General features: G+C 51.6%; 1 protein-coding gene, 1 long non-coding RNA gene and 2 pseudogenes across 2 annotated transcripts; 2 read left to right on the top strand and 2 right to left on the bottom strand.

The window, feature by feature from the left end:
* Positions 1 to 17,105: 17,105 nt before the first annotated feature.
* LOC138733814 (antigen WC1.1-like) lies at positions 17,106 to 25,180 on the top strand (annotated as a pseudogene).
* A 7,574-nt stretch (positions 25,181 to 32,754) lies between these two features.
* On the bottom strand, positions 32,755 to 34,858 carry LOC138733813 (acrosin-like). Its single transcript, XM_069881299.1, has 6 exons — positions 34,788 to 34,858; positions 34,356 to 34,553; positions 33,761 to 34,026; positions 33,347 to 33,492; positions 32,899 to 33,135; positions 32,755 to 32,856 (listed from the first exon to the last, which is right to left on the bottom strand). The coding sequence occupies exons 1-6, from the start codon at positions 34,856 to 34,858 to the stop codon at positions 32,755 to 32,757; spliced, it is 1,020 nt and encodes a 339-aa protein (XP_069737400.1).
* Positions 34,859 to 40,079: 5,221 nt separating this feature from the next.
* LOC138733812 (alpha-2,8-sialyltransferase 8E-like) lies at positions 40,080 to 42,117 on the top strand (annotated as a pseudogene).
* Positions 42,118 to 53,365: 11,248 nt separating this feature from the next.
* LOC138733807 (uncharacterized) lies at positions 53,366 to 54,433 on the bottom strand. Its single transcript, XR_011339470.1, has 3 exons — positions 54,019 to 54,433; positions 53,719 to 53,885; positions 53,366 to 53,642 (listed from the first exon to the last, which is right to left on the bottom strand). It is a non-coding gene; the product is annotated as an uncharacterized lncRNA (long non-coding RNA).
* Positions 54,434 to 70,196: the final 15,763 nt, after the last annotated feature.

Genomic DNA, 70,196 nt, shown 5'->3' with positions numbered 1-70,196 from the left:
TTTTCCTACAAACAAACCAACACCTCTCTCCAAACAGCCTCAGCAATCACCTGAGACAATGCACACATCAAATAAAAATAGTTGTGGAAAAGAAACTTGTAGGGCATTTGAAAGGGACCTAACAGCCCCCCTCCCATTTTCCTCTCCTACTCCTTCTCTTTGGCTATGGCTGACCTGAAGAAGCAGTCTGGCATCTGGGCTGTTCCTCAGCAGCCTGGTCCATCTGCCTGGTTGTGCCATGGGAACGGAAAGGGCTTTTCTTTTTGAGGGTTGTCAGGAGACTGTTCCTTTTCAGGAAGACAGATAGTTCCATGTGTCCTTACTGAAGACGGACAGGGCACTTTTCCTTGGAGGACTCAGGGACCTCAGACTGGGAGGGGACTTCTGCCAGTTATTCCTGTAGATTGGAAATCTGTAAAGGAAAAGGAAAGTCATTTCCTCGAGTCATGGAAGAGGCCAGAAGAGTCTCTGGGTAGGAAAGGAGTCACAGACTGCTCAGAGACTGAGGTTGTTCTGATGAACATCCTTCCTGCTCACCAGCTCAAGAGCAGCCCCCATGCAGGCAAAGCAGAAGGAGATGCCCTCTCAGTTGGTCAAAGAAACCAGGCACAGCAAGAGAAATGCTCTGCTAGCTTTGCTCTTACAAGACAAGGGCAAATATTCTCTAAGTTCTCCAGACCAAGGCTCCCCCTACAGCCTTCAGGCACAGGAATTGCTGCAACAGCTTCGCTGGGTGCTCCGGAAACTCCTGTCCTGATCAGAAGTCAGGCTGGGAGGGAGCAAGCCCTGCTTAGAAGATCTGCTTCTCAGGGCTCTGCAATTTCTCTGGTCAGGCACCAAAAGCATTTCCATGCCACAACTGAACAGCTGCCAACCATTTTTTCTGCAGCCAATTCCATTCAGAATGAGGGAGGCACAAACAAGCCATCGACAACAGCCTTGAGGATCACACTTAGCCCATGTTTTGCCAAGGGACGCTCACCCTCTTCAGCCAGACTGGGTCACAGGTATGAAAACATAAACCCCATCTGGCCGAGAGATGCACTGGGCAGGGTCGGTCCGGGGCTGCTCTTTCCAGCTGTGGACAAAGCCCTTTTCTTGGGCAGATTTTGCAAATGCTTTTGGAGATGGATGTCGGTGTACAAACAAAATTCCCTGGCAATTGTCAGCCTCACAAGTGGCTTTCATGGCAGTTGGATGTGCTGGTAGCACACAAGGCTCTGGTTGTTTCCGAGAAGGATGTCCCATCTGCCCAATTGCTGCCCAGAGCTGAGCCCCCATGGGGTGAAGGCCAGCAGCAAAGTCAATATCGACCTCCTGGGACTGCCCAGGGAATCCGCTCCAGTGTCTGCCAGCACACAGCACAGAGATGTGGGCAGAGCTCAGGCTGTTGGAACACCCTCCTGTCAGTCCTGAGTGCTGGCAATGCCTCAGAAGCTCCGGAGGAGCCACAAACACAGCCCTGCACATCCTGGGCAAGGAAAGAGCCAGAAATACCAGACCGCGCCTGCCTGGGGCCGGGCGGGCATCTGTCAGGCGCTACTGGCAGGCAGCTGGCCCAGGAGCATCCAGGAGCTCCCTGAGGGCACGGCTTCCCCAGCAGCACCAACCCTGGCAGGATTTACCTGGCTCTGCCCTTGGAGCTGGAAGGAGGCCTTCTCCGCCTGAAGCTTCTTGCATTCCCCCTCCAGATCCTGCCACCATGTCTGGAGCTGCTGCTCTCGCTGATCCAGCCTGGCCTCCTTCTCTGACACCTCCTTCTTCCAGGCTTCTCTTTCTTTCTCCTTCCTCCTCTCTGGGGAGGGACTGGACATTGTCAACCCTGCTGGCAGCAGGGAGGCTCAAGTCTCACTCTCTCAGCATTCCTCTTTGGCTGAGATGGGCAGCCTTGCAGTAACACAGCCTGTTGGTCTGGCTGATGGATCTTTCTCTCTCCCTTCTGCCTCCTGCCCTTCTTTGGGGCTCTGTGCCTGTTTCTTCAGATGGGAGTAGATCCACCAGCACCCAACAAGTCCCACTGCTCCAGGAACAGCATAGAACAGAATGTTTCAAAAGTGTGAACCCATGATACAGAGCCTCACTTGATCCCTAGAAGGAGAAACAGAAACTATGGTCACAGGGAAGGGAACGGGAAGCCCAGAGTTCCATCAATGCCCTCAGGTATTTCTGTCAGCATGAAGAGGCTGGTTTTCCAGATGCTCTGGACATCCCCACCTTTGCTCCACCCACAGGACTTGCAACAGGAGCCTCAGCTGAGACCAGGGATACCTGGACGCTGCTCACCAGGGCACTCATCAATCTCACCTCACCTTGATGCTTAAAACAATTCCCCTCCTTCCTGGGAGTGATCCCTGCTGCCAGCTCACGGGGTCACAATTCCTGCAGGACCAACCCTACGAGCTGTCTCACAGCCGCACCACAAACTGATGTTCATGGAGCTCCCGTCATTCCCCTTACACCCAGCAGTGAAAGGTGTCTCCAGAAAGCAGTAGGGTCAGGAATGCTGGTGGCATCACATAAGGCAGAGGTATAGCAGCTCCACAAACCCTGGACAGTATGTCTCGTGGAGGAGGGTAGTTCCTGATGAGTCTGAGTAGCTGCTGTACCTCCTCCTGGCATTCCAACTCTCGTGGCATTCCCCCAGAAGATGACGTTACACGTAGAACTAGAATGGGTTAGGTGTGTGCTTCATCAAAGTACATACCTAGCAAACACCTGCAGAAAGACATATTTGAAAACCAAAGCCTCCCACCACAAAAGGCAGTACTGCACCAGAGGGAAATCCGCAGACTCTGTCTTGGGAGGGTGGAAGAAACTCTGGCAGAACAAAGCTGGCAAGCCTTTTCATGCCTGGACAGCGATCTCAGACAGTCTGCAGAATTCCCTCATAAATGAACTGAGCATCACACACCCGTGTGAACGTAGTCTGCCTGGGCTCACCAGTGCACCAGCCCAGGAGCCAGCATCACCACAGGCTGGAGGAGATCCACCAGAGGTATGTCAGGGCTACAAATGACACGAGAACAGGAGCCTCCCCTCTCAGAAGGTGGCACTGCTGCTGCCCCAAGGACAAGCGAGCTCATTCACCAGCCAACAGTGCAGCCAAAGTGCAGAGTAAGGCTGATGCGGGCTGACCATCACACTTTATGTGCAGATCCCAGCAGAAAAGGCTAAGCTGAGTGCAGCGAGCCCATCCAAGGGAGCTGCCTTTCAGAGCTAGGGTAGCAATTGGGCAGGTAGGTCCTTGCCCCCTGTTGACTTCTGCATTTCAAGATTTGGCACAGTTTAGGCAAGGTTTCCCCATTTCCTTTTTGCCCAGTAGCCCAGAATTAGAATGTCTTTAAGGATTAAAGTCTAAATAAGGCAATGAAGGGAATATTCTTACAGATACATACACAAGAAAGTCAGTGGCTATGGTTCTTCAGCAAGTCTTCTTTTGTCAAGGCATACACATCTTCTGGTTCAAAGAGTGTCTTTTAAAATTGTTCTATTTTTCTCCTTCCAGGACACGGAAGAAAGCTTGAAGCAAGCGAGACCCCTGGAGAGGCAAGACAAAAAAAGCCTTAGAAAAGGAACATAACACCAAGGTATCCATCCTTATTGCTCTACGCTTATTGCTTACATCTGTACATTTAAATGATTGTCTTCCCACAGTACCTTTGAAAAGCAAGTTCTTTGAGAGTCAGCTAAGAGTACTGGTCTGCGTTTGTCAAAAGTTTAGAGGAGAAGCTGGTATCCCAATGAAAACAAATGGATAGCAGAGATTTTCTGATCATTGGAGGGAGAATCCTTTTAGGAACTCCCAGACAGTCATCAATCCCAACCTATCCAACTTTCTATCAAACTGCATTTGTAGTGTATGGAAACTCCTGTCTCCAAGCTGAAGTGAAGTCAAGTCAGGCTGCTCATTTCTTCACATTTTGTTCTAAAACATTATTCTCTAGAGTGCTTGTGAAATTGTAAAAGGGGATGGAAGTTGAATGGAAATAAATTTAAGATATCAGGAAGATTTCTGACCATAAGATCATTGTGAAATGTCCTAAAGGTTACTTGTGAAATACTGCATGGATGCTGTACAGTATTCAAATACTCATAGTGGCTGAGAACCAGCTGTAAGAGCCAACTCTGGGTATTGCAAGGATTTGAACTAAGGGATTCTCAAAGACACCTTACCTTTATATAAGTGTGGATGCAATCTTTTGAACATATCCACATACTATATTTCAAGAAGTCTATTTTTGTTCAACTTTGATCTTATAAAAAAGAAAAATATTGTTAAATAAAAGTTATTTTCAACAGAAGAATAATTTTCAAGTTTATAGTATCATATAAGCTCTGTAATTTCAGATAAGATAGAAATGGTTTCATTTAATGAGAGAGATCATCTCAAAATTGAACTAGTCTGGAAATGCCATGTTTGATTTGTAAATTGTTTTAGGACATCCTGTTACTCTTTACTGGTGTTGTACAAAGCCAGAATAATATTGTGATTAACCAGCTCTTATTTAGGAAACTGAAAGAGGCACTGGATAACAGGATGTGCTTTCATTTCTTAACATGGCATTCCCAGCTGATCAACATGCAATAGCTGCCTATTAAGGGTTTCACTGCTGTGTTAGAATTTTTGGGACAGCAAGATGGGAAAAATATTTTTTCTAGTTTGATTTTCTTAATTGATAAAGCACTGTTTTGTCCTTCTGTTGTTTAACGCCTCTGCAGAGCCACACACAGCCCTCGGATACACAAATAGCCATGGGAGTTTTGAGTTCTGCTGCTTCACTTTCTTTTACACAGTTTGCCCATGCAGACTTGAGAATGGCTGGCAAACAGAGAGAAGAAGAGGTGATTAGTTCTTGTCCCATTGTTGTTTTCTCTCTCTAGAGAAACCTGTTGTTTTTCAGGTTCAAGATGAGCTTGGCAAACATTTAATATTTGTGGGTGATGAGGACCTGAAGGAGAAATTGGTGGAAGTTGATGAAGATGACAAGGATAGAACTTTGGGAGACATCTTTGGAGACCAACCAGGTATTTCCTGGGGAAATACAACACTGAGTGTTAATCCTGAAAATTCCTTAGGCGTTAGGTCAATTCAGTTAAGTCTAGGCCATAGCAAGTTTATTGGATGAGCTCTCATGTTGAAGTATCACATCCTATCATAATATTGCTTTGTCTTTTCCTTCCACTTAGAGTCCGAAGGTATTGATGATACCAAGGAAAACAGAAAGCATTGGCAAGCCAAAGCCCCTCCCAGATTGCCGAATGTATTAACTGATAGTGATGTCACTTCAGTGGGTCCTACTCTGGCTGAAAAGGAACTTGGTAAGAAAGATTTGAGGTTTGTTGATTGAAAGTGGATTGCTGCTAACCCTCAGCCTGACTGCTTATAGACCTCTGCCAATCCAATTCTGCAGTCAATCATTCACATGCTTTGGCAGGCTTTTAATTGCAGAGCTTCCTAATAAATGAGGTTTTGGGATGTGTTCAACCAAAGAATGCAGTCATTGTTTCCCCTCTCTCTAATACGTCAACCACGTTGTGCTGCTCATATGTCTTGAGAGTTTTATAACTCACTCTGTGGCCTGGCTAACAAGGGTTAAAATGCCAGTCTACACAACTAATCAACACCACTTTCTTGGGCTTTGAGGTGATGAAACATGAGAAATGTGTCAGTTGGTGGCCAAGAGCACTCCAGAGTGTGCTGGAGCTGTGCTTTGCCCCTCCACATACACCAGGGCTGCTCCACAGTCACAAGTGTATCCTCCACACACGTGCCTACTCCTTCTCAGAAGCAGCTCATTGCTCTGTTCCTTACAGCACCAGTGCATCTATTGCGAGGCAGCCCCGTGTCTCCAGTGACCAGTTGCTGCAAACAAGGGGCTGTTCTTGTATGGTCCGACACTCTGGAGACACAGCAAGAGCCTGGAGAGTTTGCCTGGAGAGGGAAGACACAGCAGAATGTTGTTAACATGAACTTTCCTCTTCATTCTGCCTTAGATGAACAGGCATAGGGCACAAGAGAAACAGCAACACCTTTGAAGATATTTCAGCCCCATGAAGCCAACCAGGTTGAGACCAAGGACTGCTGAAGGATCCTGCACCTGTCTATTGCAGGCCTAATAAGCACTGATTTGAGATTATCCTGAATTAAGCCTTGTGTAAAAGTACTTTCATGACAGAGAGCCCAAACTAATTTTTATCCATAGTATCAATCAGACAACATACCTATTGATAATTCACTGTTCCACAAGGGGAAAAATCTCTAAGCATTCCAGAATTACACAAAATGAAGAAAAAAGTGTCCAGACTAGAAGGTGTGACCCTGACAAAAAGCTACAGGAGAACCTTCCTGTTCTTCAGGTGAGCATCTGCTCCTGCCTGAGGACATCTTGGAAAGGAGGGAGCAGTGGAAACAACCTCGGCCACAGCAGAGCTGTCTAAGGGCTCCTTCACCCAGCTTGGAGATGAAGAAGATATGATGTTTCTTACTGTTTATTACTTTGCATACACTTTGATAGACAGCTAACATAAAACTACAAGAATGTTTTCCTTCCTCTCCAGAAGGGAGATTAACTATAATGCTTCCTAAAGAAAACAAGGAAGAGGATTCAGAAACATATACTGCTGCTGCTGTTGCTGAAGGCAGACTTGAGTCAGGAGCAGGTGATGAAGACATGTAAGTCAAGCACCACACATCTGAACAGCATTCATGAAATGACAGGTTGCATTCATAAACAAAGAAAACTTACCTGTTTTACAGAGTCTGCCAACTGAACTTTCTTTTCTCTGATTTACTGTGTCACATAACAATGCTGTCATTCAAAATGTTACACAGAAATATTAACATGGTTTTGCAGCTCCTGTTTTCTTCCCTTATAAAAATATAGGGAAACAATCACACAGAGAAAGAAGAAACAGCTCATCTGATGTGTGCAGCTTATATATTCTTTAGAAAGCATTCCAAAAAACATCCAAGGCAAGGAAAGGAGAAAGTCTTGTAACAAAGATACATCAAATTCTATTGATTCTCTTGTTTCACTTGACAGAAATTTTGAAGCTTCTGCAGATGAACCTGGACATGACCTGGAGGAATCTCTGGAGAAAGTGGCAACAGCTGCAGCAGCAAGAACCAGAGAGTGTCCCATCCTTTCAAAAAAGAAGGATCAAACAGCTGAAGAAAAGATAAGTTCACCTCACCAACTGCTTGGAATAGCCAACAATTTAGAAAAGAACTGTTGGTCATTTCCTGCTGAGAACCTGAAGGAGAAATTGGTGGAAGTTGATCAGGATGACAAGGATAGAGCTTTGGAAGAACTCTTTGTATACGAACCAGATATTTCCTGGGTAAATGCAACACTGTGCATTAATGCTGAAAATTCCTTAGTCATTAGGTCAATTTGATTAATTCTAGGCCATAGCAAGTTTATTGGATGAGCTCTCATGTTGTAGTGTCACATCCTATCATAACATCGCTTTGTCTTTTTCTTCCACTTAGAGTTCGATGGTATTTGTTATACCAAGGAAAATAGAAAGCATTGGCAAGCTGGAGACCCTCCAAGACTGATGAATGTTTTAGCTGATAGTGGTGCCACTTCAGGAGGTCCTACTCCGGCTGAAAAGGAACTTGGTAAGAAAGATTTGGGTTTTCTTGATTGAAGCAAAACAGCATCTGCTCACGCCCATGGGCTACTTCCTAAGGCATTTGTTGTCCCTGGAGATCTTCTAGAGATCCACCATCCTGGCCCAGCTGATGCCCAGCTTTGTACCTGGGGACGGAACCATCTCTGCTCATCATGGTGTTGCTACTGTTTTCAGCACCTTCTGCAGGTGCAGAGGGTTTACTGCTGGTGACCACAGCCTGCAACCGTCACTGGGCTCTGTGCCACCCCCTGCTTGCTCCAAGACTTGTGAATTGGCCACTCTGTCCCCAGAGGGCAGCTGAACCTTTCCTTGGGGATTTCCCGTCATCTACAGGAATCGCTGCAGTCGTGTCACAGACAGAACCCTGTGGCCCCCGTGGAGTGAATGACTGCTGGGATTTCACCCCATTCCTGGTGCTGTCACACAGTGACACTGATGCTCCTGCCCTTTGCTTCCAAAACCTGCTTTTTAGTCCCCATCTTCCTCATCCTGTTCACGATCAACCTCTTTGTGTGTGTCAGAGTTGTCCCTGGATGGAACAGTCTTCCTATTAGGCGTGGGCAGACAGATCTCCACCTGCTTCTCTCACCTCACTAGGGCCACTGTTTTCTACAATGCTCTCATACTTGTCTGTGTGACACTTGGAGCAATCCTCCTGAGACAGTTTGACAAAGGCCTTCTGCACCATCCTTACAGCCCTGCACAATGCCCTCATCTAAAGCCTGGGGGCCAGAAAGGCTGAGGTGAGTGGAGCACTGAGAAAAATGTTCAGCAAAGCTCTGAGTTGCACAGAGAGCCCATGGGAGTCATGGGCCTGAAGAGAGCAATGAGAAGTCACTTCTGCTTCTCTTCTGAGCAGGACCTGGACAGGAGTAGGCTGAGTCCTGGACACTCGCCAGAAGTGTGGATACAGACAAGGTTTTTGGTGTGGAAATGCGCAGAGAGGTGCTGGTGGATCTCGCTGGCATTATTATGATGTTTCTTCCAAGTGTCTTGGAAAAGCCAAAGAGGTCAGGGAAGTTCCAAGGTCCTCATAAAAGGCAAATTTCAAACCCATCTTCAAGAAGGGCAAGGAGAAGGATTGGAAGAATGACAGGTTGGTCTGCTTCATCTCAGCCCGTGGAAATGGCATGGGGTTAATGGTCTTGCAGCAATCTCAAGGGGCTTGAAGGATAAGAAAGGGATTGCAGAACCCATTTGGAAGTGGGGGGGAAGGGCACAATGTGTATCTGGACATCTGTAAGTCCTTGAACATCTCCTTAGAGCAGAGTTTGGATGAGAGGGAATGGCCTCAAGCTCCGCCAGGGGAGGTTCAGGCTGAACATTAGGAAAAGATTTTTCACAGAAAGGGTTATTGGGCACTGGAAAAGGCTGCCCAGGGAGGTGGTTGAGTCACCTTCCCTGGAGGTTTTTAAGAGACAGGTGGACGAGGTGCTGAGGGGCATGGTTTAGTGTTTGATAGGAAGGGTTGGACTCGATGATCTGATGGGTCTATGATTTTATGATTCTATCTGGAGTGAAGAAGTGGATGATGTAGTGGGTGGGAAATTGAATGGACAGTCAGGAACAAAACCCCTGTCAGTGGTACAAATTTCTCCCTGGAGGCAGATATTCGCAGCACTCCTCAGTGATCAGCAAATGTCATAAAAATCATTAAAAGCCTGGCAATGCCAGAAATGAAGAATTTTCCAGCTCTTACATCGACTACTTTTTCCCCCCAGGCTTCCACATTTTCTACCATTTCCGTTCTGTGCACAGTTGTCAGTTGTTGGCACAGAGGCCATCACTGCCTCCAAGAATCCCCAGGAGGACGGAGGTTCCTGTGTGGGAAAGGTATCGCAGAAACCCTTCTGGTACAGGAGCGGAGTGGCAGGCAGGGAAGCTCTGGGATCGTGCAGGGCATCACCTTCCTCCAGTGCTGCTGAGCAGGCTGGGAGGAGGCCTGTCAAGCACAGCAGACGGTGCGTCCTCTTGGGTAAGGGCTGTGAGGTCACTTCAGACTGTCTGGGGGCAGGGAGAGAGATACTGTGAGGGCACGAAGGCCATCAGAAAGCTGCCAAAAATGAAGTCACACGTTGGGGAGTTAAGAAGGAGTCTGTGGAGAATGGGAGGAGGATTTGGGGGAGGGAGAGCAAGGTGAGCTCGAATCTCTGAGCCGTAACCTGCACATCCAGTCTGCAAAGCCCTCGTTTATGTGCTCTGGCCCCCCATCTGCAACCCCTCCAAACCCTTGCTTACTCCGTTTGGCTCCTCAAATAGAGCAGGTATCGGGAGGCCCCAAAGCAGTTGCATGGTGTTGGAGGAAGAATGCAAGGTGACCTTCAGCTGATCAGCTCACAGGCCACAAGGAGGAGATGGGTGGCAATGCTATGGTGTGGTGTGTTGCGTGCGCTTCAGGATCTCATGGACATGCAGGAGGCGCAACGCTCTGAGATCAATTCTGTGTCTTGAGTTGACAGAGCAGCAGCAGGGACATGGCTGGGAAAGAGGCTGTGAGGTCACTTCTTTGTCAAGCAGCTGACAGGTCAGCCCTTGATTCACGGCTTGGTTGTGTGCTTTAAGTCTCAAATCTGCCAGCATCCCTAGGAGGCCAGAAGGCACGTGGCTAACAAGTGAATCCCTATCCCTAAGTAGCTGGCAGACCCATCCAGGATGAGGGCTTGGATACGGATTGTCACATCCTTCACAGCTGAGGACCTGATGGGACAGCAGCAGGGAGATGGCTTGGTTATGTCTACTGGAGTAGCTGGAAGGCCAGGAGCAGGCACAGGGCTTGGAAGACCACGGTGAGGGAACTTCTGTTAGGTCACTTCATAGGCCACAAGAAGGCTGGTGGGCTGGGCTAATGTAAAGGAGAGGGAAGGGAATCAAATCTCTTGAATTTAAAAAAAAAAATAAAATGGAAACCCAGGTTTTTCCTGATTTGGAGGAATTGGTAAGAACTGGAGTGGCCCTAGAGGATATTGACCAGGATGTGGTTTGCAAGCTTTGTGGAGAGGGTGGAGGACCTGGTGTTCTTTAGCCTGGAGAAACAGACATCAGGCTCTGTTGTCATTGTCTGCAACAGCTTGAAGGGCTGTTCCTGACATAATGGTGCTTTTCTTGGGAGTGGGAAGAGAAGGCAAAACTCTACAAAGTGCAGCTTGGAAGGTTCAGACTGGAGGTGGGGAAAGGGAAATATCACTCAGAGGGAAGCGTTTGAGTGCAAGAGGTCCCTCCTAGGGAGCCTGGGTCAGCCCATGACTTTGTGTTCCAAGAAAATGCCAGCAATGGGTCAAGAGGCATCAGTAGAGATACAAAAATGCTGAGATGAGGACTGGATGGGGAAGCAAAAAGGGTGACCGCAGCCTGAAGGGAAAGAGGTGTGGGCATGGGGCAGGGTAAGACAGCTGCTGTGGAGATGGCCGAGACCCTGTCTTCCTTTCCATCTCCATCTCTTCCCTTACCCTGCCTGGGGAGGCCAGGAGGTGTTACACAGTTTCCTACCCTTGGCATTGCTCCACCTCCCATCCCACTGCCCTCAGGAAGAGCCGGGAGCCCCACGGGAGGGACAGGGTCTGCCTGCCCAGGGCTGGGGGCCAGGACTTGGCCTTTCTGCTTCACAAAGCGAACCCAGGCTTTTCTCAGCATCACAGCTGCCTGCACAGCGCCTTTGCCTGCCTGCAGTCACGGCCTCCAATTCTCAGCTCTAACGAGTCCCTGGGGAGGCTTTGTCAGGAACGATCTGCACTGAGACCAATTAATATTTCAAGGTCCTCTGGGTTCTGCTTTTGGCTTCTTGAGAGGTTTCTTCAATTTCCTCTAAGGAGCTGAAGTTCAAAGACTCAGCAGCAAATCCACCCTGGGTCTCATTAAAATACAGAAAGACTTAATGAGCTCTTTCTCTGCCTGGAGATTTCTTCAGGTCTTCAAGCCCTGTACAGATCCTTGCAGTCATTTCCCAGTGCGGTTAAAGAGTAAGATTTCAAAGTGCCCCTAAGAAAAATACGATTTATAATAAAGTTTCCATTTCATTCCTTTTCAGCTCAGAGAAGAGGTGACAGAACCTTCTCCAATGGGCATTGATGCTGAGTGGCTCCTCAGGAGGTCTGGGCAGCATGGAGAAGCAGTCCCTTGAGGTCTGACCCTGCAAGGACAGCCTTGCTCCTCCCCTCCCCAGACCCACCATTTCTGACAGTGACCACGTGGGACTTGCATCCCTTTCCCTTTCTATTCTCACAGCTTGGAGCAATCAGATCATTCCCTGTCACCTTCCTGGTATCCTGTCTAAGAATGGGAAAAAAAAAACCCACTGTGATTCTTGTGCTGAACTGTATTTCTAAGAGGAGCAGTGACACTGCAGTAACGAAGTCTCTCTCCCCAGGTGAGGGAGCTGAGAGCTCCTTGAGGGAGGGATCCTCACAGCCATTCACAGTGAGTATCTGGGTGTAGGACAATGCAGGTGCGGTTCCTGGAAGGATCTCCTGGGGAGAGCACATCCCCTTGCTCGTGGTGTCTGTAAATACAAATCTCTCAGTTTCTGTAGAGCAGAGGAGGAGGATATGCTGCAGATGAGGGACTTTCGCATTCAACCATCAGAAGGACAGAACACAACGGCTTCCTTTTCCTTATGGCTGTGGGGGTGAAAAGGTGGATCTGCACCTGTGGATGCTCAGGACTGTCCTTCCAAACAGGGTCCCTGTGTCCCAGTGTACTGGGACAGAGACTCTGCACCCGCGAGGGTCAGCACTCAGCCCATCAGGGCAGTTGATCACAGCGGTGTGGGGAGAGGCTGTGGGTGGAAGGAGAAACTCACAGCAAGGCTGGTTCCTTCTGCTTCCAAGAGGGTGCTGCAGGGGTCAGGGCTGCTCACATGTCTGGATCACCCTTAGAATATTTCCAAAGGTACGTCTCAAAGAGAAGGTGAAGGCAGGGATTGCTATAAAGGTAAGGAGCTTGCCTGAGACTGTGTTTCCTCTTTCCTTTTCCAGAGGAGTAGGAGGAGTGTGGGGGAAAGCAGAAGTAGAAAGGGAGCACTCAGTATTTAACAAGTCCCTGAGACTCCTGAACTGCAGCTCTGAGTGGTCACTAGGTCGACCAGGACCCTGGTAAAGTGCCATAGGAACTTCTCTACCTGTGGACAGCACCAGCATCCCCTCTGCTGGACCCATCAGGATTGTCCTGACCTGTCCTTTTCCACCTGAAATCAGGAACATGCGCCCAGGCAATGCCCTGCAAACAGGCAGGTTTGTGTAGGGCCAAGGGAAGTGGACAAAGATTTACATGTGGTTTGTATGTGCTGACAGGGAAAACACCTGGCACAGAGAAACATGTCCAAGGAGGAAAAGCACCAGGCAGAAGGTAAAAAAAGCATGGATTGAAACAGAACTTAAACCAGAGATGTTGTGGACGGGAGGGATTCAGAAAGTTTTGTGTGATCCCCTCACACATAGAGTCATAGAAAAGTCGGGTCATTTTAGGGTCGGGTTACAGAGGGACTGAAAAAGAGTCAGGGTATAGAATTTTTATAGAAGAGTTGACGGATAGAAGGGTAGGGTCAAAAGTGTTGTGTCATAGAAGAGTAAGAGAAAAATGAGGTCACTCAAAGTAGCACCATAGAAAACATTTCATAGAAGTGTCATAGAGGTGTTTGGTCATGCAAGGGTCAGGTCACAAAAGGGTGAAAGAATGGTCAGATCATAGAAGTGTTGGATCAGAGAAGATCTGGGTCATAGTACTGTTAGGTCATAGAAGTGTCAGGTCACAGAAGGGTCACAGAAGCGTCAGGTCATAAAAGAACTGAGTCATAGAACAGGATCATAGAAGAGTTGGGCCATAGAATAACAGTAGGGCCACAGAAGAGTTGGGTCAAAGAAGGGTCATAGAAAAGGTGGATTATAGAAGAGTAGACTGACAGAAGAGTGACAGAAGAGCTGGGTCACACGAGCCAGTTCAACGTAGAGTCCCAGAAGAGTCGAATGATTCAGCAGTTGGGTCTTAGAAGACTTGGGTATCAGAAGGGTGATAGGAGAGTCAAGTCATAGAATATTTGTGGAAGAGTTGGGTCAAACGAGTCAGGGCATAAAAGGGCCTGAACTTAGAAGGCTGGGTCATAAAAGTGGCCTTGTGGCTTGCACAGAGAGGGAACCAGGACTGGCAGCCAGGCCAGTCTGCAAATGCTCCCCTGGGGATGTCCTGGAGAAGAGCAAGTGCTCTGCAGCCTGCCATAGCCTCACACACCAACACTCTTTCACTGTGCACTGGTGTTTTCATCTCTGAGCCACTTCCTTGGTCACATTCTTAAGAGAAACTTAAGCAGAAGATCTAAACCTTCGGTCTCTGCCCTGAGGAGATGCCATTGCTCTATGGAAAGGCTTCTCTGGAGGCAGCTCTGTCACACAAGCTGTCACTGCCTGTCCCAGCACTGCCACGCAGCACCACCTTCTCCCCACCCCGCCCCCCCACCTCTACGCAAACCTTCCTGTTTGCAGGGCACAGCTGAGAACATGTTCCTGTTTGCAGGTGGAAAAGGGCAGGACAGAAGTACCCTGATGGGTCCAGCAGAGGTTCTGTCGGGGCTGTCCACATGCAGATGAGCAGCTGGAGATGCTTTAGGAAGCTGCAGTCAGACCTATTTATTGGCCACTCAATGTTTCTGCTCAGGAGTCTCAGTGATTTGTTCAAACATGAGACCCACTTTTTCAGTTTATCTCCCTCCAATTTCCTAAGTGCAGGGAACTGAAAACACTGACTCAGGAGAGTTCCTTATCTTTAGCATAATCCCTGCCTTGATCTTCCCCTTGAAATACCTTCTTAGAAATGTCCTGATCTGTAGGCGTGAGCAGCCCTGGCACATTCAGCACCCTGTCAACAGCAGAAGGACCCTCTGCTACCAAGAGTTACATCTCCCACCCACAACTTCTCCCCACAGTGCCAGGGGAAGCTCCCCAGGCAGGCTGAGTGCTCACCATGGCCAGCAGCAGAGTCCTTGCCCCGGTACGCAGAGCCTGGGGGCAGGGACCCTGCTCTCAAGGACAGCCCAGGGCACCCCTGGCTGCACACCCAGCTCCACTCTCTGATCATATCCCTGGGGGAAGGCAGATTCCATGCCCTGTCCCTCTGGCTGTGCAGCAGCAAAGCCCTGCTCCAAACCAGGTCCATTTTCTCCAAATAAAGCCTCCACTGGGATTTGGAGATAGGCAATGCCAGGGGCAAGACTCTGGAAAAACACCTCCTAAGAATGGACAAGGAGGCAATGAGGCCCCAGGGCTGGAAGGATTTGTCATCTCCTCATAGGCATCCATGGCAGAGACGCCAGCCATCACCAAAGTCAGGAAAAGGCTGCTCTGGTAGGGAGCTTTCAGCTTTGACACATCTCTCTGTCCTCTCCACAACACGCTGTCCCACAGTGTTGCATCGCCTGTGCCTCTTGCCCTGCAGGCTGCAGTCGTCTCCCTGGCTGCCCAACCCTGTTGTCACCTTCCTTTGCTCTTACTTGAAAAACAAAGCTCTAGGCTGATCCAGACTCCTCCTGGGTGACTTTTGTCACCATAGCACTGCTCTTTGAGGGACATTTATTTCCCCTCATGTCCAGCCTGGACCTCCCCAGCTACAAGTTTTAGCATTATTTCTTTCTCCTGCCATTTTACACTATGAAGAAAAGCTTCACCATCTCTGAAACCATCCTTGAAGCACTCCCAGGCGAATCCTACAGTGTCTGCTGTCTCCACACCAACGAGCCTGGAGACCACTCGTCACATGCTTGAGGCCTCCAAACCCCATCTTGGGAGGTCTCTGGGCACTCTCCAGGGTGTTTGCATATGAAATCATAGTGGTCACAGGCCAAGAAAGACTTTTTACCAAGGTCTGTAGTGGCAGGACAAGGGGCAATGGCTTTGAACTGGAAGAGGGGAGATTTAGACTGGATGTAAGGAAGAAATATTTTACAATGAGGGTGACAGCAGGAGGGTGTGAGGTCTCGTCACTGATGCTCCCCACGGCCGTGGGGTCAGTGCAGAGCAGCTGTGTCCATCAGAGGGGATCCTGGTAACAGGAGCTGCCCAGCACGGTGCCTGTGTAGCCGAAGGAGCAGCCCTTCAGGCAGTCGGGGTTGGTGGCTCAGGGGCTTCGCGGGGCTGTGCCAGTCTTGGTGCCAGGAGGAAACCAGAAACTTCCTGCCTGGGTGCTGCGGGGGAAGCGCGGCGAGCGCTGCGAGGCCACGGGGGCTGTGGTTTGTGCACCTGCAGGCTCCAGCTCCCGATCTGCCCGCGGGGAATAACGGCCCCTGGGTGACAATCTGAGAAGCAGGGACATGGCTGAGCCTTGGGGCAGGACAGCTGCTGCCAGGGCAGGGACAGGTCCCATATCCAGCTCCTGCCAGGGCCCAGCGTGGGGCTCTGTGGGGAGGGATGAGCAAGCCAGCACCCCTGGGAGGGAGCTCTGCCCCTGGTCGAGGCCTTTTCCCAGGAGCTGCTCCCAGCACAGTGGGGCTGGGCCAGTGACAGGGGCTGATTCCTCTCCATTCAGACACAGACCCCGTCCTAACCCAGCTCCACGGCTCCCACAGCTCAGGTGCAGCTGGATACGCGCCTCTTGGGTGCTTGGATGGGCCCAGTGTAGGAGAGGCTCTGTGTGCCCAGTTCCCACCCCAGGGTCCAAGGGGCGACAGGACCATTTCCCCACACACAGCTTGTCCCATGCCAATCCCCCACCGCAGCAACCGTGACGTGTGTGTCCCTCATATATGGTCATGAACGGCACTGGAGGAGTTCATTGGAGGGCTGGGCTGCCTTGGAGGGGAGATCGCTCCCGATAATGTCTAAAAAGGTGCTGCTGCTCTGATTGGCTCCTCCTGAAGCTGGGTCGGCATCTGCAGATCCATCACCCCGTTAACTTCCCCACGAGTCCCCAGGAGCCGTGATAAGGAGTGGGGTCCAGCAGGGTGGTGCCAGCAGAGCAGGAGGCTCAGGATGGGGATGAAGGGGCTCCTGTCCCCTCGGGTGCTGTGGCTGCTGCTCTGGGTGCAGTCATGCAGGGGTGAGTGCCGGGTCCCTTGTCCCACAGCCTGGGCCCAGCGGTCACCAGTGCAGCCACTGGGAAACCTCTGGGAATGGGGTTTCTTTGCAGGTGATGCTGAGAAAAGGTGCAGAAGGTGCTCAGGTCGATAGATCCCCTGCCTTTCCCCATGCCTTTGGGTGGGAGAGGGGGCTGTAGGCTTGGGGCACAGGGCTGCACAGGGGCTCTGGGCTGCTCAGGCTGGGTGCAGTGAATGAGCAGGCATGGGCAGAAGGCAACTGAGGTGGGAGGAGGTCTGAGGCTGTAGGTCAGCAGCCTTGCTGCTGGGCAGTCTCAGCGTTTTCCAATGCATGGGGCAGGAAGGATGCATACACTGCTTTGGATATGACCCAGAGCATGAAGGGCTCCGTCCCGCATGACCTCTCCAGACCTGCTGTGTGGGGCTTGGTTCTCTACTGACCCATCCCGTGTTGATGTTTGAAGGGGCCGTGGACTTGAGGCTGGAGAACGGCGGCGGGCGCTGTGCTGGGAGAGTGGAGATGAAAGAGCAGGGCCAGTGGGGAACCGTGTGTGGTTTGTTATGGGACATGGATGATGCTGCAGTGGTTTGTAAGCAGCTGGGCTGTGGATCTGCTCTAGAAGCTCATGACAAAGCACACTTTGGGCCAGGATCTGGCCCCATTTGGCAGTTTGGTGTTGTCTGTGATGGAACCGAGTCTGCCCTGTCTGACTGCACAAACTTGGAATGGGTTCAGGACTACTGTGATCACAGCTGGGATGCCGGAGTGACATGTTCAGGTACAGTGCAAGCCCATTTCCCACCACTGTGGTTGGGATGGGGGAAGGGGCCTGGCTGTGCCCTCAGGGAAAGAAGGAGGTACTGGGGACTGGCCACCTCATTCCTCTTCCAGGATCACCTCCTGAAAGCAGCCCACATGGAAACATTCCTGTGACAGCAGCACTTCCCTGCCCAGCCTCTCCTGCCTACCCCAGCCCCTGGCTGCCCTGGGCACAGGGATCTGCCAGCCCTTGCTGGCTCTCCTCGGTGCCTGTCCCTGCTCTGGGAGCTTGAGTCAGCCCAGTGCTGCTCCTCTGCCTGCTCTCCTTCACCCAGATGCTGGCAAGGGCTCTGCTGAGGACCCTCCCTAGGCTGGGAATGGAGCTGGGGGCTGGTGGGGACAGTAACCACGGGTGCCCACGTACCACATCTGTGCCCTGGTACACATCCCAGCTAAGAGCAGGTCCCCAACCTGGGGGATGAGGGGCATTGCTGGTGGCTCCAAGGAGTTCCTCAGCCTAGACGTGAGCTCGGTGGAGCAGACCAGGCTGCAGCAGCCAGCAGCACCCGGGACCATCTCCTTAGCCTCGAGTCCCATGGGTGCTGCAATGCTGGGGCCAGAGCAACCAGTTTTTCTGGGCAGTGCCTGTAGCTGGGTGTGGGACAGGAGTGAGCCCACAAGTCCTGCGGTTGTGTCTGGGGAATGGCAGAGGGTCCTGGGTGTGTTTGTGCCATCAGCACCTACTGGGAGATGCTGGGACCCTGTGGGTCTCTCTGTCTGCAAGCTGCCCCAAAGAAGAGGTGGGAACTTGGGTGTGTGACTGTCATGAGGAGCTGGGAACTCGCAGAGGGTTTTGTTTCTCCAGGCTTCGTCCGGCTGGTTGGAGGGGACAGTCCCTGCTCAGGATACGTGGAGATCCATGATGAGGACCAGTGGAAAACTGTTTGTGACTCGGGCTTTGGTCCTGAAGCTGCTGTGGTTTGCAGGGACTTGCAGTGCGGTGCAGCCCTGTCTGTCCATGGGGTAGCTCACGTTGGAGAAGGCATTGGTGCCCTTTGGGACAGAGAGCTGCAGTGCGTGGGGAATGAATCCCACCTCGCCTTCTGCCCCAGGGGATCCTCTAGGGGCCAGCCCTGCCCCCAGGGCAGCGCTGTCAGGGTCACCTGCACACGTAAGGGCTCAGCGTGGGGTGTTGTTCTGCCGGGCTGGGCTGGGGGTGGGAGCAGGGCAGGGGCCATGCAGAGACAGGGTTGAGGACAGAAGGGGGACGTGGGTGTCTGCAGTCAGGAGGAGAAAGGCCAGCTGTCCATTTGGTCTCTCCTCCAGCTGCCAAGGGAGAAGAAGCACAAGTCAGGCCCAATAATGCTTCTGTGTCCATGGATTCACAGGGTTCAGGCTGGTGAATGGCAGCACAGTGTGTGATGGGAGGGTGGAGGTCCAGGTACATGAGACCTGGGGCACCCTCTGTGCCTCCCATTGGGATCTCTCCGACGCCCACGTTCTCTGTCGTCACCTCAACTGCGGCTTTGCTGAGTCCCTTCCCAGAGGAGGGCATTTTGGAGGAGGAACCAGCCCCATCTGGAGAGACTCGTTCCACTGTGATGGGACTGAAGCCCACCTGGGAGAGTGTCCAGTGACTGCCCTGGGGGCCTCACCATGCTCCCATGAGAACATCGCTGCTGTCATTTGCTCAGGTGAGGGCTGGGAAACAACTCTGTTGATTCCATTTGCCATTGGGTGCGTCACGGACACCCAAAGCACGGACTTCATGGCAGCATCAGGGTCAATTTCTGCCTGGAGAAAGCCTGTCTCCACCAGGAGTGATTTGGAGAGCTTTGTCTGCTCACATTGACTGCTCTCATGTGGGAGAGCTGAGGGCTGAGAGGGTCCAGGTGTCTCTGCCTCTGGGGTAGTAGCTCAAGCTCTGGGGCTACCACCAGGCCTGGGCTTCCCCGTGCTTCTGCTGTGGGACTGACTCAGGATGGGGCTGTGGGTTCAGCTCCACCACTTCATCTGCCAAAAGTCCTGTCCCAGACCACAGGAGCCTCATGGAGCCCAAAGCCAAACTTTAGGGCTGCCCGTGTGTCCCCAGCAGCAGCCCCAGGTGGGAACTGCAGGTCTGGGCTTTGACCTTGCTTCTGGGGCTTCTGCCCAGCATGAATCCCAAATGTTTCCTTGTTGCTTGGATACCCTGCATTGCTGTGCTCCCTCACAGGTACACAGGCTCCCCAGTTCCCAGGGGTGCAGAAGGGCAGAGGTGTGGGCTCTGCCCTGGGTTGCCCCCATGCCAGCACTGAGTCAGAATCAGAGAATGGTTTTTACTGGAAAGGACCATCCCATTCCAACTCCCTGCCATGGGCAGGGACACCTTCCACTGGGTCAGATTTCTCAAAACCTCATCCAACCTGGTCTTGAAGACCTCAAGGCTGGGCGCTCTTCCTGGCGCTGCCGTTCCTTCAGCTGTTGTATGCACGGCTGCATCCTGTTCTGGGAGCTGCCCCATTGGCCTCAGCAGGGACTGGCCGGGTGGCTCTGCTGCACCAAGAGCAAAGAGATTCTCTCCTAGCAAGGCTCAGGGACCTGGACCCCAACCCATGGAAACCTGCCCCTGGAGCTCCCCATGGAGGGCTGAGGGTGGGCAGGTGCGCTTCAGGGCACCCTGAGGGTTCCAGAGCCCTACAGAAGGGCTGCAGGTTTCTGGTCTCTCTGTTGCTTCTGAGGCCATTGCTCCTCTCCCCAGGCCCACCCAGCTCCGCATCCCTGCGGCTGGTGGGTGGAGAGAGCCGCTGCGACGGGCAAGTGGAGATCTTCCAGCATGGAATGTGGGGCAGAGTCCTGGATGACCAGTGGGATGAGCAGGAGGCCAGCGTGGTGTGCCGGCAGCTGCAGTGTGGAGAGGCAGAGAGAGCCTACAACCCTCTGAAGCTGGAGAAGGGGACGGGTCTCGTGGGGCTGCGAGGGGTGCAGTGCGCAGGGCACGAGGCCAACCTGACCCTCTGCAACACCTCGGTGCCTGAGAGCACGCTGGCAGCAGGGGTCGCAGAGGATGTGGGGGTTGTTTGCCGGGGTAAGTTCCCTGAAGGCCCCGCCACCTCAGGACTGGGTGTCACCAGCCCCTGGTGGCAGCTGGGGTTCCTTCCTGCTGCAGGGAGCCAGCGGGTGCGGTTGGCAAATGGGCAAGGGCGCTGCGCCAGGAGAGTGGAGATCTACCACCAGGGCAGCTGGGGCACCATCTGCGATGACGGCTGGGACCTGCCTGATGCCACCGTCGTGTGCCGCCAGCTGGGCTGCGGGGGAGCGGTGGAGGCGCCTGGTTCTGCTCGGTTTGGGGAAGGCTCCGGGCAGATCTGGCTGGACGGCGTGAACTGCTCCGGGGCTGAAGGAGCTCTCTGGGACTGCCCACCAGGGGTCTGGGGGCAGCACGACTGCGGGCACAAAGAGGATGTAGGAGTCAAATGCTCAGGTTGGTGCCAGGAGCTGGGGAGGACTCAGGGCCATGGAAGCAGGGACAAGGGGAGAGCAGGCAATGGCTGAGGCTGTTCCTGGCCACCTCTGAGCCCCTGCCCAAGATCATCGCAGAAAAGCCATGCACAGGTCCCCTCAGTCCCACCAGGGCTCCCTGGAGAGCTCAACTTCTTCCGAGGGTTAGCAAGGAGGGCAGGGGTGTCTGTCCATCCCAGAACTTTCTGTATCCATGAGTGCAAGGTGGACCTAGAATCATGGAATGATTTGGGTTTGAAGGGACTTCAAACCCATCCAGTTCAAACCCCCCCTGCCATAGGCAGGGACACCTCCCACTGGATCAGGTTCTCCAAGCCCCATCCAAGCTGGCCTTGAACATCTCCAGGCATGAGGCCGCCACCATTTCTCTGGACAACCTGGGCCAGAGCCTTTGCACCCTCACAGCAAAACATTTCCTCCTAAAATGTCATCTCAATCTTCCCTCTTTCAGATGAAATCCATTGCCCCTTGTCCCATCCCTGACCTCCCTGATCAAGAGCCCCTCCCCAGCTTTCCTGGAGCCCCTTTCAGTATCGGAAGCTGTGCTGAGGTCTCCTCAGACTTGCTGATCTTGTCTTTGCCTGGCTGAGGGCCTGGGGGTGCTGGGACATCCTTGCTCCCACCACCCAAACCAGCTAGATATCCTTTGGACTTCTCCTCCCAGAGTTTGTAGCCCTAAGGCTGGAGAACAGCACCGGCTGCTCCAGGCGCCTGCAGGTTCTCTATAATGGGATGTGGGGCAGCTTCTGCTCCAACTCGATGACTCCCAAAGCAGTGTCCCTGGCATGCAAGGAGCTGGGCTGTGGAGACAGAGGGTTCCTTGAGACACAAGGGACCTCTGGCACAGTGTCTGGCGTCACCTGGCTGGATCGCGTGGAGTGTGGGGAGAGAAACAGCTCCTTCTGGCAGTGCCCCTCCAGCCCCTGGGACCCACAGTCATGCAACGACCTGCTAGACGAGACCCACATCTCCTGCAATGGTAATTCTGAGCTTCCCAGTCACCAACCTCTCCCCAGCTCCTGTTCCTTCTCCAGCACAGAGACAGAGGTTTGTCTTTCCATGCCAGATCCTTCTGCTGCTGGGGCAGAAGGTGGGGTTTGAGCTCTCAGAGCCCCACATGCCGCCCAGCAGCTGCCAGCCCAATTCACAGCAGAGCCTGGGGACTCTGAGGAGCACCGTCCATGGGAGCCTTCTGCTGCTCTGAGAACCAGGGTCCCTTTGGGGCTGGGCAGTTGGGGTCCCTCCCAGTGCCCTGTGTGTCCTCTGAGTGTCCCAGGCTCAGCTGCTGCCGTGAGGGAGGTGGCACAGGGAGGCAGAAGCAGAGCTCAGCCCCACGCTCTGCTGCCCCCACTGCAGAAGCCTCTTCCCTGCTGCGTTTCCTTCTGCAGGGACGGAGCCAGAAGTGCCCCCAGCCCTGGGGACCGAGTGTCCAAGCTCCACCAGCTGCACAGATAGCGGCTCCTCTCCACCCCTCTTGCCCGGCCAGGCTCTGCCTGCTGTCCCACTGCCCACGGAGGTCTCTGCCTTCTCCAGACAAGGAGAAGATCCGCGCCATAGGCGGCAAGAATAGATGCTCGGGCAGAGTGGAGGTGTGGCACCGCGGCTCCTGGGGGACGGTGTGTGATGACTCCTGGGACATGCGGGACGCTGAGGTGGCGTGCAGGCAGCTGGGCTGCGGCCCCGCGGTGTCTGCCCTGGGCGAGGCGGCGTTTGGGGAGGGCTCAGGCCCCATCTGGCTGGAGCGGGTGGAGTGCCAGGGGACAGAGCTGTCTCTGCAGGACTGCTGGGCCCAGGCTGGGGACAGGGGGCTCTGCCGGCACAAGGAGGACGCGGCTGTGAACTGCTCGGGTGAGTGGAGGGTCTGAGAGCCCCTCCTGGGTATTGGCAAGGAGCCGGGGCTTGGTCCCCGCGTGGCTCCAGAGCTCCTGAGAGCAAGGCCATCCCTGCAGAGTGTGGGACCCCAGTGCCAAGAGTGGAATACAATCATGGAATGGATTGGGGTGGAAGTAAATTTCAAGCCCATCCAGTTCCACCCTGTGCAATGGGCAGGAACATTTCACACTGGATCAGGTTGCTCAAAGCCCCATCCAGCCTGGCCTTGAACACCTCCAGGGATGAGGCACCCATGACTTCTTGGGATGTCCTTCAGACTCCATGGCTTTGGGATTTCCTTCAGACTCTTTGGGGTGGGATGTGCTTCAGATTCTGCCTGTGGGTCCCTGCCACCTCCAGGGGCAACTCCTGGGCTGCCTGTGCCACTCTGCCCATGGCCCAGAGCAGCCCCCTGGGCTCCATCCCAGTGCCCCTGCCCAGCCCGGCAGGAGGGGCGATGCGGGTGGGATGGGGCAGGGATAGATGGGGAAACACACACGCACACACACACAGTGTGTCAGAAAGAAGCTCCCTGGTGCTTGCACACCCACCCTCTCAGCCCAGCTCTCCTTCTTATCCCTTGCAGCTGCATCCACCACAGCAGCACCGCCCCCCCGAGCAGGTAACCTGTCCTCCCCGCTGCGCTGGGGCTGCCCGGGGCTGTGCTGGGACCCACCGCCGGGGGAAGGTGCTCCTGGCCAGGGTGTGAAACTCCCCAAAAGAGGCACCGGGTTATGGGTGAGGTTGGGGACAGCTGTCATTTACCCGGCAGGGTGGGAGATCCCCATCCTCAGCCCCTGGGTTCTCCACCCCCCTTTTAATGGGGGTTGGGAGCCATGTGTCTCAGCCTCACCTCTCCCAGCCCTGGTGCTGCCCTTTCTGGTTTCTTGCCCCTGCAGATCCCACCCGGGCCCTCCTGAGCAGCACTGGGAGAGTCTCCTTGCCCGTCATCATCTGCATCATCCTGGGAGCCCTGCTCTGCCTGCTCCTGGCCCTCCTGGCCGGGCAAGTGTGAAGCGCCAGGGCTGAGCGCAGAGGTGGGTCCTTCCCCACGGCCCCGAGGGAAGGGGCCTCCTAGCCAGGCCAGAGGGGCTGTGGATGTCAGCGAGGGGCGAGGGCAGAGCTGTGGGGACAAGAGTGTGTGCTGCCTGCTGCCCCACGCACTGCCCCATCCCCTGCCTGGCCATGGGCCACCAGCAGCCAGGGACAGAGAGTCCAGACAGGGACGGGGCAAGGAGAGAAACAGCAGAGCTGGGCTGGGGGAGACAGGATCAGAGGGGAGACGGCTGAGAATGAGCACGGGCAGAGCTCAGGGCAGCCCTGGAGGGGCTCTGGGTCAGGGGCGCTGCCAGGAGGAGTGGGGGGCAGCAGGGTCCATCCCTAGGTTTCAGATCCCAGGGCTGTTCCCCTATCCAGCCCTGACCTCCCCACAGCAGAGCATGGACCGTGCTATGGATCTGTGGGGCAGAGAGGGGACAGTGACAAGGGGAGAGGAAAGGCAGGAGCTGCTCCCAGCTCAGCACCAGGACCTGATCCAGGGGCAGAGGGGCACAGGGGCTGTCTCTGAGGGACGGTGTGAGGGTGTCGCTGCCCTAGAACATCTCCGTGGGGGCATGTACCCTCCCTGAGAGGGTGCAGTGGTGCCCAGACAGCACAGTGGGGCTGTTGGGTGGGGACAGCCCTGGGCTGTCCCAGGGAATGGGGCTGGGGAGCAAAGCAGGGTCCTGTCCCCTCTCTGTGTATCTACAAAACAGCCCTGCTCTGTCTGCAGGCTCTGAGAGAGCGTGGGAGCCCTTCTCTGAGGCCGTGTACGAGGAGATCGGGAACAGCCCAGCATGGGAGAAGCATTCGAGGTTCAGTGGTTCAGGTGGGTGTGCGTCCCTCACAGGGGGCACATTTGGAGGGCTCTCTCCCCAGTCCCACCCAGGGCTGACCCACTGCAGCCCCTGACCCATGGTCCCTGCCATGCTGGTGCTGTGGGGTGTGTGGGGAGAGCAGCCAGGCCCTGGGCCTGGGAGAGGAGCTTCCTCCCCACAAGTCCTGCCCGCCCCAGCCAGGGTCGGTTCCTCTCTCCCGGCCCCTGCATCCACTGGGACACCCGAGGGCTGAGGGAAGGGGCTGTCCTGGAGCAGCTCTGGGAGCCCCTCGGGGAGCCCTGAGCTCTTCTCCACACACAGCCCTGGTGCTGTGCGTCCCCTGTCCCCAGCAGCGCTGACCACAAGCCGGCTCAGCAGAGCACGCCTCCCTCAGCCCCGCTGCGCTTCTCCCCAGGCTCCCATTCCGAGGGGTCCCTCACCGAGCGGCACCCCGGGAAAAGCAAGGAGGAGGATGGTCTGGGGTCAGTGTCAGGTACTGAAGAGCAGGAAGGGGTTGATCTCTCCTACCTGCAGATGTGAAGAACAGTGGTGTTGCTGAGGTTCGCTATCAGAGCTGGAGAGGACATGGTGGGGTCTCCTGTGGTGCTGCCAACACCAGTGTCTGAGGCCCACGTCCCTGCTCATCCTTCTGTCCTCTGCTCTGCAGGACACGGTTCCTCCCTGTCACCAACTCCCTTCTCCTTTCAGAGACCCCTGTCTCGCCTGCAGCTGACCCGGCAGATGGTTATGATGATGCCAGGGAGGTTCCTGACCCTGGGCAAGACCCTGTGTCAGGACAGGGAGGCTGGGAGATGCCTGGGGCACCAGAAAAGGGAGAAGGACCCAGGCATACACCTGGAGGTGAGAGGGAAAGAGAGCACTGCTGGTTGATTGGTTTCATCCTGGTGCCAGATGAATCGCTGAAAGCCCAAAATCCTGTGGTGGGGAAGGTGCTCTGGAGTTTTTTTTGGGACCAGGGGTGGGAGAGGGAGTGGAACATCTGAGGGCCAGGGAGCAGAGAGAGGAAGGTGATGCACAGCCCAGGAGGGTAACCTCGTGGGATGAGCACGCCATGGTCTTGCTGCTTGCAGGGGCAAACCTGCACTCCCAGAGTAGCGCTGGGGCCCCTGGAGCTGAGGGAGATGCCTGCTGTCCATCTCCAGAGAGCACGGGCTATGATGCTGCTGAAGAAATGTCCCTGGCCTATCCCCCTGAGGACACACAGACTGGGACCCAGGAGCTCAGTGCTCAGCAGTTCCTGAGCCCCAGGCCAGCAGAGCCCATCCCTGCGGTTGGACTGGGGGCAGCTAGGAGGGAGGAGAGGATTGTGCAGCTGGGAGAGCCATGAGCACCAGGAACCCTCTCCCTTTGTCCACGACAGCAGGAACAACTGGGCTCTATTTTTACTCCTGTTTCACCCTGTATATGTGCGTTTGGTGTCATTAAAATCCTTTGGGTGCCATCAGAGCAATTTCTGGCCTGGCCAGGGTCAGGGTGTCTCCCTGAGCTGGCTGCAGTGAGCAGAACGCAAGTACACAGTGGCGGGGCATGGAAACAGCTTGGAAACAGCAGCCTCAGAGCTGTAGGGCTGCAAGAGCCCCTGCTCCCTGAATTCCTGATGGCAGAGATATTTCCAGCTGCAGTTTCCAGCAAAACTGTCTCTCTGCACATCCCCATGCTGCACCCCAGCAGCAGTTCCCACCTCCTGACCTGGGACTCCCCACGGCTCAGAGGTTCTGACAGAGCTGCTGAGCGGGGGTGAACCCTGGGCCGTGGCCCCGTACAAGCCAGCCCCAAGGTGGCCATGGTGCCCTGGACGCCCTGGCCAGCCCCAGGGGGATCACAGCCATGGATCACCTCCCCCAGGGGTCAGGAGGCAGCTCTGCTCCCACTGCCCTGGCTCGGGGTACAGAGCAGTTGCTGGGGCTCACTGCGCTGGGGTTGCCCCTTTGCTGTCTCTGCCAGGGCCTTGGTCTCCGTGGCCTGTTCCTGCTGCTCTGGGCCCTCACAGACCCTGAGATCTCCTGTCACAGCCCCAGAGCCACTTCCTAGCTGGTCAGGGGCTGTAGGCCCCCCCAGCAGCCCTGGGGCCCCCTCCTCCTGCTGGGCTCCAGCCCCACCCCATTCCCTGCTGGCAGCTCCTCCACCCCTGGGGTGACCCTGGGGAGGCCTGGGGGCAGCCCAGGCTCACAGACCCCTCTGCCCTGATCCCAAAAGCTTTCCTGCTGGCAGTCCCTGGTCCTAGAGCAGCCTCTCTGCCCCCAGCCCCGTGCCCGTGTCTCCCTGTGGAGGTGCAGGACTGCACCCTGCCCTGGTGGGAGTTTCCCAGCCGGTGGAGTCTGTGTTTCCAGTGCCCACATGTGTCAATAACCCCTTTGGAGGCCTCACCCTGTTCCCACTGGCATGGGGTGGATGGAGACAGCAGATCTCTCAGGAACAAGTGGGTGCTGCCCCACCAGTCCCACCTCCACAATGCTCTGCCTGACTCAGAAGCACCAGATTCCCTGCCGAGGCTCTGCTCAAGCTAGCAGTGATGGCAGAAGGAAAGGAACCTGGAGACTGGGTCACAGGAGGAAACTTTGCTCCCCTAGATTGGGAGCCCAGCAGAGCTGGAGAGGACCAGTGCTCTGCTCCAGCTTGTGCCTGCATGAGGCCGGGGACTCAGGGAAGAAGCACCCTTGGTGCTGCCAGGGATGAAACCCAGGCCTTCCCACACGCAGAGCAGGCTCTCTACCCCTGAGCTCCATCCCTGTGGCATGGGCCTGCAGGAGAGACGCTCTTGTCCCGTGACCTGGCTGTGAGAACCCCAGTCCTTCTGCCCCCTGGGTGCCCAGGGAGTGCTGCAGGAAGCAGTGATTGAGCCCTTGGAGCTGAGGGGAGCCAGGAAAGCCTCTCCCTTGAAGCTGATCCTGGCCCAGGGCTGTGCTGCAGAGCACGGCCCCTCAACATCTCTGCAGGCAATGGCGCAGGAGGAGGCTCTTCCTGCAGGCGCTTCGGTGCTCTGGCCCGCGCTGGGGCCAAGGCAGAGCTGAAAACTCCTGAGCCTCCTCTGCCACACAGGGCCCTCAGTGCCAGAGCTGTCCTCAACTCCACAGCAGGCACAGAGCAACAGGGAGGGGGCAATGCCCCAGCTGTTATGGCCCCCAGGGTGCGTGAGGGAGGGGAGCAGAAACCACACCTCATCCAAGCATTGGTCCCCCTGCCTCCCTTGTCCCCCAGCACCTCTGGAGGTGTGGGTCCCCAAAAATGAGGGGTTCAGGATACCCCTAAAATAGGGACATCTCCAAAATTGGAGGCTCCTACCCCCTAGCAACCCCCCAAAATTCACAGCATCCCCCCATCCACAAAATATCCCACCTAGGGCAACATCAGGTTGGAAGAGGGGGGAGGACCTCAAAAATGAGGGTCAGGGCATGCTGAGAATGGGGCAACACCAAAATTTGGGGTACTTGGTTGCATTTGGGGGGGCAATTTTGATTTCCAAGCCCCTAGGAACTCCAAAATCGAGGCCAAACCACCCAAATCCCTCCCAAACTCCCAGGGGACCCATAAAGCCCCACCTCAGAGCCCTTAAAGCCCCTAGGGACCTAAAAATCTAGTCTAAATCCCCCCAAACCTGCAGGGGACTTCAAAAACTCCACCCCAGCCCTCTCTGACCCCTGAGCCTATAGGAATCCCAAAACAGCCCTATCCCCACACAGTGCCCCCAGATCTCCACAAAAATCCCAGGACACCTCAAAATCCAACCCCTACCTCCCCAAAGCTCCCGAGGACCCCAAAACCTACACACCAGCCCCTCACCAGTGGTCCAGCTGACCCCCTGGGAAACCCAAAACTCCACGCAAGCGTGCACAGTGCCAGGAAGGGGAAACGTGGAGGGCAAGAGATCTGGCGAGAGTTGAGGGGAGCTGTATGGACAGGCATCTGCAGGGGCTCACTGGATCAGTTTCATGCTGTATGGATTTGTGTACCCCCTCAAATCCCCACCAAAGCACCCCGTGGACCCCCAATTTCCACCCCCACCCCCCCTAAATCTCCCTCAAAGCACCCCAGAAACCCTGTTTCCCCCTCAAACCCCTTCAAATCCCCCTAAAGCCACCCTGGACCCCCAATTTCACCCTCTCACAGCCTCATCCAGTGCCTCCACTGCACTCTACTTCCCACCACATCCCTGGAGGTGTGGGGAAGGGAAGGTTTCTGTCTCCAGGGAGCTGATGCCCAGGGAGGAGCATGGAGGGGATTGGAAGTTATTGCAGCGGCGGGGGCAAAGGGAGCCAAGACAGCTGGAGACAGCGTGTGACTGAGCACTTGGCTGCCCCATTCCCAGAGGTGTTGAAGGCCAGGTGTGATGGGGCAACCTGATCCAGAGGGAGGTGTCTCTGCCCCTGGCAGGGGATTTGGAAATGGATGGTCCTTGAGGCCCCATCCAACCCAACCCATTTTATCATTCAATGTTCATAATTGTGCAGATCTCGCTCTCCCACACCTGGATGTAAGGGGAGCTCCAAACTGTCTCTGCTGTTCCCAAGGACGGTTGATCCCATCACAAGCAGCGCTGGCAGCGATAGCACGGGGAACACAGCAGCTCCTCTGTGCCCAAGGCTGCAGGACAAAGGGCCCCATCCTCAGGCTATGAACCAAGCACAGCCCAAGGCTGCCAGACGAGACAAAAAGATGGATGAGACAAAAAGATGTTTCTACTACCAACAGTGGAATATTTTGATATAAGGGAAGTTACCTCAAAGCCCCCTTCATGACCATTGCCTTCTTGCTGGATTATGGGTTCTTGAGACACACCTGGCCACATGATACCTTGTCCACCCAAGTTGATGGCAGGAAGGAACACCAGGGGAGGTTTAGGCTGGATATCAGGAGAAGGCCCCTTCACACTCAGGACATTCTACCATTCTTTATTTTTCCTACAAACAAACCAACACCTCTCTCCAAACAGCCTCAGCAATCACCTGAGACAATGCACACATCAAATAAAAATAGTTGTGGAAAAGAAACTTGTAGGGCATTTGAAAGGGACCTAACAGCCCCCCTCCCATTTTCCTCTCCTACTCCTTCTCTTTGGCTATGGCTGACCTGAAGAAGCAGTCTGGCATCTGGGCTGTTCCTCAGCAGCCTGGTCCATCTGCCTGGTTGTGCCATGGGAACGGAAAGGGCTTTTCTTTTTGAGGGTTGTCAGGAGACTGTTCCTTTTCAGGAAGACAGATAGTTCCATGTGTCCTTACTGAAGACGGACAGGGCACTTTTCCTTGGAGGACTCAGGGACCTCAGACTGGGAGGGGACTTCTGCCAGTTATTCCTGTAGATTGGAAATCTGTAAAGGAAAAGGAAAGTTGTTTCCTTGAGTCATGGAAGAGGCCAGAAGAGTCTCTGGGTAGGAAAGGAGTCACAGACTGCTCAGAGACCGAGGTTGTTATTGGGATGTGATTGAGCCCATGCATTCAATGGAAAGATCAAACCAACACCCAAGAATGCTTTACCCAATGCACTGTGAACAGCTCCACAATGCCTGGAGGATTCCCGCCTGGAAAAGGGGTTTCCTCCTCCTCATTTTCCAGCCTTCACCATTAGTTTACGACTCAGCCTTTCCCACAGCATCCATGCCCTTTGCATGCCAGCATCTGCTCAATGCTCCAAAAGTTTCACTGGGTGCTCAGGAAACCCCTGTCCTGATCAGGAGCCGTGCTGGGAGGGAGCAAGCCCTGCCCTGAGGATTTGCTTCCCAGGGCTCACTGGTGAGCTTCGCAGTTCCTCCACTCAGGCACCTAGAAGCATTTCCATGACACAATCCAACAGCTGTCAATTAATTTTTCTACAGTTCTAAGCCAATTCCACTCAGAATCACTGAGGTATCACAGAATCAGAGAATCACAGAATCAGCAGGTTGGAAATACCTCCAGGATCACCGAGTCCAACCATTCCTATCAAACAAGCCATCAACAACAGCCTTGAGGCTCCCACTCAGCCCATGTTTTGCCAAGAGATCTCTGAAAAAGATCTCTGAGAAGATCTCTGAAAGCTGGCCCAGTTCAAATTTTGCGTGTATGCTGGGGCAAACGGACAATATTAGCAGCAAGCATGGAGCAAACGGCTGTTGTTCTCATGCTTGCTGGCTTGTTGAGACCTTGAAATCTTGATTAAGACCCGTGGGTTAATAGGAGAGGAATGCACTAGGCGGAAAACATGAAGATAAGGGGCACATCTGCGGAAAACAGGGAGGTTGCACTCTGTCGCTGCACTGTGGGATTCTCACAAGTGGAAATTCACTGGGATAGCTGTTACTGGATACAGAGGCAATAGATAAGATTTGCATTCTCTAAATAAAGTTGATCTCAATTCTCACCCCCATCGACGAGGTCCATGCATTAATTGCTACATTGAAGTTTCTCTAGTCTAGAGAAAATGGACCTGGTTTGGAGCAGGGCTTTGCTGCTGCACAGCCAGAGGGACAGGGCATGGAATCTGCCTTCCCCCAGGGATATGATCAGAGAGTGGAGCTGGGTGTGCAGCCAGGGGTGCCCTGGGCTGTCCTTGAGAGCAGGGTCCCTGCCCCCAGGCTCTGTGTACCGGGGCAAGGACTCTGCTGCTGGCCATGGTGAGCACTCAGCCTGCCTGGGGAGCTTCCCCTGGCACTGTGGGGAGAAGTTGTGGGTGGGAGATGTAACTCTTGGTAGCAGAGGGTCCTTCTGCTGTCAACAGGGTGCTGAGTGTGCCGGGGCTGCTCACACCTACAGATCAGGACATTTCTAAGAGGATATTTCAAGGGGAAGATCAAAGCAGGGATTAAGTTAAAGGCCTTGTGAGGGATGTGGTGGTAGGAGGACGCCTGGGACAAAGCAGTAACAAGATGATAGGGTTTTCAGTTCCAGGTGATGTGAAGAGGGTGGTTAGCAGGACAGTCACATTAAACTTCCAGAGGGCAGACTTCGGACTGTTCAGAAGACTGGTTGGCGAAGTCCCACGGGAGACAGTCCTTAAGGGCAAGGGAGCCCATGAGGGCTGGGAGCTCTTCAAAAAGGAAATCCTAGCAGCTAAGGAGAATGCCATCTCCATGTTCTGGAAAAAGAGACAGTGGGGGAAAAGAACCAGCTTGCTTGAGTAGGGAGATCTTGAGAGACATCAAAAAGAAGAAGAAGGTCTATGAGCTTTGGAAGAAGGGACGGGTGTCTTGGGTGGACTACAGGGAGGAAGTGAGATCGTGCAGAGAAAAAATCAGGAGGGCTAAGGCCCAACTAGAAATCCGATTGGTAAAGTCTGTGAAAGATAATAAAAAATCTTTCTATAAATATATTAGGAGGACTAGGGAGAATATACAGTCCCTATTGGATGCAGAAGGAACAACAGTGACAGAGGATGAGGACAAGGCTGAGTCACTTAATGCCTTCTTTGCCTCAGTCTTTAGTTGTAAAGAAAGTCGTTCCGTCTGTGTACAAACCCAGGAGTTAGAGGAGCAGAATGAGGCTCCCATGATCCAAGAGGAGGTGGTCAGAGCCTTGCTAGCCCGACTAGACACCCACAAGTCTATGGGGCCAGACGGGATCCACCCAAGGGTTTTGAAAGAGCTGGCAGATGTGCCTGCCAACTCCCTTCCCATCATCTTCCAACTATTCCTGGAAGACTGGGGAAGTCCCACTGGACTGGAGGCTGATGTTGTGCCCGTCTACAAGAAGGGTCACAGGGAGGATCCAGGGAACTCCAGGCCTGTCAATCTGACCTCAGTGCCAGGGAAAGTCATGGAACAGGTGATCTTGAGAGCTACCATGAAGCACATGCAAGAGAGGAACTGAATCTTCTGCCCCACTGCATGGAGAAGCACTCCAGGTTCCAGTGTGATGTCTGGGAAGGATTCCATTTCCCACTATTACACGGGCTGAAGGAATCTTCCTGGATGGAGTTTTTTCAGACTTTGATATGGCAGCACTTTACAGCTTGTTGAGGTGGATTGCAAATTTAAAATAGCTGCTATCTAGTCATCAGTCGATTAACCATTTATTCATCCATTGATTAACAAAGCAATTCAGAGCTATTCAACAAGACTTGCTCTACCTAAATCTATAACCTAACTACAGATACCAAATGGGCAAGGTTGTCTGCTCTGCCCCTCAAGACTTTCCAGCCCACGGGTACTGCAGGAGCTCCCGCATCAATTTAAAGAATGCCACCAGCTTCTGGTACGGGAACGGAGAGGGCGTAGCATTGTCGGTCTGCGTTGGCTTCTGAAGGGTCACTGAGGTGAGCGCTGGCACCTCAGCTGGGGTTGGCACAGGCCTTTCTGCTGGCTGCACCTCAGCTGGGGTTGGCGCAGGCCTTTCTGCTGGCTGCAGCTCCGTCTGTTCCAGGATCCAGTTGAAGAAATGCCGAGTGGAGACGTAGACCCCCGACCGACGGACTCTGGCGCAGCCTCTGCCCCAGCTGGTCACTCCCACCAGCCAGAAGCGCTCAGCCCGTGGATCCCGACAGACGAGAGGACCGCCGCTGTCTCCCTGCAGCGGAGGAGAGAGGATGAAGGGGACGTTGGGGTCTCTGTGGGCACGAGGCCTGGCTCCTGCTCTCTCCCAGCAGCTCCAGAGCGGTGTTCCCTGCGCAGAAGGGCTCCGCTCCGGTGCTGGAGCCGTCGAGACCTGGTCTGGGAGGGGGGTTGGGGCGGCTGTGCCGGGGCTGCCTGCGCTGCTGGGTGTCGTCTCCCGCTCCTACCTGGCAGGTGTCGATGCCGCCCTGCGGATATCCTGCGCACAGGTTGTGCTGGTGGATGGCCCCGCGGTACCAGCCGCTGCCGTTGCAGATGTGGGTATCGATGAGGAGGACTTGAGCCTCCTGCAGCATGTCGTTTGATGCTAGAGCTGGGAGCACAATCAGGAAGGAAGTGTCAGCAGCGCGTTGCCGGTTCTCCTGCCTTGCTTGGGGGAGCTCCTTCCCTCGGGTTTGCCTTTGCCTCTGCAGAGGCATCTCAGCAGCGCGTCCCTCCCGTCTGGCCCTTGGGAAGGGGTCAGACCCGTCTCTCCCGAGGCAGATGTCCTCGCAGGCTGACGCTGCCTTTCACCTCTGCTTTTAGGAAGCCCAACCCATCTCTGCACCCGGGACGCGAGTACTTCTTTTTTTGGAGCTCACCTCCCTCGGCGGTGGCACCCCAACCGCCCACGTAGCAGGTGGTCAGCTGGGACACTTTGAGCGAGGGCTGGGGCACGCAGGCGAGCTGCACGTAGATGTTGCACTGGACGGGCTGGTCCAGTTCCAGCAAGGCGATGTCATTGCTCTGCGAGATGTTATTGTACTGATCGTGGACCAGGAGCCGCTTGATGTTGCGCACTTGCGCCTCGGGACCCAGGTGACTCAGCTGGGTGGCACCGGCCACCACACGCCATGCCTCAATGTTCCTGTGAGACAAAGGGAAAGAGGGTTTGGGGGAGTGGAGCCACGTGCTGCGGCAGCTCGGCTGTCGGCTGCCTTCTCCTTCCCAGGGGAGAGAGGGAAGCAGCGGTGCGGAGAGCGCGGCCGCCCGAGCGTGGCTCAGGCCCGAGAACCGTCGAGCTGGAGGCTGACAGGAGGTGGTGGCAGGAACCCAGCCTTCTCCTGAGCCGTCTCTCCGCTGGGCTGGGAGGGAGCGGGAGCACCGCGAGGAAACGGGGTGCCGGTCTGCCGCAGTGCTGCAGGCTGGGCGCCTGCCAGCGTGGCGGGGATGTCCCTGTTCCCTGGCGCTCCTGACCTGGCCTCGATGAAGTAGTGGGCAGCTGTGAGGACCCACTGTGGTCTGATGAGGGTCCCTCCGCAGACGTGCCCCGTGCCGGCTTGCCAGGGGCTCTGGATGCTGACGATCCAGGGCCAGGTGCCCGGCTGGGCATCTCTGCCCCCGACGACACGCGACTTGTCAGAATCGTAATCCATGGGCCGGTGTCCGCAGGTCCTGTGGAAACCAGAGGCTTGTGAGTGCCCTGCCGGGTGCCTCGCCACCGCTGGGGCTGAAGCTCGGCCGCCTTCCCTCGCGATGCGGCCAGGGAACGCCGTGGGGCGGGCGGGCATCCCCCCCTGCCTCAGCTTCAGCCCCGCAGAGGAGCTGTGCCAGCCCTGGGGAGCCATGTTGTGGCCACGAGGGACCAGCGGGCGTCCTGCAGGGATCCCCGCAGCCCGGGACACTCACTCGCAGGTGTCCCCCGTGCCCTGCACAGGCCGGCACAGGGCCAGCAGCACGAGGACGAGGAGGATGCACATGCTTCCAGCAAGACGTGGCACAGCGACAGGCGAGGGCTTCTTGCCACCAGGCAGCAGCCAACAGATGCCCGCGGGGCTGGCGCTGCCGGCGATGCCCTTGGCCACAGGATGAAGTCACAAAGACGTGGGTTGCAGGCACCCAGCACGGTGAGCTCGGGGCAGGGGGGCAACTTGGGACGTTCCAAGCAGAAGGGGAGGCAGGAGTTGGGGTCGGACGCCCCTGACAGACCCACCGAATGGTGGGTGACGGGGGGCAGCTGCCGCGATTGAGAGACGGGACAATACTTGATACAAGCAAAAAGTGTCAATTTTATTGTGTTCTTAAGACATATTTATACTAGCTACAAGAAGCGTGTCTCAAACCGATTGGTCCCCACACCAAACTAGGCAATCACAGATTGGTTAATACAAAGAAGCCTTTTTCAAACATGTACTTCCTTCAGTAACAACAATAGTTCCTCTTATCAAGGTAACTGTCTCGCAACCACAGACACCTGTGCTCATCCTCACATAGCCAGACTCTTTTGTTCCTTCTAAACAAAAGCCTTATCTCGCTCTTCCCAAGGCCTGCGGCGACAAGTTCCAGCACGTCCAGCACATCTTCCTTTATCAACTGGTCCCTGCTGGGGGTCTTCCTGAAGCTAGCAAAATCCTGTCCTACATCTCCCCCTTCCTGTTGCACAACAAGAATCTTCTTTATAGAACGCGCCATTAGTCCTTGCAGGCATTGTAATAAGCATGGCAAAAAGAGTAGCAAAAGAATATAGAACACCAAAACATACACAATCATTTTTACAACATTCTTTTGACCAACAGTTCTCATACCCATCTTGTTATCCACCCATTCTTTCGAGAATCGATCATCCATGGATATCTTTTAACTACCACCTATAAGATTAAGAGCATCCATAATGTTAAGTTCTCCTCATTCTTGTCGACTGCTTTTGTGTTTGGGGCTCAACAGTTGTCACGCAGCAATGCGGGCCTGATCCACCTCGCAGGTGCCCAAAGTGGTCCTGTATCTGTTAAAACACAAGCCTAACCTCGTCTCCATGTTAGTAGCTTATACAGACCTGTCCATTGTCCATAATAACTGTTTTTCAATAGCACTTTCACATTGTCTTATATTTGCTCTAATTTTGATGACATGGTTTGTATATGCTTCAACTTCAGCACAATTTGATCATCTCCTGCTAACCGCAAAAAATTTATTACATATCGCACCTTTATCAATCTGTTTTACAGTGTCTCTCCTGATTCCCCCCTTTTCTGTTTTGCTAACAATGTTTTTACTACTTGATGAGTACATTCAATAATGACATGACTTGGTAAATGGATATCAATACTTCCTGGATAATCTATTAGATCTATTTGTAAATTCAAAATATTTGCCATGCACTAATTAGTATATTCTTTTGTCATTGGGATATAAATAATTGTCGAGTCTTGGCCTAATAATTGAACACTTCTTTTTCTTCTCTCGGTGATTATCGTTGTAATCATTTCAAATCTAGTGACTATGGTTTTTGGGGGTTAGTGTGGCAAAATATCCACTCAATAATTCATAATGAAGCTTTTGAATTTTCCTCTATCATTGCCTCAATTATCCCTAAAGGTTGTCTGCACTAGGACCCAGTAGTTGCTGATGAGGGACATTGGAATGCAGAGTATTCTCACAACATTCCCCTAGAGAGATAACACCTTTAACTCCTCTGGACTTCTTAAAGGCTGAAAGAAAAAAAATTTAGAAAGGAAGGAGAAGGGGGGGGGCACTCACACACATATAGCTACATGTTTTGCTAGGTATTTTAAAACTTTTTCTTCTGAAGCCTTTCATCCAAAGATCCCCAGGTAAATCTACCTGTTTGCCGGCTTAGTGGACATTTGAGATTGAAAGGTCCCAGAGATATATTTTCAAAGTTAATCAAAGCCAATTTCTAAGTCTTACAAACGTTTGAAGTACTTCAAACATACACGCATATGCACACGACCACTCATTTCTCAGCTAGCTGAATACATTCATACAACATTGGTTATCACTATTGGATCCACAATTTTTCCACGCTACGGATATTTAATCTACACACGGTACCGGGAACATACAATACTTAAAATATGTAGATGCATTATCTAATAAGGCTTATATCGATTGTCTAACAAATATTTCACTTATGGTAGACTTTTGTAGTTTCTGCATTGATAGAATCAAGGACTGGTCAGTTGAACCACAGCCTCTGTCTCTTCATGGGTTACAACAGCTGAAAAACAAATCAGATGAGTGATTCTAGTGCCCTTTGATATAAAGTCAGAAGGCGTAGGCATCCAAACTATTACTTGCATCACTCTCGTAAAGTTGGCATCAGTCAATTCTGGTAAAACAAGCAATCTTTGTAACAGATGATCAAGCAATTAACAGTGCACTAAGTCCATCTTTGCATTCTTTAAGGCTAATTGTTTAAGCAACACTTATCTAGCGGCGATATTGTCTGCCTGCTTATTTAAGGCCTCTTGTAGTTTGTCTAGAAAAGTCATGTAATAAACGCCATTTTTCCAGATTTCTTTTTTATCACCAATACAGGTGCGTTCCAAGGACTATTAAATGGGACTGTATGCCCGTGATCTATTTGCTCCTTCACTAAGTTTTGCAATGTACCCAATTTTTCACTCGTTCATAATTCCAATGTCTATTCCCATTGCATTTAACACATCTCTCCCCCCACAAGATTAGTGGAACATGCACAACTAAGGGTTACACTACACTTCAACATAAGAGGCTGAGTTTGTAGACTAAGCCAAATGTATTTCAGGGATTCTTATGGACTCAAATCCTTGTGAGCCACGCTCTACAGAGTCAGCTTGGAATCCACCTGCTTTGAACAAAATTAGATACACTATCCAGCTATCTGTTGGTATTAATACTAGTGGAAATGGTGTTCATAACACTAGTGGAGACAGCATCCATATCCTTGCTTAAATTAATCCAGTACAGACTACATCAATAACCCCAGGTAAAACAAAGATTCCCAATCGAATTATTGACAATCATTCAAATTACAAGTTAGTAAAGCCACCCTCCAATGGTCCTTTTACATTCCGTGGTATTGTGTGAAGTGCAGACGATTGCAGCACTGCTGCGATGGTGGCGATCACATCTATCTCGGTGCTGCCTCTGGTTCTTGCTCTGAGGTGAGAGCTGCTGCTCGCTGCGGAGGCGTCTGTGTTGGTACGTGCCTCTGAACCATGCTTTGCTCCTGGTTTTCTGACAATACTGTCCCATTCTTATCCCATTTTGATTTACACCAACTGGTAAAATGTTTGCCCTTTCCACACCAAGGGCAGATTTTAGGCCCTCTCTCCTGGCGTTGCGTGTGGCAGTGTCTTTTAAAATGCTCTGCTTGATAGGTAAATGATCCTAGCTGTTGTTGTAGGTAATTGAGCCATTTCTTATCGTATCTCTTAACAGTCCCTTCTGCAATGCTGAAACTGCTCGGGTTTTTGCGGCAGCAGCAGGCGCCTCCCACACCCCAGCCCAGGGCAGAGGCCCCCCCGCGGCGAGCCGCTCCGCGGGAGCTGGAGGGCTGGGGGAGTGGCCGTCAGCCGAGTGGCTTGGTTCTCTTTTTACAGTTTTTTGGAGTCTCCTTTATCACTTCGTCACTAATTAGTTCCCAGTGCGGACCGCCGTGCCACACACGGATCAAAGCTTGCAATATTTCAATTTCTCCCCACTGCTGTGCCTCCCTCCTGAGTTGCACCCGTTGGTCTGAGGGACAGTGAGGGGGGCGATCGGGCTCCTTGTCGTTGTCTATCGGACCCGGATCAAAGGGATAGTCGGCCCTCCCGTTGAGGGGTGCAGAGGCAAGCGCAGCCAGTTTAGGGGGGTGGGGGGTTAGTACAGTTGTTGACGATCCTGCACTCGGCTCGAAATTATCGCTCTGCTTTTTTGAGCCGACATGCGCCTTTGACGCTTCAAAAACTTTCTGCCAGGGAGCCCTCAGCTTTTTCGCTCCTTTTTTTTTCTTTATCGTAGCATCCCACAGTTTCACCCCCACATCATCCCAAAGTTCCCGCGTAAAGATAGGGGATGCAGTTACGGTGGGTATTTTCGCCTGTACCCATTTAAGTATTACTTTAAGATCATGCCCAGAGATATTTTTCCCATGCTTTTGAAGAAGGGCTTTCATAAGTTCATATACATCTCTTTCAGGGGAAGAAGCCTGGTTCCCCATTTTCCCGTTTCCCACAGCTCACCTCTATGCTCCAGAGGGATTATTTACCGGCCGGTTCCTGCTTCCTTTCAGCAGCTCATTCAACGTTCTGTGGAACTCGTAGCATGCCACCAGATAGGTGGTTCTCTGACCCTTGGCAATCACGTCGGTATCACATCGGGGTCACCAATTTGCCGCGATTGAGAGACGGGACAATACTTGATACAAGCAAAAAGTGTCAATTTTATTGTGTTCTTAAGACATATTTATACTAGCTACAAGAAGCGTGTCTCAAACCGATTGGTCCCCACACCAAACTAGGCAATCACAGATTGGTTAATACAAAGAAGCCTTTTTCAAACATGTACTTCCTTCAGTAACAACAATAGTTCCTCTTATCAAGGTAACTGTCTCGCAACCACAGACACCTGTGCTCATCCTCACATAGCCAGACTCTTTTGTTCCTTCTAAACAAAAGCCTTATCTCGCTCTTCCCAAGGCCTGCGGCGACAAGTTCCAGCACGTCCAGCACATCCTCCTTTATCAACTTGTCCCTGCTGGGGGTCTTCCTGAAGCTAGCAAAATCCTGTCCTACAGGCAGCCGCCTCACAGGTGGCAGCGAGCAGGGAAATGCCACACACGGCGGCACGGCCTCTCTGGGAAGGGCGCTGCCACCCTGCTCCTGCAGCCGGGCCCCACCACGTCCTTCCCCCGGAGCATCCAGGACAGGGCTCCTACAGCTTCTCTGCTTAACACATTGCTGGTTTCAAAATGGATTTTTTGCAATGTGTGTTTTCAGTCTTACACTGCAATAAATCACAGCAATAAATGATGCGATGACTGCGTTCCTTTTCAGATCTAACTTTTCTTTAAAGATTGTGAGACACTGGGCTTGTGAGAATTAATTGAGAAGTTTTGCTGCAGCTGCTTTGTATGTTGAATTATCTCATCGTACAAAGCTGTCTTGTAAGATGTAGCTGGCTTAGGTGAGGAGATAACCTGAAGGGAGTGCCTGGATGTGGGTGGGTAATTGGGAAAAAAACCCCAAACCAAACAACATTGTTTGATTTACATGGTTCTTTGTCTGAAGTCCTGGGCTGCAGCGTGAGCAGCAGGGAGGGAGTGATCCGGCCCCTCCGTGCCTCTCTGGGAGACCTCGTCCGGAGCGCTGTGTCCAGTGCCGGAATCCTCAGCGAAAGGAGGAGATGGAGCTGTGGGAGCGAGGCCAGAGGAGGCCACGGAGATGATATGAGGGCTGGAGAACCTCCTGTACGAAGACAGGCTGGGAGAGATGGGGCTGTTCAGCCTGGGGAAGAGAAGGGAGACCTCAGAGCAGCTTCCAATAGGGGGAAGGTCTCCAGGAAAGCTGGAGAGGGGCTCCTTGTCAGGGAGGGCAGGGATAGGATGAGGGGGAATGATTTTCAGCTGAGAGAGGGTGAATTGAGGTTAGATCTTGGGGAGAAATGTTTTGCTGTGAGGGTGACGAGGCCCTGGCCCAGGTTGCCCTGAGCAGGGGTGGCTGCCCCATCCCTGGAGGGGCTCAAGGCCAGGTTGGATGGGGCTGGGAGCTCCTGATCCACTGGGAGGTGTCCCTGCCCATGGCAGGGGGTGGGACTGGATGGGCTTTGAGGTCTCTTCTGATCCAAACCATTTTGTGATTCCGTGATTTTATCAATGTCTACACTTTGTTCTTTATAGAAATCCCCATTTCAGGACCATCTCTACAAAACCTGTGCTGTGGTGGGAAATGCAGGAATCCTCAGGAACAGTAGCTGTGGCTCTCAAATTGACGGGTACCAGTTTGTAATCAGGTAATTGCTGCAAGCCCACCCAGGAGAGCTGTAGGAGACTGGCAGGAGGAGGGAGCTTTCATGGGAACAGGGTGAAGGTAGAGAATGTGGAGACAGGGGAAATGTTCTGAGTGGGGTTGAAGGTGCCGGGCTGGGGAAATGGTGGGGTGTACCTGAACTGAGTAGTGTCACGGGGGAATGGGTTAGCTCTCAGGAGATCACGGAGCATTATTCCTCATAGACTTCCTTTGTTTATCCCCTCAATCAGGTTTAACCTGCCATCTGCAGACTTCCCTGAGGATGTGGGCTGAAAGTCAAGCATTGTCACTGTGAATCCCAGTATCCTTCATACAGGGTAATAGGTGTGGAAACAAAAAGTGAGGAGAGGATTCATAACTTCCTTCTCCCCCGCATACTGTGTCCTTGAAGAGGCAATCTCTCTGGGTCCCAGAAAACAGATGGAACTTAGCTATGATGCAAAGTCTATCCAAAAAAAGGCTGTGGATGTCTACTGCCATGAGATGCTCCCCTCGGTGTGGAGGTGGACAGGGGAACACTGCAACTCTTGGGGTAGTCTGGGGCAAAGTTTGTTCAAGCCTTGGTTGTGGCTGACTATTTTAGCTCACTGCTAGGGGTTGATAGTATCTCCAGTCCCTTTGGACGATCTTAGAGGTCTTTTCCAACCTCAATGATTCCGTGATTCTATGATATTTCACTTCTCTGGGGTAAAGTGGCACAGGAAAGGCAGGAGGGTATGAGGGTGGGTTTGGCAGAGGGTGACCATCCCGCATCTCTTGCCTTACAGGTTTCACGGTCTGAATGGTCGGCGCCTGCCATTTGTGGAGGCAGCAGCTTCCTACGGAAAGACTTGGTTCTTCATCCCAGCTTTCTCCTACCCTGGCAACAGTGAGGTTTCTTACCGAGCACTCTATGCCTTACAGGACTCTCTGTCCCAGTCACACGTCTTCTTCTTCCATCCTCAGTACCTGAGTGCTCTAAGCAAGTACTGGCACGATCGTGGGTTTCACACCTATCGCCTGTCCTCAGGTTTCATGCTAGTGAACGCCGCTCTGGAGTTGTGTGAACACATTTCTCTCTGCGGCTTCTGGCCCTTCTCTTTGCACCCTGATGGCCGCGTCCTGCCCCATCATTACTATGACAACGTGCTTCCCAACTGCAGGATACACATCATGCCCAGAGAGTTCGCTTACTACGTGGATATGCACTTCGCGGGGTCCTTCGGCTGCACGTGGGGACGTGCTGAGGGGCCACGTCAAAAGGAAAGCAATGTGGCATCTGAAGCAGATGGTGTCTGCTGATGTTCTCATCCATTCCCGGATCTTCTGGGAAGAAAGCGCAGACCCAGATGCCAACCTAGAGTCTCTGGAGATGAAAAATATGCCTCCTTCCCTTTTCGACACTGTCCCACTAGAGGGTCACCACTAGAGGTGAGTGGGAGCTGCAAAGGTGCTCGCTGCTATACAACTTGCCTGAAGGCACAAATGCTACGCAAGATGATGTATTTTTCACCTCAGACTTGATGTGACCTGGAGACCCAATCTAAACTGGCTGTCGCCTGCTGGGAACATGCAGTATGGATGAGGGAAAGATGAGGAGATTAGCCTTAGGAAGCTGGGTGTGTAAGCACAGCCTCAGTGCATATTCAGATTCCCCTGATCATAGAGTCATGGAACAGTTTGGGTTGGAAGGGACCTTAAACCTGTCCAGTTCTGTCCCCTGCCACAGGCAGGGACACCTTCCATGGGATCAAGTTGCTCAAAGCCCCATCCGACCTGGCCTTGAACTGTTTGTGCTTGGGATTGCCCCAACCCCGGTGTAGGACCTTGCACCCGGCCTTGGTTGGTTCTGCACGCTCCCACCTGTGCTGCTCTCCCTGTGTCTCCTCTGCCGGGTTCTGCAGGCTCTGGGGCGTGGATGGGACAGGGAACCCGAGGACTCGAGCACAAACGCGGAGGCGTCAGTGCTGCTGCCTCGCCCATCGCCTTCGCCAACAGGATCCACCAGCCCAGCCTGCCCGGAGCGGGTCTGAGACTCCTGGCAGGGTCTGAGGCTGCTGAGCGCCCAACCCTGTCCGGGGGAGCCAGGGAGCCTCCTCCAGCCCCGGCAGCAGCTCGGGCACCCAGAGGAAGGCTCTGCCTGACTCCCGGGCCGGGCTGCACCAGGAGCGAGGACACGCTGGGAGCTGGGGGAGCATCGCAGGCACAGGGCAAGGTGTCGCCACCAATTCTAGAGCCGCAGCCCCCAGGGAGCTGCATTTGTGGGCAGGGTTGGGCCCTCCTGAGCTCGCCGGAGAGCAGCTCCTCTGCGTCTGCAAAGCGCCGCGGCTGCCCCCTCTCTCCAGGGCTCCTTCAGTGCCCGCAGAGCCGGCTGGGGCGCTGGCAGAGATGGTCCCCGTGCAGGCGCTGGGCAGGAGAGGTGGGAGAAGGAGGGAGCGAGGCCCTCGCCCTGCCCAGGCGGTGCGGTTCTGCGCTGAGAGGTGGTTGTTGGTGTGGGTGCTGTGAGGGCAGGGGGAGCGTGGGGAGCGCTGGTGCTGGCAGAGCCAGGGGGCGAGCGGCAGGGCTGGGGGAGCAGAGTGGCGCAGCGGGAGCGGGCCGGGCCCATAACCCAGAGGTCGATGGATAGAAACCATCCTCTGCTAATGCTTCTTTTCCTCCCTGATGCATCTCAGCCACTGCCCCTCCCCTCCATCCTTCAGCAAGCCTTCCCTGCCCTGCTCTGCTCCTGCTCTCTGAGCGCCCGTGGCCTCCCTGTCCCTCAGCCCCTTCTCTCGGCCAATGCCACCTTCTTTTTCCTTTCTCCGCTCAGCACCCAAACTGCAGTGACGGATGGGATCCACCCAATCCACCCAAACCCTTTCCATGGTGATGGAGTCCAGCACCCAGCCTGCCATGGGGTGAACAAGGCCACCTCCCAGCCTGCTGTGGAGTGAAGGACACCAGCTGCAACCCTGCAGGGGTGTGAAGGAATCCATCCCCAGCCATGCCGCCAGATAAAGGACTCCGGTTCCCAGCATGCCACCAGGCTAAAGAGGGAAATTCTTGAGACTTTGATTTAGCAGCAACTTTCAATTTATTGAGGTGGATCACAAAAGTAAATTAGCTACTATCTATTAACACTCAATCATCAGTTGGTCGACAAAGTAATTCTAAATTGTTCAGAAAGATTGGCTAGAAATGAATCAAAAACTTAACTGTAGATTCAAAACTGACATTTGGTCTTAATTATGATACCCAGTGGGATGGGGATAGCTGCTGGTGACATCCCTGATCTCCACGGCCAGGAAAGCCCTGGGGCGAGTGGCCAGATATGGCACGGATGGGGCGGCAAGTGGGGGGGCGGTGCTACCAAACCTTTGTTTGTCCTTTGGCAGAGGCAGAAATCCCAGGTTATTAATTGCCACCCAAATCGGTGGCCAATTGGGTCCCTCCACTCCAACTGGGTTTGGGGATGGAGTCTTCAAGTAGATGAGGTGCTGTGAGGCTGATTCCAGCCTTTACCACTCCTTTCCCAGCGGCTCCACCAGGAAAGCCAGAGCCACAACCCGCATCATCCACATGAACCAGAGGAGTCAAAATCCCAAAAAACCTTTCCCAAAATCAAGGGGTGCTATATGGGGAAGAGAAATTGAGTGTTGTTACTTTGAAAGCTTCAATGCTGCAGTTATCCCCAGAGGGGATGTATTGGACGGGAAGAAGGAGGTGAAGTGTGCTCCCTGCAGCCCTGCTGCCCCTTGGCCCTGGTCTGAGCTGAGGGAGGAAGGGACATGGGCTCCCCAAGAGCTCTGGGGCACTGGTTTGACTGGAGTGGCCCTGGGTGCCGGTGCAGCTGCCGGAGCAGCCCCAGGTTGTCATTTTGCTGGTTTGTGCTGAGTGCACATGGAGACCTTGACTTCTGCGGGCTGGGGCCAAACCCTTCACGTCCCTGAAGGCAACATGGTGTGTTGAGAGAGTGACCAGTGAGAAAAGAGACAGGACAAGGCAACTGGAAAGGAGGCGTTTTTGAGAAGAACATACAACACTTTATTACTTATTCCCAGACTAACATGTTTCTACCTCTACAATATAATGCCCTCCCCTTGACCGCTGCTGCTTCTAGTCGGGCCCCGACTAATGTCCATCCCCTCGGCCAGCAACCGGGGGGTTTGGGGGGCAGAAGCAGGTTGGGCAGTGGCGGGAGATTGGAGCTGGGTGGCGCGGTGGTGTTGGCCGGGGAGCGGCACCAGGTGCTGGTGGTCCATCCCTCGCCAGCTCTGGAGGGTGGAATGGAATCCGGTCATTCCTGGGTGCCTGCCCAGCATCGGGATTGGGCCAACAATCTGGTCATGGAGGGGGCCCAATGAAGAGTGGGGCAGGAGGTGAGCGGCGCTGGGGTGGAGGTGAAGGATGAGCTGGAGCTGCCTCCTGGACTCCATCGGGGTTGTCTCTGCAGCTGCGTTTGGCCGGGGCTGGACCAGCACTGGTGCTTGGGGCATCGGGGTCGGCCCATGGACTGGTTGCTCTGAGGTTGGAGGCTGCACAGGTCTGGGGTCCATTCTCCTCCTCTGCACCTCCCGCCGCTGCCAGAGCATCACCTCGTCTCTTCTTTGTGCATTTGCCCCCCTGCCTTGGGCTCCGTGGGGCTGCAGCCGGGGCTCGCTCTCTTTCCCCAGGGCTTTCCCTGCACATCCTGAGGAGGTCAGGGTGATCTCTGAGGAAGAAGGGGCTGTAGAAGAAGTGCAGCTGCAGAAAAGAAAGAAGATAAGTGAGTGCCATCATTCCTGGAAAGGGCAAAACCAAGACTCCCTAGTCAAGCGTTTGCGTCAGGAAAGACATGCCTGGCTGTGACAAAGGGCTCCCTGGGGCTTGGGTACCTCCAGGTTTGGCCAAATAAAATGTTTGAATTGAGCTTCTTTAAGGAATGATCCACAATGTTGTTCTCAGCATTTGGGAGCACAGAATTTAGGGTTTTTGAAAGAACCCCAAATACCACTGGTTTCCAGCCCCGTCAATGTGCAATCATCATGTAGGGAATAACGTGATGCTGAGGTGTGTCTTGTCATCCTTCAGCAGATGCCACAAGGAGAATGGAACTCTTGGTCCAGCCAGATGCAGAGTGAGCACGAAAAGAGCCCCAAGCAATGGGACCGTGATGGTGTTTCACATCCCTAACGAAATCCCTCTCGTCAGCACTTCTGCACCGGCAAATTCCTGCATGGAGAATTCCTGACTGTGACCCTGAGACCAAATCGGGCCACTTACTCTTATCCCCATCCTCACTGGCTGCCTGGGAATGTTTTATTCTCTCGGAACAGGACCCTCTCCCAAAGCGACTTTCCTGAGGATTCTTTGGAGTGAGAGGAACTCTCTTACCTTGCCCAGAGTCTGTCCTGCTGCTGTTATTGCTCTCAGCTCCTCGACAGAGAGAGAGACGCTAGAATCCCCTTCCATTTTGTTGAATCCATGGAGGGTAAGCTGGGCAATAAAGTCTGCCATGCACTCGCTTTCAAAAATCCCATGGGGTCCTTTCTTCCTCAGCACTCCCTTTTCGAAGAGATTTTCTGCGATCACCATGCAGTTTCCGTTGTCTCCCCACCAGACTGACTGGAAGTGACAGCTGGTGACGATCTTCCAGAGCTTCTTGAGGAAGGTGCAGGGAGAAGCGGGGCTGGCTCTTCGTGAACCTGCACACTCTGGTTCCTCCGAGTCAGAGGATGAGTCTGGTGATGGTGACTTCATGTTATGTCTCATTGCTGAGCTGGGGTGCAGCTTTGAGCCTCGGCCCTTTCCCTGACCAGCGAGACTGAGTCCTGCCTGTCAGCGGGATGAAGGACTGCGGTGTCTGAAGCCTCAGTGCCTGGGCAGCACCACAGCAAGTGCCTGCTGGCCGCTGTGATGCCTGGTCCCCTCACTGTGACCTCACCGTGTGGCACACGTCTCCTGGCAACTGGAAGTGGAAGATAGAACAAGTTCTAAAATGTCCTTTTTTCTTTCCATGGAGAGCACTGGTTTTAGCCAAGAGTGAATCAAACTGCGTTTGTGGCTGGAATATCCTGCTAGGGCTGCATCGCATCCCGTTTTTCACGGGAATTGGTCCCAGTGAGGTATTGGGAATGGTGCAGCCCTAGACATCAAAGTTCCCCAGAGCTAAAGTTCTTCCCTTGGATTCCTTTCTTTCTTCTACGGAATATCCTGTGCTCTGGAATTTTTCGGAGTGCTGTTTTTTCATGGCTGTTCTGTTCCCCAAGTGATGCTCTAATTTTTCAGCAGCCCCTCCTTGCTGCTCCGTGGTATGATCCGAAAAGGAAAACTTACCTGAAATGCCTCTTACAGCTTAAACTAACTGGTGCTTGCCAGTGACAAGTGGGGTTCCCCAGGGCTCAGTGCTGGGTCCAGCCCTGTTCAATGTCTTCATCAATGACCTGGATGAAGGCATCGAATGCACCCTTAGCAAGTTTGCGGATGACACTAAGCTGGGTGGAAGTGTCGATCTGCTGGAGGGTCGGGAGGCTCTGCAAAGGGATCTGAACAGGCTGGACCGCTGGGCAGAGTCCAATGGCATGAGGTTTAACAAGGCCAAATGCCGGGTCCTGCACTTGGGGCACAACAACCCTATGCAGTGCTACAGACTGGGAGAAGTCTGTCTAGAAAGCTGCCTGGAGGAGAGGGACCTGGGGGTGTTGGTTGACAGCCGACTGAATATGAGCCAGCAGTGTGCCCAGGTGGCCAAGAAGGCCAATGGCATCTTGGCTTGTATCAGAAACGGCGTGACCAGCAGGTCCAGGGAGGTTATCCTCCCTCTGTACTCGGCACTGGTGAGACCGCTCCTCGAATACTGTGTTCATTTCTGGGCCCCTCACCACAAGAAGGATGTTGAGGCTCTGGAGAGAGTACAGAGAAGAGCAACAAAGCTGGTGAAAGGGCTGGAGAACAGGCCTTATGAGGAGCGGCTGAGAGAGCTGGGGTTGTTTAGCCTGGAGAAGAGGAGGCTGAGGGGTGACCTCATTGCTCTCTACAACTACCTGAAAGGACGTTGTAGAGAGGAGGGTGCTGGCCTCTTCTCCCAAGTGACAGGGGACAGGACAAGAGGGAATGGCCTCAAGCTCCGACAGGGGAGGTTTAGGCTAGACGTTAGGAAAAAATTCTTTACAGAAAGGGTCATTGGGCACTGGAACAGGTTGCCCAGGGAGGTGGTTGAGTCACCTTCCCTGGAGGTGTTTAAGGCACGGGTGGACGAGGTGCTGAGGGATATGGTTTAGTGTTTGGTAGGAACGGTTGGACTCGGTGATCCGGTGGGTCTCTTCCAACCTGGTTATTCTGTGATTCTGTGATTCTGTGATTCTTCAGCTCATACTTTTCTTAGATTTGGCTCTTATGCTTCCCATGGCTGTAGAACCATTAGAATCAAAACTAGAAGACTCAGTTATGTTCTTTCCTCCTTTTTGTCTATCTACCTAGTCCCAATTTAAACCTTCTCTGGTACAACTTGAGTCCTGCCACTTCTTATTTCAGAGGCGAGACTAGCACCCACCTTGCTGCAGCCTCCTTTTCCAGGAGCCGTGCACAGCAATGAGGTCTCCCCTCAGTCTTGTCTTCTCTGGCTTTATCCCGTGGGAGGTGTCCCTATCCATGGCAGGGATTTGGAACTTTATGATCCTCTAAGTCCCTTCCAACCCAGACTATTTTATACTTCTGTGATTGTCCCTCAGCCACTGAGCTCCAGACCATTCCACCGCTCTGTTCTCCTTGTCTGTCACATTCCAGCCCATCAATACTCTTCTTGGAGTGAGGGGCCCAGAACTGAACCCAGGATTCGAGCTGTGGCCTCACCAACACCGAGTCCAGGGGGACAATCCTTTCCCTGCTCCTGCTGGCCACCCTATGGCCGATTCTTTGACTGCATAAAGAGCCTCCCATGTGGTCTCACAGTTAAAATAGATACACATACAACAGACAAAACTGTCACCAACGTGCCAGAACCATCATTAGCACTTGATCTTCCTACCACAGAGGACATGCCTCAGCTAGTTATTTTCATCCTAAATCCTTTTTTTCTGTTTTCATTTTGTTTTGGGAACTGGGCTGGTGAAGGGGACTTGATTTCCCCTACACTGCATGGAAGGAACAACACAGACCTGGTGGGCACATTGTGTTCTCTGGAAGGAGCTGTGGCACTTCTATGAGATGCTTTTAGAAAGAATCAGACAACCTACCAACCTGTCTATCCCTCCCCCTCCACTTCTTTTCCCTTTGATGAGCTTTAGATGAGACTAAGCCAGCCGGGAAGTGCAGGAAAGGGAAAAGCTACACAGCTTCATGAGGGAGCAATAAAGCAAGGACGCGCTGAGCAAGAAAAGGAGCTGAGTTCTCTGCTAAATCAGCCCATAAGGGCCCTGCAGCACCTGAGCTGTCAACAGGGAGCTTAGCAGGCAAATGTGGCTTTCTGCAGTTGCCATCAGAAGAGGGAAGTGTGCCATCATAGATCCATAGACTCATAGAATCATAGAATAGTTTGGGTTGGAAGAGACCTTAAAGATCATCTAGTTCCATCCCCCTGCCATGGGCAGGGACATCTCCCACTAGATCAGGCTGCCCAAGGCCCATCCAACCTGGCCTTGAACCCCTCCAGGGATGGGGCAGCCACCCCTGCTCTGGGCAACCTGGGCCAGGGCCTCCCCACCCTCATGGTGAAGAAATTCTTCCTTATGTCTAGTCTAAATCTGCCCCTCTCCAGTTTACCCCCATTGCCCCCAGTCCTATCACTACAGGCCTTCGTGCCATTCCCTGAAGCAATGCTAGTTGTTGCCCCCACCAACTGAGCACTGATGCAAACCTGAAGTGTTCAGCAATGGACTGCAGTCAGACCATAACCTTCAAAAAATGAGAAGTATTTTTAGACATATCATTCTGAATTTATGTTTTCCTCCTTATCTCTTTAACTGTGTGCTCCAGAAATATAGTATTTTAAATGACTAGAGGGGAGTTTCTGTTATCCCAAGATGCTAAGAACTTAGCCAATATTGCTATGTAAGTGCGACAAAACTTCAAGAATTAGAGACATTGTTGGAGATTCTGATACAATTAGTTATATAGACAACGATATATATACAACACATTGTCCAGAGTTCCTCAACTTCAGTTACTTACTTACATATATATATATATATATATATATAGATGAGGTGACAAAGCTCTGTAGAAATATTCAAAGAGGCAGGTTTTAGAAGACAGGAAAAGTAATCGCACACCTTTTCATTTCTTTCTAGTTTTGCTGACCATATGCTTTCTGCTCAGCAAATTCAAGTCATCTAACGAGGCTTTCAAACTGACTTACAATTTGTTGTATTCTCCCTGTAGACGGTGATCGAAAACTTACTGTGTGTCAGCTGAGTAGAAATTAGCATCTGCCATCTGTGGTGCGGCAGTGATCATCACGTTACTTACGTGGGAAGAAAAACATCCCATGTGTGTGTCGGGAAGTACAATCAGATTTCATTCCTCTGGCTTGAGGAACAAAGAAGATGCTTGAGACAGTTTCAGAAGTATCGCTTCCATTCAACATTTGCATTCAGTACGTGTAATTTTGCCACCAGTAACTTTAACAAAGCTAAGGCATGAGAATTATATCAAAGTTCTAGGCAGTATGACACAGTGCACAAGTCCACTGGACACAAGTTCCACAAGCGGAATAGGCACCGTACCAGCTTAAAATGTTAGTACTCTGTTGTGTGAAAAGATGAATCGCAAAAGCCACTTCATCCTCTGCAGTCACTCTTTCTACTGCTTTGTTTCAACACCGGGCAATCCCGCTCCCGTTACTTAACGTACTTTGCAAGTCTTTGGTGTTCGCTCACAGAACAATTCAATTTTAATATCTCCTACATCCGTATGCAGCATGACAGCCGGCGCAAGAGGCAGAAAGTCATGATTAAATCAGCAACAGAGTGCTAACAGACTTTGTTTTGTTTCCTGGCCCCACCGAGAACATAGACAAGTTCCCACTGCATATAACCATGACTTCAGTATTTGGCCACAGGCAAGGCTACTGTCACAAACCTTCCACATTTCCAGTGAAATCACCAGAAAGCACTTGTATTTTCTGGGCAAATCGAGTTCGCTATGGTAATGCAGAAGCTGTTTCATGCTGTTACACCCCAGAAATACATAATACATTTGTGTACTGGACCCACTCAGTCACTTAATTGCAAAGTTGAAAAATCAAGATTACAGCTAATTATGGACTCCAATGGAATATATTAGCAACCGGTATTTGTTCTTGATCATGATAGTGAGGCAGAGTACTAAGTCACAAAGCACTTTGTGGGCTCAGACGGGCTTTTGGGCGGGTCATTTTATACCTTTCCCAGTTTGGGCTGCTGTGTACCACACAACCTTCACTTTCACGATGCTAGGCGGTGTCTCCAGCTCGTGCCTGCATGCAGCGACCAATCGCCACCTCCACCCCCGGATGAACTTCAGTGGAGTGCTGATTTGCTGACTTTGTGGTTTCAGCGGCTCTTGCGTTACAATCTGGCAGTGGCTTTCGACAATCTTTGAGACAGGATTTCCCAATTTGGCTCCTTACACAAGCCTATCAGCCTTCTTGGAGTTCTTAATGGAACGACTCTGGACAGCTCGTAATCCAAGAAAGAGCTGCTGGAAGAGGGAAGTCTCTACCGCCGCACGCCAACAATGACCATTCACAGGAATACTGGTAACCAGAGTGCCCCCCTAAAGCTAGCAAAAATAATAATTCCTTATCGCAGTGCAATCTCTGTAATACTACAGGGATCTTCCTTCCTGTGTAGCTTGATTTTTTCATCAAATAAACACCATCCTCACACTTAAGAGCAAGGGCTTTCCCTGTCCTCTTACTCAGAAAAGAAGCCTCAGTCACTCACTAAAGGGCAAACATCAGCCCTAGGTCTTTTGCTCTTCCAATGACAGTCAGATAAACCCCAATTAAATTAATATGTTCTGGCTCTTGGGAGGCCTATAGAGTAGAAGGTGCTCTTGTCCACACGAGAAAAGTGTCCTGAGATATTGTTTTACTGGAGAAACACAACCGGGCTCATCAGTACCTTTTTCTTAAATAAATTTTATTCCGACAAATGAATTTGAATTCAGCATCAATAACTAAATACGTAACATACATAAAGAAACAAACAGCACTTAACATAGTTTGTTTCTTAACAGGCAGACAGAGAAGCTCGTCTGCCTCAGCTCTAGGAGTCTATGTGCTATTTTGCTGCTTCAGTGGGAGGAAGAAAGGATGTTCCAGTGCTTCTTCCAGAGTAATGAGCTTCTCTGGGTCATACTCCAGCATCTTTTCAATCAGATCAAAGAGGTTCTCATGGTCACAATCATAGCACATCATGTATTCCTTTATGAAGAAAACAACAAAACACAGGCTTCCAATCTTAGAATTGCACTTGGAGCTCCTCTGCCAAGAAGCATCTTCCCCCTGTAATCTTACCTTCAAGGGTTTGCAGCACCCTGAGACGTGTTGCCCAGCAGCACTGTATTCGTCCCAGGCCAGCCGGCCCTTATAAAAATAGTTTTGTTTACTTAATGAAACAACTCTGTTAATCATTTGCTCTGGCAAAGGCCCCAGCAATTGCTCCATCATCGCCAGGTGTTCTATGTCTTCATCGGTCTGGAGAGAAGTCAAGAGAGACGTTTTTCATTCTTGGTTATGTGGAAGTTATCAAGAAGCACACACCAGCCTGACTTCATTTTTGACTGTACCCTGCAAGCACTAAGCTGAACTTGGTCAAGGAAAAAAGGAGAGGCTCGAGTTCTCTATTTCCTGAAAGAAGTTACTATCTACTGGAGTTTCTTCCCCTTCCCCTTGCCTTGGTGGGCTTTTTCTTTTCTTTCTTCAAGTTCAACTTCAGCAATGCTTTTAAGAGGACAGGATTGAGGCGTTTGAGTAGTATTTGCTGATGGTGATAGATGAAGCCACATCTGGTATTAGGGTACCTTGTAAATTCCAAACGTTAACAGGGCGACCCTTCCTTTCAAGCCTCTGCCAAAGTGTCTACTGGAAGCAGCTTGGCAAAATCTGCTCCTGAGAACATTTGTTGGTGCCTACATCCTCCATTCTCTTCAACTTGGCATTACAGAGAAATGCAGCTTACTTCCTTGCACAGACCATTCCTCTCAGTCCCCACCTCTCCATAGCCTTTGTTCATCATGTTGGGGAGTGTTATGCATGCTGTACCCTTTTGGGTTCATAGTTCCCTACCTGAAATACTAATTCTCCAAGGTGGTACTCCAGGAGAGTACATCCTATACTCCAAACATCGCATGGGTGGGACCATTCGAGCTCTGTGAAAAGGTTCAGGTTGTTTATGTTTAGACCAGGCTGCAAACATTCAACAGCTCAAATAAGACGTCAAATATTTCTCTAGCTCCATTCAATAGCACACAAATGTCATACGTGAAAGATCAGCCAAACAAACCACCTTCTACTGACCTAGGACGACTTCGGGAGCTCTGTAAGGTATGGTAGTCGCCAAAGTGCCGTGATGCTCATGGTCGTACGTGGCACACCCGAAGTCCACAAGTCTGATGTCTGCTTTTCTCAGTCTGCATTCACTGCATTCCTGAAACAAAAGGCGATGGGATGCAAGTGACCAAATAAATGCAGAGGATGGCTGAGGAGGAGGGAGGTGGGCAAGAGGACAGCAGCTTACCAGCGTGGGGTCGTACTCTTCTACATAGGCAGACCTCAGAAAGACAATATTGTCTGGCTTCAGATCTGCGTGTGTCAAATTGTTCATATGCAAAACTGCAAGAGAAATCATACATTTAGTGGGTTCCGCAAACAAACTTTAACAAATGAAGCAAAGAAGGAACATGCTTACAGTTGACAGAGGTGCAGATCTGATAGGCCATGTGTCTGATGTCATCCAGGCTAAATGGCAGGAAGTCGTTGTCTCTCATAAAGTCAAAGGTGCTGAGCCCCAGGAGCTCAAAAACAATGCAGACGTGTCCACGGTACTCAAACCATCGCAGCATCTGGACACAGTGACTGCAAAAGCATGGAAACACGTGCATTGCAACAGCAAGTTGTGCAGCGCTCCTACATACACTGTGTGTTAGAGAAAGCATCATAGTAGAAGTCTTCAAGCCAGAAGACAGCACAGTCGGCTTTGTGTGCTTACTAGGCATTGCTGGGGTCTGATGCTTTTAAATCTTCCAGCACTTTTATTTCATCTCGAGCGACTCTGGAGAACAAATTGGTATTTTTTGCTATTTTCACTGCCACATGTTTGCCTTCCCTGGAAAGACAGGTTTTAACAGAGATTAGAACAATGAGTACTTTTAACTCAGACTCCTGGGTGATTAACACCCCATCTGCCTTGTTCCTAACACTGGAAACCTTCTGGGAAAAGGGCACACTGACTTCATATAATCCAGAGTCATCTGTGCACAAACATAGCTAAAACTTCATCTTTACATTTTGAAAACACACTCGATCCTTTAAAGATCGGTATCATTCTTCAATCCCCTTTTACCTCCCCTTCGTTTCTCTGGATGCTGGGCTAATACTGGAAAATCTTCCCCACTTTGCAGCCTAAGACAACCCTTAATCAAAAATGGGAAGCTGCCTTCAGTCCTCCAAGAAGTCGTAAGAATGTCACCGAGGTGTCAAACGCCTTCGGCGGGGACTGGGAACACAACCTCCTTCCATACTATTTTGCACACAGCAAAAGCGCCATCAAACACAACATTTATTTTTCATTTCTAGTGCCCACTCTGTCAGAACCCAAATGGCGCCGCCTCCTCGCAGGTGATGCTTTAAGGGAAGCTACACGATGTCAGACACTGCTCGTTATCCAGAGCTGGGGGGCACAGGCCCCAAGGCTGCCCAGTGTGGGGGCTGCAGCTGCACCCCACGCTCTCTCCAGGCCACCTCTCCCCATCAGCACTGACCTCTACCCAGCTGGGCTGCGCCTGCAGAAGATGCAGCCTTCGCCTCATCCACCAGCCCTGCACAACCCTCGTGCCTAGGGGCTGCTTTTAGCAGCAGGAACCAACGCACACTTTTGTCTGGCAGCTGTGCTGGCCTCAGAGAAATACAGAGAGCAGCACACGAGGAAGCAAAGAGAAAGCCTGACAGGATCAGAAAGCACTTCCCGAGCCTCACGCTGAGAGCCTCAGTAAAACAAATGACGGGCACTGAATTAAAAGACTTGTGCTTCGTGATCAAGGCATTCCACTACTTTTCCATAACCACCTTGGCCCAACACAGCAAGAACCTCATCTATAAAGAAAGGAACTCTTAATCGTACAAGTGGTGAAGTTACTCAGCTATTAAATAGCCTAGCAAATAATTAACAATAAGAGATCAAACAATCAGAAGGACTAAGTACTATCACCAAATGTTGTTCTAGGCTGTGCCCTAGATTTTAAATATTTGGTCTGAGATGTTACTGGACAACTCTCTTCAGATTACATTTACAGGGATCACATTCCACTAAGTTCATTAACTTCATTTTTGGTTTTGGGAGGGAGGGAAGGGAGAGAGGGAAAAGGCCCCAGAATATACCGTTAATTTACAATAGAATATGAAAAAAATAACGGTCCCACCCCCTACCAAAAGGGCAAGAGAGAAAGAAAAGACTTTAGAACCCCCTTGAATCTTCCACTAAAAGAACTTGTTCTGTTTGAAAGGATAAAAAATATTGAAAAATATTCTATACATCTTGCATTTAGCATGTCCCCATAGTGACAGATCAGGTGACCCGCCTCGACGTCCTCCACGCTCCTGGCCGTGCTCCTTCGACGACTCGCCTGGAACGGCATCAAGATTGTCCAGCCAATTAACAAACCCGAGGGAATTCAGCTCAGAATACAAAATGCATTCAGCATGGAGGCAGTCGGGCACTCAGATACGGGTCAGGCCACAAGCAGTAGGCAGGAGCAATTTCCAATTCAGCCCCCGGCAATTCACAGGGCGCATCGTTTATGTTCCAGGGCAGAAAGGTGGCAAGGAACAGATTTTTCAGGTGAGATACTCCCAGTGGGAAGGCAGCAGAAAATTACAAGGTCATTATTTTCCTTTCACAAGGTTGGTTCCATGAATTTTCCTTCAACATTTCGCTGCCCGTATTCTTGTTTAAAGCAAAAGCATTTAAGAATTCTCTTCTATGCATCAAAGGTATCTTTTAGATGTATCTTCCAGAGGGAGAGGACAGAATGTGCTTCTGTATTACTGTATGCAATCGCCTTTTGTCCACGTTAAAATACTCCTCTAAAGTAACTGAAATTAAACCACTAGTCTGAATATTTGATAGGAATTGTTTGGTTCATCGCACGCAGCATACACATTTACTTTAGGCCATCTAAGCTGAAGATCTTGCATTAAAAATCCTATCTGCAGCTTTTTCAGTAGTTAAATATGTAACAAAGTCCAGAACAACTGCCCCACTAGCAGGCAGACGTCATACATATCTGAGTCTACAGATTTTTCAGCGTTTCTTAGAACATCTTAAAAACATGTTTTACAGAAGTAAAAATCAGATGTGATCTCCTCTCTGTTTCCGCAATACCAGGTTAAAAGCAACTTTAATAGCCCGGACCTGCATTTTCGAGGAGGGCTGAAATAAATGCCTGTCATCAGGGAAATTCCGAAGGCACAAGACAGATGCCTGTGTTTCAGGCACTCCAGTGAACGGTTCTCGTTCATTGATCTGGTCAAATATATCCCAGGAACAAACAGCAAGACTGTTCTGTTTGCTGTCACAAGTGTACCTGCAAACTATACATTTCATTCGGCTATACATGTCACTCGGCTGCTGGATGAGGGGAAGGCTGTGGATGGATCTTCCTGGACTTCAGCAAAGCCTTTGACACAGTTTCTCCCAGAATTCTGCTTGAGAAACTGTCACCTCTGGCCTGGACAGGCGCACACTCTCCTGGGTGGAAAACTGGTTGGATGGCCGGGCCCAGAGAGTGGTGGGAAATGGTGCAAAATCCAGCTGGAGGCCAGTGACAAGTGGTGTCCCCAGGGCTCAGTGCTGGGTCCAGCCCTGTTCAAGGTCTTTATCAATGACCTGGATGAAGGCATCGAGTGCACCCTTAGCAAGTTTGCGGACGACACTAAGCTGGGTGGAAGTGTCGATCTGCTGGAGGGTAGGGAGGCTCCAAAGGGATCTGGACAGGCTGGACCACTGGGCAGAGTCCAACGGGATGAGGTTTAACAAGGCCAAATGCCGGGTCCTGCACTTGGGGCACAACAACCCTATGCAGTGCTACAGACTAGGAGAAGTCTGTCTAGAAAGCTGCCTGGAGGAGAGGGACCTGGGCGTGTTGGTTGACAGCGACTGAACATGAGCCAGCAGTGGCCCAGGTGGCCAAGAAGGCCAATGGCATCTTGGCTTGGATCAGACACGGCGTGGCCAGCAGGTCCAGGGAGGTTATTCTCCCTCTGGACTCGGCACTGGTGAGACCGCTCCTAGAATCCTGTGTTCAGTTCTGGGCCCCTCACCACAAGAAGGATGTTAAGGCTCTGGAGCGAGTCCAGAGAAGAGCAAGAAAGCTGGTGAGGGGGCTGGAGAGCAGGTCTTACGAGGAACGGCTGAGAGAGCTGGGGTTGTTTAGCCTGGAGAAGAGGAGGCTGAGGGGAGACCTCATTGCTCTCTACAACTACCTGAAAGGAGGTTGTGGAGAGGAGGGAGGTGGGCTCTTCTCCCATGTGACAGGGGACAGGACGAGAGGGAATGGCCTCAAGCTCCGCCAGGGGAGGTTTAGGCTGGACATTAGGAAAAAATTTTTCACAGAAAGGGTCACTGGGCACTGGCAGAGGCTGCCCAGGGAGGGGGTTGATTCACCTTCCCTGGAGGGGTTTAAGGCACGGGTGGACGAGGTGCTGAGGGACATGGTTTAGTGTTTGATAGGAATGGTTGGACTCGATGATCCTGTGGGTCTCTTCCAACCTGGTTATTCTATGATTCTATGATTCTATGATTCTATGATTCATTCAAGAAAATCAAATCTCAGCAAAAATACCAAAAGGAATAAACTACTAATGTTATTGACAGAACTCCCTATCCCCGCTCCACTCAACGACTGCTGCCTAGATAAGAATTAATCTTCACAAAATAAAGAAATCCTCCGTTAAAATGGGTCACATCTCCTGCAAATATTCATAGAGACTGAGCCTTGCCTGCAATTCTGTTTCGTGACCGCTCGTCCCGCTACGATCCAGTTTACAGCGCTTGCTCTCCTGTGCACTGCTTGGTGATCTCGATCTCTTTTTAGCCGTCTTGCCTTTTTCAAGACCCGATTTGTTGTACTGGGACTCCGGTGCACCGCTTGCTGATCTTCTTCTCTTTTCAGACCCATTGCAACTTTCAAGATCCATTTTACCCCGCTTGCTCTCCTGTGCACTGCTTGGTGATCCGCTCTTTCTCTTTTTAGCCCTCTTGCCTCTTCCCAGATCCGGACTTTCTTTTTGATCCATGTCAGGATAATTTGTTTGCTCGGAATGCCACGTCTGTAACCAAGACACATCCAATGGTTTGGATTGGAAGGGACCTCAAAGCCCGTCCAGTTCCAAGCTGCCTGCCCTGGGCTGGGACACCTCCCACCAGCCCAGGCTGCCCAAGGCCCCATCCAGCTTGGCCTTGAACACCTCCCGAGATGGGGCAGCCACAGCTTCCCCGGGCAACCTGGGCCAGGGCCTCACCACCCTCATAGGGAAGAATTTCTTCCTAATGTTCAATCTAAATCTTTCCCCTTCCTTTTTGAATCCATTCCCCCTCCTCCTGTCACTACGTGCCCTTCTAAACAGTCCCTCCACTGCTTTCCTCCAGGCCCCCTTCAGGTACTCTAAGGCCACTATAAGGTCTCCCCGGAGCCTTCTCTTCTCCTGACTGAAGGAGCCCAACTCCCTCAGCCTGTCCTCATAGCAGAGGTGCTCCAGCCCTCGCATCATCTTTGTGGCCCTCCTCTGGACCCATCCGAACAGTTCCATATCCTTCTTATGCTGGGGATTCCAGAACTGGACACAGGACTCCAGCTGGGGTCTCACAAGAGTGGAGTAGAGGGGCAGAATCCCCTCCCTCGCTCTGCTGGCCACACTTCTATTGATACGGCTCAGGACATAGTTGGCCTTCTGGGCTGTGAGCGCACACTGCCAGCTCGTGTTGTGGTTCTCATCAACCAGCACCCCCAGGTCCTTCTCCGCAGGGCTGCTCTCAGTCACATCATCCCCCAGCCTGCAGGGAAACCATGGATTGCCCCAACCCAGGTGTAGGATCTTGCCCTTGGCCTTGTTGAACCTTATGAGGTTCACATAGTCCCTCTTCTCCAGCTTCTCCAGGTCCCTCGGGACGAAAGCCCATCCTTCTGGTGTAACGACTGTGCCGCTCAGCTTGGTGTCATCTGCAAACTACAGTGGGAGGGGCTTGACTCCCCTGATCTCCATCTTGTTGTCCATTAAGAGAGGGGGCGTGAGGAGAGCAGTTGCCAGTGAGGCAAGAACGATGTTGAGTACCTCAGCCATGCCCTTGTCTGTCGATACAGGGCCACCATTTTTGTTCATCAGTGGGGGTATGCTCTCTTTAACCTTCCTTTTTGGGTTGAAGAATCTGTGCTAGCCCTTCTTGTCAGTCTCTGCTTCCCTTGCCAAGCTCTATGTAAAGCATCGTTAAATATTTTCTAGCTCTGTGCTTGTCCCCGAGGACAGTTTCCTACGAGGTCCTACCGATCAACTCCTTGAAGAGCTGCAAGTCTGCTTTCCTAAAATGTAGGGTCCCGACTCTGCTCCTTGCCCAACCCACGTCCCTCAGGCCCTCGAATCCACCAGCGCGTGACCACCGCAGCCCAGGCTGCCTCCAGTCTTGCTGTTCCCTCGTATTGGTGACCATGAGGTCCAGCATCACATCCCCTCGGGCAGGAGAGCTTCTTACCTGGGCTCAGAAACAATGTGTGAGGCACTCAAGGAGCGTCCTGGCTCACGCCCAGCTCGCCGTGCTCCTTTTCCAGCTGTAGGAGATGAGCTGGCAAGCGTGAAGCCCCCTGGAGCTGGAGGAAGAAGGCTTCCTCAGGAGGCTCCCCTCGCTGTGGTGGCCCATGCCAACCCCCAGGTTCCCCAGGCTGCCTCGCTCTCTCCTTCCCCAAAAGACCCGTCGGTGGCTCTTCTTCAGGGGCAGCTTTTTCCCAGCTCAGCCCCTGGAGCCTCCTGCCCGCCGACCTCTGCCAGCAGCTCTGCCCCTGCCCCGCAGTGTTACCAGGACCCAGCGCAGCGATGTCACAAAGGGCCAGTGCCCACATGCCTTTGTTTGCTTTTAACCCCCACCTTGCCGTTGTGAGCCCATGTACGAGCTCAGAAGAACGCTCCGCTGTGATAGGTGCTTCGAGATTTCATGGTTTATTACGGGAACAATAGGCACTTTCCTTGACTTGTTAAAGTCATCACAAGGTTCATGCCTGACCCTCTTGATGAAGAGTTTAAGACATTTGAAAGGATATTTTTTCACTTCCTGTGTTTCTAGGGGTAACAGGTTGATAAACGTTTGGTGGCTTCTTTGTTTTACAGACGTTGTCTATTTTGAATTGCTTATTTTTAAACTTAAAGTACTATTTTTTGCAGCAAAATTGTCTCTCATATGGTGAGAGCTTTTTTTCTCAAAGCCTGAAAGAAAAACAAAATCCAAATTTTTGTCACCAAAAGATGATGCTGGGCAGTGCAGTTTGAAAAACGGGTCACAGAACCGCCACTGATTATAATTGTTTTCCTGTCTTGGGAGCCTGATATTAGAGGCGCATTTCAGCAAGGCTTTATTTGGTTTAGAAGCTGGTTAATCTAGGCAGGATTTCTAACCTTTACAGCAGAGCTAGTGGTCAGTTCCACAGTTTGTCTTTGGAACCGGAATTCCTCTGGAATTTCCTGCCTACGCTCCTAGGAGTTTAAAAATCTGAGTGGTTTAGAACCATGGAGTGGCTGAGGCTGGAAGTTGTCTCTGGAGATGGTCTAGCCCAACCCACCAGCTCAAACCAGGATCAGCTAGGGCAGGTTGCTTAGGGCCGTGTCTACCTGGACATTTTAACATCCTGTTCCAGTGTTCCATCACTCTCACAGGGAGAAAGGTGTTAAACACTTTCCTCTATTTCAGCTTGAGCATTTGTTTCCTGTCCTGTCTCTGGACACCACCGAGAAGAGTCCGGCTCTGCTGTCTTTATTCCCCTCATCCGTCATCAGAGTTTATGCAGACTGATAACACCCCCTGAGCTTTCTCTTCTCTAGGCTAAATAGTCCCGGCTTTCGACCTCTCCTGGTATAACAGATGCTCCTGTCTCTTAATTATGTTGGCTGCTTTTCACTGGACTTGCTCCAGCGTGGCCGTGTTTCCCTCGTAGCGGAAAGTGCAGAACTGGAGACGACACTGCAGCTCTGGGGGTGCCGTCTCTGAGGAGAGGGGAAGCACCACCTCCCCTGACCTGTTGGTGAAGCCTTTTCTAACACAGCCTGGGATGCTGTTGGCCTTCTTTGCCAGAAGGGCATGTTGCGTGTTGTGTCCTGTATATTCACTGCCTATATTGCAAGTTTATCACTTTTCTGTGGTGTACGTCATCCAGGAAACTCCAGGTTTAATCTGTTCACTCAGCCATGAGGAATAACAGGCTCCAAATGCCCATTTTGAAAAGCCACAGAACAAGTCAGGTATGAGAACTTAACAACACTTTCTGATGAAAATTCAGGCTGGTTTTGATGACAAAGATGGCAAAAACTGATGCCTGAATTAAGCTCCTAAAGTTAGGCACCCCTATTGCTTGTGCAATAGAGTCATGATAAAGAAGTTAGAGCAAACCCGCGGTTACCTAGTTTCAGGCAACAGCTCTGTAAAGACACAAACGCTTACTCTTTTATACCAAAGGCGTTGTGCACGGGTGGAAGCCATGGTTTCTGATCTACTTTTTGGGCAGATTGAAGAGGTTCTCATTCCAATGGAGCAGTACAAGAGCAATCCCTCCACAAAAAGAGGCTTTAATCCTCTGGGAGAGAAATTATTCATCTCCCTTTGACACTGTTCTCACCTAGGGGAAAAAATCGCAAATCCTAGTCTATTTTCTACAAACCAGTGGAGTAAGGAAGGTTAGAATTTACGTGGGTAAGATTCAGAACACTGGTAGCATGAAATTGTAGCAAGGGATGTTGTTTCAACATAACATCACTAAGGAAGATAAGGCAGAAAACATGAGTAGCAAAAAAAAAATCTATTTAAAAATCTTTTCTTGTTTTAAAAGTATAAAATGCAATGTTTAAAAATCAAAATCCTGTAAGATACTCTGGAGAAAATGGCTTCTAAAACACAAGACTACTCTGTAACAGCTGCCAAGCAATGTTACAGCTCCTGAAAATCCCACATTAAATGAGCAAAGGTACGATCCAGCTCAAGTAACCATTTTCTGTTGACGGGAGCATCACGGAATCAAACGCAGAGATCAACATGATCAGCGAGTCTTCACTTTATTGAGCTTAGCTGTTTCTTTATAAACCCCTTTTGGTTACATAACTGGGTGCCCACGAGGGTATCCACAGTGTATTCCTGGTTAAAGGTAGCTGTCCATAAGGCTATTACTAACATATTATTGGCTAAAGTACTGCACATGCTAAGAAACCAAGTTACACTAAAATTAACTATGTTGATAGTTCTCTTTAATTGTTTCTCTTCCAGCTGGTGCTCGTTCCCACTGAACCAGCTGTTGTATTCCTTTCAGCTGCCCTTTGTTTATCTTTTGGCTCTCTGTTTCAAGGCCTTGTTAGAGTTGTTCAGTATCACAGCATCCAGGCCTTGTTCTCTGTAAAATGTTCCCACAATTCCCCCTTTTTGTTTTTCGACTAAAATGTTCAGGTGAAACATATGATTGACTTGACGTTGTATACACTGTAACACACAGGATAATTGTTAAAGCAATTAACACCATTAAAAATAACATTCCTCCTTCAAACAATAGTTCTCATTCTCATCCTGTTATCCACACATTCTTTCGAGAATCGATCACCCAGGGACCTCCTTAAACTACCACCCATAGGATTAAGAGCATCCATAATGTTAACATCCTCCTCATTCTTGTCGACTGCTTTCGTGGTTGGGGCTTAACAGTTGTCACACAGCAACGTGGGCTTGATGCACCTCGCAGGTGCACAGACTGGTCCTGTGTCTGTTAAAACACAAGCATAACCTCGTCCCCATGTTAGTAGCTTATACAGACCTGTCCATTGCCCATAGTAACTGTTTTTCAATAGCAAGTTCACATTGACTTGTACTTGCTCTGATTTTGACATGGTTTGTATATGCTTCAACATCAGCACAATTTGATCATCTCCTGCTAATCGTAAAAAATTCATTACATATTGCACCTTCATCAATCTGTTGGTGTCTCTCCTGATTCCCCCTTTTTTGTTTTGCTAAGAATGTTTTTACTACTTGATGGGAACGTTCAATAATGACATGGCTTGGATATCAATACTTTTTTTTTTTTTTTGAGGTTTATGTGGTAAAATATCCACTCAATGATTTGTAATGAATCATTTGAATTTTCCTCTATCATTGCCTCAGTTATCCCTAAAGGTTGTCTGCGCTAGGGCCCAGCAGTTGCTGATGAGGGACACTGGAATGCAGAGTGTTCTCACAAATTGGCATTCCCCTAGAGAGAGAACTCCGGTAACTCCTCTGGACTTCTGCAAAGCTGAAAAAAAAAAAACTTAGAAAGGAAGGAGAAGGGCGGGAGGGTGGTGGGTGGGGGGGGCACTCACACACATACAGCTGCATACATTCATACAATGTTGGTTATCACCATTGGATCCACATTTTTTCAATGCTATGGATATTTAAACTACAGACGGTACTGGACACATACAATGCTTAAAATATGTACATGCATTATCTAATAAGGCTTATATCGATTGTCTAACAAATATTTCACTTATGGTAGTCTTTTTTTTTTCTCTCCTTTTTTTTTTGTAGTTTCTGTGTTGATAGAACCACAGCCTCTGTCTCCCTGTATGCAATTTCCTACATGGGGTACGATTGCTGAAAAACAAATCAGCTGAGTAATTCTAGTGCCCTTTGCTATAAAGTCAGGAGGCACAGGCATCCAAGCTGTTACTTGCATCGCTCTCGTAAAGTCAGCATCAGTCAATTCTGGTAAAACAAGCAATCTTTGTAACAGGTCATCATGCAATTAACAGTGCACTAAGTCCGTTTTTGCATTGTCTAAGGCTAATTGTTTAAGAAACACTTTTTTTTTTTTTTTTTTTGTTAATGTTCACTTCAACATAAGAGGCTGAGTTTGTAGGGATTAAGCCAAATGTATTTCAGGGATTCTTACGGACTCAAATCCTTGTGAGCCATGCTCTACAGAGTCAGCTTGGAACACAGCTGCTTTGAACAAAATTAAATACACTATCCGGCTATCCTTTGGTATTAATATTAGTGGAAATGGTGCTCATAACACTAGTGGAGACAGCATCCATACCTTTGCTTGAATTACTCCAGTACAGCCTGCATCAATGACCCTGGGTAAAACAAACATTCCCAACCGAATTATTGATAATCATTCTAATTACAAGTTAGTAAAGCCACCCTCCAATGGTCCTTTTACATTCCATGGTATTGTGTGAAGTGCGGACGGTTGCAGCACAACTGTGATGGTGGTGATCACATCTATCTCGGTGCTGCCTCTGGTTCTTGCTCTGAGCTGAGAGCTGCTGCTTGCTGCGAAGGCATCTGTGTTGGTACGTGCCTCCCGCAAACAATTCCCAGGAAAAGTTTGTAGCTGTTTAGGGTCACTGCACCTCCGCTGATGAAAATAAATCAAAGTTCTCTCAGAGGCTGCTGGCCCTGGATCAAAGGGATTATGGGCAGGTGCTGATGGTTGACTACGTAGCACAGTTTTGACTAAGTTCTGTGCGGTCCTGCATGTGGACGCAGACATTCCATGTACTGGATTAGCCTGTCTTACTCTGAAAAAGGTAGCCAGTTTTCCTTGTCTTTTCTGTGGGGGATTATCTGAGTGCAGTGCTGCAATGGCTGCTGCAAGAATCAATTTTGCGAGGGTACATATGCCTGCCGGAATGAGGGTATGCGATTGAAAGATGTACTGTATTAGCGATGTCGTGACTTGTGATTTAAGGCCGTCCTGGATCACGGCAGCTTTAAGTTTCCCCAACAGTTTCCAGCCGATCGGTTCCCAGTATCGACCTCCTGCACCATGCATTACTGGGAATGCTTCTGCTGCAGTTATGAAGTCCCCTTCTAAAATTGCATTCATGATTATGCCTTTCCATTTTCGGCTATGGGCTTCTTCTATCTCAGGGTCTGGATTGACAAATGAGGGTTGCACTGATAATCGTTTTGTGGCAATTGTGAGAGTTGGACCAGATCCATCCATAAAGGTATAATTTTTACGTGCAGGGGGTTCTGGAGCTGATGGCAGCTCTGGCTTCTGTTGAATAGCCAATTGTTGCAACGCTTTCACTAACTCTTTCAACTCCCCTTCAAGCGAGGGCATTGCAGCCGCTCCAGCAGCATCATCTTCTGTTGTTGCCACATCTGGGTTATAGGGAGTTAATTCTTCGGGAGGCGCAGAAGGATGACAGGCAGCCCCTCCTTGCTCTGCATCTTCCCTCACTAACACAGTCTCTTGGGGTTTATCAGACGGTTTTTCGTCTGTTTCCGTCTGGGGAGGTAACACTTTTGGCATCTCTTTTACTAAAATGTTGTTAGATGCAGCCGCAGGGGCGGTGAGCACGCTGCCGACAGCAACAGGTGCATTAGATGGGCTAGATTCCAGTGGGGCCCATTGTGGGATGTTTAGTGTGTGGGAGAAGAGTGAGGTTGCTGGGAAAGCCTGCGGAGCCGTGCCAAGCGATACAGAAGCCCCAGGCGCTCCAAGTACTGCTGTAGCCGCTGCAGCCGCTGATCTCTCTCCCTCCATTGTCCGCAGCACCTCCACTATTTCCCTCCACACCAGTCCGAATTTGGCTGCTTCTTTTGCCTCCTTGCTTCCTTCGGTCACTGCATCCCATAAGACATGACCTATTGCTTCCCAGGTAGGAGTTTTGAATGCGACCTGCACTCCTGGGATTAATTTATGGCGCCAGACCCAGTTCAACAATGCTTTAATAACGGAGGCATCATATTTTTTCCCTCTCTTAGAGAGGATATGTTGGAGGAGTTTTAGGACACCTTCTTTCTCGTAATCGTCCAACCCCATCTCCTCCCCGACCGCTCAGCTTTATAGAGCGAGATCCAATTTCACACCAGCAGAGCGCTCCGCTGTAAGTAACCTAATTCGTGTCTCTTCTTTAACGTGAACACTGTGCCGCCTCTGGCCCTCTCGCCAGGGCAGGGAGGATGCGTCGGCCGGCCGCTCTGCGTCCTGTCTGTTCAGCTGCTCCAGTCTCCAATTCGATACGAATTAATCTGTCGTAGTATCACATCGGGGGTCACCAATTGCAGAGGATAGGGACATCACACGACCAATATGATCTAGTGAAGCCGTTTTATTGAGATTTTACATTACATTTATACCCCTCTTCAGCAGGGGCAGCCGTGGTGTTACAAGCTGATTCGTCAGTTCTCCTTTACAGAATCACAGAATCACAGAATCACAGAACAATCAGGTTGGAAGAGACCCACCGGATCATCGAGTCCAACCGTTCCCATCAAACACTAAACCATATCCCTCAGCACCTCATCCACCCGTGCCTTAAACACCTCCAGGGAAGGTGACTCAACCCCCTCCCTGGGCAGCCTGTTCCAGTGCCCAATGACCCTTTCTGTAAAGAATTTTTTCCTAATGTCCAGCCTAAACCTCCCCTGGCGGAGCTTGAGGCCATTCCCTCTTGTCCTGTCCCCTGTCACTTGGGAGAAGAGGCCAGCACCCTCCTCTCTACAACGTCCTTTCAGGTAGTTGTAGAGAGCAATGAGGTCTCCCCTCAGCCTCCTCTTCTCCAGGCTAAACAACCCCAGCTCTCTCAGCCGATCCTCATAAGGCCTGTTCTCCAGCCCTTTCACCAGCTTTGTTGCTCTTCTCTGGACTCTCTCCAGAGCCTCAACATCCTTCTTATGGTGAGGGGCCCAGAACTGACCCCAGGATTCGAGGAGCGGTCTCACCAGTGCCGAGTACAGAGGGAGAATAACCTCCCTGGACCTGCTGGCCACGCCATTTCTGATCCAAGCCAAGATGCCATTGGCCTTCTTGGCCACCTGGGCACACTGCTGGCTCATATTCAGTCGGTTGTCAACCAACACACCCAGGTCCCTCTCCTCCAGGCAGCTTTCTAGACAGACTTCTCCTAGTCTGTAGCACTGCATAGGGTTGTTGTGCCCCAAGTGCAGGACCCGGCATTTGGCCTTGTTAAACCTCATGCCATTGGACTCAGCCCAGTGGTCCAGCCTGTTCAGATCCCTTTGCAGAGCCTCCCTACCCTCCAGCAGATCGACACTTCCACCCAGCTTAGTGTCGTCTGCAAACTTGCTAAGGGTGCACTCGATGCCTTCATCCAGATCATTGATGAAGACATTGAACAGGGCTGGACCCAGCACCGAGCCCTGGGGAACCCCACTTGTCACTGGCCTCCAGCTGGAGTTAACTCCATCTCCCACCACTCTCTGGGCCCGGCCATCCAACCAGTTTTCCACCCAGGAGAGTGTGCACCTGTCCAGGCCAGAGGCTGACAGTTTCTCAAGCAGAACGCTGTGAGAAACTGTGTCAAAGGCTTTACTGAAGTCCAGGAAGACCACATCCACAGCCTTTCCCTCATCCAGCAGCCGAGTCACTTTGTCATAGAAGGCGATCAGGTTAGTCTGGCAAGACCTGCCTTTTGTGAACCCATGTTGACTGGGCCTGATCACCCGGTTCTCTTGCATGTGCTTCATGATAGCACTCAAGATCACCTGCTCCATGACTTTCCCTGGCACTGAGGTCAGACTGACAGGCCTGGAGTTTCCTGGGTCCTCCCTGCGGCCATTTTTGTAGATGGGCACAACATCAGCCAGCCTCCAGTCCAGTAGGACTTCCCCAGTCTTCCAGGACTGTTGGAAGATGATGGAAAGGGGTTTGGCCAGCACATCTGCCAGCTCCTTCAATACCCTTGGGTGAATCCCGTCCGGCCCCATAGACTTGTGAGTGTCCAGTCGGGCTAGCAAGGCTCTGACCACCTCCTCTTGGATCACGGGAGCCTCATTATGCTCCTCTAGCTCCTGGGTTAGTACACAGACGGAACGACCCTCCTTACGACTAAAGACTGAGGCAAAGAAGGCATTAAGTACCTCAGCCTTTTCCTCATCCCCTGTCACTGTTGTTCCTTCTGTGTCCAATAGGGACTGTATGGTCTCCCTAGTCCTCCTTTTATTATTTATATATTTGTAGAAAGATTTTTTGTTATCTTTCACTGACTTGGCCAATCCAATTTCTAGCTGAGCCTTAGCCCTTCTGATTTTTTCCCTACACAATCTCACTTCCCTCCTGTAGTCCACCCAAGAGGCCTGTCCCTTCTTCCAGAGGCCATAAACATTTCTCTTCTTCTTGATATCCCTCAAGATCTCTCTATTCAACCAAGCTGGCTTTCTCCCCTGCCGGCTTTTTTTCCGGAACACGGGGATGGCTTTCTCCTGAGCTGCTAGGACCACCCTTTTGAAGAGCTCCCAGCCCTCATGGGCTCCCTTGCCCTTGAGTACTGTCTCCCATGAGACTTCACCAACCAGCCTGCTGAAGAGATCAAAGTCTGCCCTCTGGAAATTTAATGCTACCGTCTTGCTAACCACCCTCTTCACTTCACCTAGAACAGAAAATTTTATCATCTCATGGTCGCTTAGTCCTAGGCGTCCACCTACCGCCACATCCCCCACAAGGCCTTCTCTGTTCACCAACAGCAGGTCCAGGAGGGCACCCTCCCTTGTTGGTTCATTCCCCAGCTGTGCGAGGAAGTTGTCTCCCACGCACTCCAGGAACCTCCTAGACTGCTTCCTTTCTGCTGTGTTGTACACCCAGCAGATATCAGGCAGATTGAAGTCTCCCACAAGAACGAGAGGCATCGATCTAGAGATTGACCGCAGCTGTTTATAGAAGAGCTCATCAGCTGCTTCTCCTTGGTTGGGTGGTCTGTAACAGACTCCCATCACAAAATCTACCTTCTGGTGGGCTCCTCTGATTTTGACCCACAGGCACTCAACCTCCTGATGGCCACAATCCATCTCCATGGAGTCCAAGTCCTCCCTTACAAAGAGGGCTACCCCGCCTCCTCCTGAAAAGCTTATACCCCACCATAGCCGTATTCCAGTTATATGAGTCGTCCCACCACGTTTCCGTGATGGCAACGACATCATAGGCCCCTTGCCCTACAACAGCTTCCAGCTCTTCCTTCTTATTCCCCATGCTGCGTGCATTGGTGTAAATGCACTTCAGCTGAGCTGCCGAGCCTTCAGCCCTCCTAGAGGGAACAGGGTTCGTTCCCAACTGCCTGGTAACTGGAGTAGTTGACACCAGAGTGCCTGCATCTCCCTTAGCACCCCGAGGTGTGTTCTCCCCCACTTTTTGTGCGGTGAGGTACTGGTGGTCCTCACCTGCGCACCCTCTCCCAATCACCAATTCCCCACGTCCAGGCTCATTCCTGTCTAGCCTGGGCTCAACCCCCTCCCCCTTCACATCTAGTTTAGCAGTAAACAATCATTGTTTACATACATTTTTATGCTTTCCCATGAGAAAAGGCTGTGTGAGCGCTCTGGTCTCCAAAGGAACAAGTCAGGGACTGCCGAGGGAAGCTTCCCGTGAGAAACGAGAGGAGAACAAGGCAGAGCAACTTCCTAATGATACAGAGAGAAACCTTAAAGAGAACGTGTCTTCTACAGTGACTGATTTTTTACAAGGCTGGCTTTATTCAGGTGCAGAAGCTGGGTTGTGCCCATTTTCATCCAAAAGCTCCTCAACAGGATAGGGATAGGGATAGGTGTACGGATAGGGATAGCGATATGAATAGGGATAGGGATAGGGATGTGGTGATAGGAATAGGGAGAGAGATAGGGATGTGGTGATATGGATAGGGATAGGGATGGGAATGGGGATAAGGGTAGCAAAAGGGATAGGGATATGGTGATGGGGATAGGGATAGGGATAAGGATATGGATACGGATATGGATACAGATACTAATAGGGATATGGGGATAGCAGTAGCAATAGGAATACGGGTTGGGATACGGATGGGGATAGGGACAGGGATATGAATGGAGTTACGGATAGGGATGGGGATGGGGTGAGGGATTGGGGTGGGGGTAAGGATACAGAAAGGCATAGTGTTCGAGAAAGGGATAGGGATAAGGATATG

Source organism: Phaenicophaeus curvirostris (genome assembly GCF_032191515.1).
Source record: "Phaenicophaeus curvirostris isolate KB17595 chromosome W unlocalized genomic scaffold, BPBGC_Pcur_1.0 scaffold_35, whole genome shotgun sequence".
In the NCBI taxonomy this organism is placed as follows: Eukaryota; Metazoa; Chordata; class Aves; order Cuculiformes; family Cuculidae; genus Phaenicophaeus; species Phaenicophaeus curvirostris.
The sequence above is the reverse complement of the archived record's forward strand: the minus strand, read 5'-3'. Positions and strand labels throughout refer to the sequence as shown.

Coding starts and splice junctions, on each gene's coding strand:
- LOC138733813 (XM_069881299.1), bottom strand. CDS start 34,858: ATGTGCATCCTCCTCGTCCTCGTGCTGCTGGCCCTGTGCCGGCCTGTG. Junction 34,554..34,787: donor GGCACGGGGGACACCTGCGA/GTGAGTGTCCCG, acceptor TGGTTTCCACAG/GACCTGCGGACACCGGCCCA. Junction 33,493..33,760: donor GGGTGCCACCGCCGAGGGAG/GTGAGCTCCAAA, acceptor TTGTGCTCCCAG/CTCTAGCATCAAACGACATG.